Genomic DNA, 69,912 nt, shown 5'->3' on the forward strand with positions numbered 1-69,912 from the left:
GAAGGTTAGTGAAAAATTTAATATCTTTTGCTGGTTTATTCGCTATCGCTAACGTGCATGAATCAATGCTGCTGTGTGGTTGGCTATTGTAGTAAGCTAATATAATGCTAAATTGTGTTTTCGCTGTAAAACACTTAAAAAATCTGAAATATTGGCTGGATTCACAAGATCTTTGTCTTTCATTTGCTGTACACTGTGTATTTTTCATAAATGTTTTATGATGAGTATTTAGGTAATTCACGTTGCTCTCTGTAGTTATTCTAGTTGCTTTGGTGAGAGTTGTGATGGTCGAACAAAACATATGCTATACAATAAATATGTTATTAGACTGTCATCTGATGAAGTTGTTTCTTGGTTAGTGACTATTTATATCTTTATTTGGTCGAATTTGTGATAGCTACCTATGCAGTAAAAAAATGGTGGGAAAATAAAGTTGTGTCTTTTGCTATCGTGGTTAGCTAATAGAAATACATATTGTGTCTTCCCTGTAAAATATTTTAAAAATCAGAAATTATGGCTGGATTCACAAGATGTGTATCTTTCATCTGGTGTCTTGGACTTGTGATTTCATGATATTTAGATGCTAGTATTTACTTGTGGCGCTATGCTAGGCTATGCTAGTCAGCTTTTTTACTGATGAGGGTGCTCCCGGATCCGGGATTGGGACCAACTAGAAGTTATCTTGGCCAAGTCGCAGTTGTAAATGAGAACTTGTTCTCAACTGGTCTACCGGGTTAAATAAAAGTGAAATAAAAAAATAAAAAATACGTTTGTGGATTGGTGATTTACATTTGTGGATTGGTACTTATTTGTACAGATCATGATACTGTTAGGATTTATGTTTATGCACTATAGGCTGTTAGCATATTGGTTGAAGGTGAATGATGTTTTGTTGCACACACACACACAATACAGAGGGGGTGTAGGTGTGTTAAGGACTGACCACCACAGGCCATAAAAGCTGTGGACAGTTTGGAGAGGGGAGGGGTTCATCTCTCTAGACCAACCAGGAGTTTAGAATACTGGGCAATACCATATTAGGAACTGTTTCAGTGAATGGTCGAGGGGGACACCGGATGGAGCTGCTCTACCCAACAACCAGATGTGGAGAAGGAAAACGCCAAGGGGCTTGGACAAGTTTGGGGGCCCACAAAGGAGGAGCAAGAGTATTACCCATGCTAAACCTCTACTATGATAGGCCAAATGGACAAGTTTAGAATAAAATTGTCATAGTACAAAACTACTATTTTGAGTACATGCCACAGTTCTCTGATCTACCCTGCGTGGAGATCCAGTGAACCCGTATATACGAAAATTGCATTTACCATTTATCGTTTGAGTTTAATTAAAATACTTAACATATATTCGGTGACTATGAATCACATTTTGTCCTGATACCAGATTTGAACTGACGCAAATCTCTTTCAATACATACATACTAAATGCATGCTGTGAGTTCACAATACCTTTGGCATGATATTGATTCCATATACATCCTTCACATTTAGTGGTGCTATCACACTAGCCAGCTAATTCAACTATTTGGGTGATGAACGGGTGTACACCGCAATAGTGTTGCATATATAGAGTAATCTAGGGCTAGGGTTTCGATTATTTACGTTGGACATACTATGGTTACACATTTGGTTAACATATTACGGTTACCATTGTATAATTTCTGCAGCATTGAAAGACAGGCTTCAACATGACCGAATGAGAGGCTGCCAGCGATTTATAGAAATCGCTTATTATGGGTACAAACCTTTTTTCTACGACTACAAATCGCTTTCTACGCATGATAACTTTTTTCTACGCGAGAGATGTTTTTTCTACGACTACAAATCGCTTCTTGGCGGGAGAACTTTTAGTCTTTATCTCGGTCATTTTACGTAAGGCCCTTGGAAATTACCTGCATATCTGCAGGTATAAAAAAAAAATCTAATGCAATATATTGATTTAGAAATACAAATCAAAACGTGTTTGGTTGTGGATAGTGAATTGTATTTGTGGATAGCAATTTACATTTGTGGAAAGTGATTTACATTTGTGGAAAGTGATTTACATGTGTGGATTGATGATTTACAATTGTGGAAATGGATTTACATTTGTGGATTGGTACTTATTTGTACAGATCATGATACACGAATACAAAATACATGCTGTGAGTTCACAATACACTTGGCATGATATTAATCCCATAGTGACCATCGACTTGAGAAAATGTATCCACTCAAACGCGCCCAGTATCTTGATGATGCGGTTGCGCAGTAGAGACCCACTCTAACCAGACGAGGGGTGGGTTCCAGGGAGGGCAGTCTCTCGAGTCAAATCGGTTTTCGTTGACTTGGTCGCTCCTCCTCACTCCATCGCTTCTAGCAAGCTAGCTAGATAACTAGGAGAGCTACCTTGAAGTGTGGGAGACTCAACGTGGATAAGGGGAGAAACAGGCTGACGGGAAATGGCAGACGTCGAGGGAGAGGGAATTAATTCTTTGGCACCTCCGTTAGTTCAGCCATCCTCTCGTAACGGCTCCGGTGTCAGCCCAACGCAGGGCACCGGCAGTTGCCAAACGGTGACTACCGTTACTTCAGGCCCGCGACTGGTGCGGATAGTCAAGTCTGACTCGGGATATGGCTTCAATGTCCGGGGACAGGTTAGCGAAGGAGGACAACTCCGGAGCATCAACGGGGAATTGTATGCCCCGCTACAGCATGTCAGTGCTGTTTTACCGGGAGGTGCAGCGGACAGAGCCGGTATCTCGAAAGGGGACCGGATTCTGGAAGTGTAAGTACAAGTTAGCTTGCTATCTGGTAGCTGATAACTACATGCGTAAGCTAGCTCAATATTTGGTCAAGGCAGGGCAAAACAAACAGACCACAGCAAAGCTAAAAAGGACGGTAATTGTCATGTCAGCTCCTGTGCACTGCAGTTGGCTCGTGAAACAAGCGTGTTCTGCTGCCCGTGTTCTGCTAACTCCATAATTCACAAGCTGTTGTCCTCAGCTCAGTGCAACGCCATAAACTATCATAGCTAGCAACGTTAAATTATATGTTTCGCTTGACCTGAAGACTAGGCTAACAAAGCCTTGCTAACTCATGCATCAGTCTGTGCTTGTACCAGTCTTATCGGGAGTGTACAGGGCAGAAGAGCCGGTTCATCCCAATGAAAAGACGGTCTGTGTGAGAGCATGTGATCATTACGAATTCCAGTCACACTGACTCTCTGAACTTGGATACAAGCTAACTATATTAACACCAGCACACACACAGGTTCCTTCCTTCCCTACACATCACGTTACCAGAAAAACAGCATCTGTCATTCTTATTAACAACTGAACCAGATGATAGAAAAATGGCCATTCAATGCGTGCACATTCATAGTCAGCCAATATTTTACCTACTTGCCTTGATGATGATGATAATAAGTATTTTAATAGTGTGCCCAAATTATTTATATCTAGTCTCAATTAAATTGGGACTTTAACATTTCCTAATTGTAATAGATCAACAATAGCCATAGTATGCCATCTCTGTCTGGATGCGGATGCTGTAATGTATAGAGAGTGCAGTGTGTCTGTCTGGTCTTTGCGACAGGTTTAGTATGCACAGGGGTAGCTAGCTTGGTGATGTTAGGTTCTGTTGCCATGGCAAGGAGCAGGCAGCATACAGCTCAGCATCAGTGTGTGTGTGTGTGTGTGTGTGTGAGGGGAAGAAAAGGTGAGTGGGGGGGGGTTGCTGGATACAGGATACATAGGGCTCATCTGATTGGATGTGCTCTCAGTAATTTTCTGTTTTGATTTGTTGGCTCACCATTTGCTGCTTTATGATTGGGTGCCGTGCAGTAGCCTGGCAGTTTGTTGACTCCAATATTGGTGTGCGTGCACGGGTGGTTGCACGCCCATTGTGTGTGTGTTTTGTGTGTGTGTCTTGAGCAACACAATTATCTATGCCAGGGAGAGACACCTGCCCATGTGCTCCATATGCTCACACACAGCAGTCCCTCAGTGTTAGCTGCAGTGCTTGTGGAGCATCTCCACTGCTCTCCAAAATCCACACTCCTCAGCAACACAGTCCCAGAGAACACACACACACACAGTCCCAGAGAGAACACACACACAGTCCCAGAGAGAACACACACACAGTCCCAGAGAGAACACACACACAGTCCCAGAGAGAACACACACACAGTCCCAGAGAGAACACACACACACACACACACACACACACACACACACACACACACGAACACACACACAAACAGTCCCAGAGAACACACACACAGTCACAGAGAACTTCTGCCTCTCAGCCCCCTACCCATGCCTTTATGACAGCCTCCAGTCCAGTCCAAACATTCATGGCTATATGACCCACAGTTGTTCCTGAATTCTAACCAGACTAGACTGGAGAAAGACTTGGAAGTGTTTTTGTCTGTCTTTCTCTGTGTGTGTGTTTGTGTGTGGTATGACTACCTCAGCAGCTTTCAGTTAAACATTAGCCAGCCTAGAGAGTAGTGATTTAAGGAAATGAGTCTGTGTTTTTTAACACCTGTAAGGGATACATGCAGTGATCAACATGTCTGGACGCATAAGGCTACAGATTACAGAATAGACCTACTGTGTTCTCTACCCACACACACCGATTAGGAGTTGTGCCGGCTGTGCGCACACTGTCCGTTTCCTTGGTGAAACATTGGAGTGTGTGTATCTCTGTCATTGTCTGTTATCAGTCTGAGCTGTTTGTTTTATGTCACCAGTGTCTTCCTCAGTGTTAGCTGCAGTGCTTGTGGAGCATCTCCACTTCAGGTGGTCTGTCTGGCAGTGTTGTGTGTTGATGCTGTAACCTTTGGCCTGCTTTCTGTTCCTCTCAGTCACTGATGTAACATGATAGATAGCCTGGGTTTATTAGGCAAAGGGCTACTTTGTCATATATTTTCCTGTGAACTTATACAGAAATATCACATTGACATCATGTGTATCCTCAAGGTAGGATTGGGTTCTTCTGTATCAATAGTTTCTACTGTGTGAACTGTGAGCCTAACTACAGTTGGTAACTGTAATATTTACTATAGGCTGCTGCAGTGCAGACGTCAGCACTCCTGCTGCTTACACACACACACACACACACACACACACACACACACACACACACACACACACACACACACACACACAGTCTCATGCCCTGACACGCTGCCATCTGAGTGACCCAGTCTCTCTCTCTCACACACACACACACACACACACACACACACACATAGAGTCCCTGCAGAGGTCAAAAGTCCAGCTTACTAGCTCATGCTCTGACGCACAGTCATCTGAGTGACGCGAACCCACTGTGACCCCGTTGCCATGGGAGACGTCAGAGTTCCGGCTGAGGTGAACATTAGACCTGATGACAGCCTTATCATGACTCTACTGACTGACCCTTAATATATGATGATCACTGTTATAGAAGAGGGCTCATCCATTCACTCCCAGACACACTCAGACTGGCACTTAATATAGGATGATCACTGTTATACAAGAGGGCTCGTCCATTCACTTAATATAGGATGATCACTGTTATACAAGAGGGCTCGTCCATTCACTTAATATAGGATGATCACTGTTATACAAGAGGGCTCGTCCATTCACTTAATATAGGATGATCACTGTTATACAAGAGGGCTCGTCCATTCACTTAATATAGGATGATCACTGTTATACAAGAGGGCTCGTCCATTCACTCCCAGACACACTCAGACTGGCACTTAATATAGGATGATCACTGTTATACAAGAGGGTTTGTCCACTCACACCAAGACACACACTGACTAGGCAGCAAGAAACGTCAACACAATTCATTTTAGGCAGAAAGAACCAATGCTAGTTTCTAATTATGTATGAGTGCTGCTGCTCATTTGCAATGATGACTCAGTATACCCGAGCCCAATAATGAATGAATATTCAATCTCTACCTCCCTGTATCTGCCTATCTCTCTCTCTCCCTCTCTCCTCAGTAATAGTGTGAACGTAGAGGGGGCGACCCATAAGCAGGTGGTGGATCTGATCCGTGCGGGGGAGATGGAGCTGATGCTGGCCGTGCTGTCTGTACCTCCCCAGGAGGCTGACTGTCTGGACCCTGGAGACGACGGCTCAGCCCAGTCCTGCTACGACTACAGCGACAAACAGGCCGTCCCTATCTCCGTCCCCACATACAAACACGCTGAACTCAACCAGGAGAGGTTTGTGGTGAGTAGATGGACGGAAGGAGAAAGAAAGGAAGGGGGGGGGGGGAGTGGTGCGAACAACCTGTCCTCATCTGTCCCAACATGCAAATACACTGAACTCAACCAGGGGAGAGAGGGAGGGAGAGATAAAATGACTGAGGAAAGATTTACATAACATGTAGGTATTGCCGCAGGTAGCCTAGTGGTTAGAGCGTTGGGCCAGTAACCAAAAGGTTGCTAGATCGAATCCCCGAGCTGACAAGGTAAACAAATGTCGTTCTGCCCCTGAACAAGTCAGTTAATCCACTGTTCCTAGGCCGTCATTGTAAATAAGAATTTGTTCTTAACTGACTTGCCTGGTTAAATAAAATAAAAATGCCTAAAGTATATTTCAACTGTGTGTCTCTGTTTGCAGGTGTACAATGTGTACATGGCAGGCAGACAGCTGTGCTCTAAGAGGTACAGGGAGTTTGCTATCCTCAACCAGAACCTGAAGAGAGAGTTTGCCAACTACGCCTTCCCCAAAATACCTGGCAAATGGCCCTTCTCCCTGTCTGAACAACAACTAGACGCTAGACGCAGGGGACTGGAGGAATACCTGGAGAAAGGTGAGAGGGGGGAGAAAGATTAGGCCAGAGAAATATGGAGTAAAAACCCTTTGGAAAGGTGATAGAAAGGGTGGAATGAGAGATGGAGGAGGGATAACTAGAAGAAGGTGGAAGTTGATGCAATACATGAATGGAGGAGGAGGAAGAAGAAGAAATGTGAAAAGGAAAGGATTGGAGATGGTCAGGATAACAGGCTACTCATAGAGGCTCATGGGAGTGTCTTAGAGAGGAGGTAGAGATGGTCAGGATAACAGGCTACTCATAGAGGCTCATGGGAGTGTCTTAGAGAGGAGGTAGAGATGGTCAGGATAACAGGCTACTCATAGAGGCTCATGGGAGTGTCTTAGAGAGGAGGTAGAGATGGTCAGGATAACAGGCTACTCATAGAGGCTCATGGGAGTGTCTTAGAGAGGAGGTAGAGATGGTCAGGATAACAGGCTACTCATAGAGGCTCATGGGAGTGTCTTAGAGAGGAGGTAGAGATGGTCAGGATAACAGGCTACTCATAGAGGCTCATGGGAGTGTCTTAGATAGGAGGTAGAGATGGTCAGGATAACAGGCTACTCATAGAGGCTCATGGGAGTGTCTTAGAGAGGAGGTAGAGATGGTCAGGATAACAGGCTACTCATAGAGGCTCATGGGAGTGTCTACAATGGATCTGCCTTTCTCAGTGTTTCTACCTTCTCTCTCCCCTCCTTTCCACCATCCTGCTGCCCATTCTTCCTTCTCTCTTCACAGTGTGTTCAGTGAGGGTGATTGGGGAGAGTGATGTCATGCAGGAGTTTCTGTCTGAGTCTGATGAGGTAAGCGTCTCATTCTGAGTGTGTTTTCTTATTCCTCTCTCTAAGATGTATTCTTGTTTTAGACTCTTTCTCTCTTGTTCTCTCTCCTCTCATCCTATCCTTTGGGATGTGTGGTGTGTGAGATGGGGCTGGCATCTGTCCTTTATTCTTCTTTTTGGTTTCCTCTCCTGCTTTTCCATCTCTGTCTACACTGTGTGTGTCTGTGCATGTCTGGCTTATGAGTGGTCCTGTAACCGCCTTCTCACCCGCCTGGCCGTAAGTCATCTCTTGCCATCCCCCATTCTCCGTAGAACTATAACGGTGTATCAGATGTGGAGTTGAGGATAGCCATGCCTGATAAAACCACCGTCACAGTCCGAGTCCGCAAGAACTGTACTACTGACCAGGTCTACCAGGTAATACACCCCTAACCTCTAGTTACACATACAGCCCTCACATATACACCGTCACACCTAGTCCCCAGGACCATCAGGCCACACCCTCACACCTAGTCCCCAGGACCATCAGGCCACACCCTCACACCTAGTCCCCAGGACCATCAGGCCACACCCTCACACCTAGTCCCCAGGACCATCAGGCCACACCCTCACACCTAGTCCCAAAGACCATCAGGCCACACCCTCACACCTAGTCCCAAGGACCATCAGGCCACACCCTCACACCTAGTCCCCTGGACCATCAGGCCACACCCTCACACCTAGTCCCCAGGACCATCAGGCCACACCCTCACACCTAGTCCCCAGGACCATCAGGCCACACCCTCACACCTAGTCCCCAGGACCATCAGGCCACACCCTCACACCTAGTCCCCAGGACCATCAGGCCACACCCTCACACCTTGGTTACCACTTGGACCCATATTAAACAATTCTAGGCTGGACCATAAATGTACACAGCACTCCTTGTTAATGCACAGCACTCCTTGTTAATGCACAGGCCTCCTTGTTAATGCACAGGCCTCCTTGTTAATGCACAGGCCTCCTTGTTAATGCACAGGCCTCCTTGTTAATGCACAGGCCTCCTTGTTAATGCACAGGCCTCCTTGTTAATGCACAGGCCTTTCCCACTCTCCCACAGGCTGTGGTCATGAAAGTAGAAATGGACAGCATAACGGCCAGCTACTTTGCTCTGTTTGAGGTCATCAACCACTCCTTTGGTAAGTGTCAGGGTGAGATCTTTTATTTCATAGAACTAGTCTTTTTCCATGTGCTAACTAGCATTAACCTTAATCACCTGAGACTGTGGTCCTCTTACTACATTCAGATTGAGAGTGGACCTGAGAGCACTGTAAAAAGCTCTATGACGCTTCAATGGCCTTAATGAATGATTGATAGCTAATGTTGGATTATTATAACTGATATGGTCAGAATCTTCCCCCCTAAAGCACATTTTACTCACACACAGAGTCGTTAAAGGGACAGTTCACTCAAGTCTTACCTCAACAGTCAAGCTAAATGTGTATGTTGTCGGTATATCCTGCTACAATGGGTAGCATTGCTCATCTTTCCCATTAATTTGGCAAGAAACCCGCACATTTCTCCCATGAATGTACAAACATGTATAGACCAGGATCTCTGGTGCCAGTCTCTCATTCATTTAATGAAGTCTGTCTCCACTCTGTAGGATCTGTTGAGTCAGCCCTGTCCCTCTTCCATCAAAGACAGGCTGACGCCCAGTCCTGTGTGTCTGTGTGTGTCTCTGTCTTTAATCATAGAGGCTAACATTCCTACCCAGGAGCTTTGTTGATAGAATCACTTCTTCATGATGTTGCTGTTGAGGGAGTTGTGGTGTCTGGTTGGTTGGGATATGAGCAAAGCATTTCTATTTGTAGCAAAACACAGTTTTGATTAGATGGTATACAGCTACGAATTGGCTTTTCATAGCCGGGTTAGAACTTACGCAGCAGGTTAGGATAATTAACGTAGTGGGTTAGGAAAAGGGTTAGGGTTAGGTAAAATGCTAATTTTTTCCTTGACGCAACTTAAACATGGAACTTTCCTACCGTAGCTGTATACCATCTAGCCACAACCGGAAAACACCCACCAACCTAACCCTGTCTCTCTGTCTCTCTCCCACCGACCTAACCCTGTTTCTCTGTCTCTCTCTCCCACCAACCTAACCCTGTCTCTCTGTCTCTCTCTCCCACCAACCTAACCCTGTCTCTCTGTCTCTCTCTCCCACCAACCTAACCCTGTCTCTCTGTCTCTCTCCCACCGACCTAACCCTGTCTCTCTGTCTCTCTCCCACCGACCTAACCCTGTCTCTCTGTCTCTCTCCCACCGACCTAACCCTGTCTCTCTGTCTCACCAACCTAACCCTGTCTCTCTGTCTCTCTCTCCCACCGACCTAACCCTGTCTCTCTGTCTCTCTCTCCCACCGACCTAACCCTGTCTCTCTGTCTCTCTCCCACCGACCTAACCCTGTCGCTCTCTGTCTCTCTCCCACCGACCTAACCCTGTCTCTCTGTCTCTCTCTCCCACCGACCTAACCCTGTCTCTCTGTCTCTCTCTCCCACCGACCTAACCCTGTCTCTCTGTCTCTCTCTCCCACCGACCTAACCCTGTCTCTCTGTCTCTCTCTCCCACCGACCTAACCCTGTCTCTCTGTCTCTCTCCCACCGACCTAACCCTGTCTCTCTCTCTCCCACCGACCTAACCCTGTCGCTCTGTCTCTCTCTCCCACCGACCTAACCCTGTCGCTCTGTCTCTCTCTCCCACCGACCTAACCCTGTCTCTCTGTCTCTCTCTCCCACCGACCTAACCCTGTCGCTCTGTCTCTCTCTCCCACCGACCTAACCCTGTCGCTCTGTCTCTCTCTCCCACCGACCTAACCCTGTCGCTCTGTCTCTCTCTCCCACCGACCTAACCCTGTCTCTCTCTGTCTCTCTCTCCCACCGACCTAACCCTGTCTCTCTCCCACCGACCTAACCCTGTCGCTCTGTCTCTCTCTCCCACCGACCTAACCCTGTCGCTCTGTCTCTCTCTCCCACCGACCTAACCCTGTCGCTCTGTCTCTCTCTCCCACCGACCTAACCCTGTCGCTCTGTCTCTCTCTCCCACCGACCTAACCCTGTCGCTCTGTCTCTCTCTCCCACCGACCTAACCCTGTCTCTCTGTCTCTCTCCCACCGACCTAACCCTGTCGCTCTGTCTCTCTCCCACCGACCTAACCCTGTCGCTCTCTGTCTCTCTCTCCCACCGACCTAACCCTGTCTCTCTCTGTCTCTCTCTCCCACCGACCTAACCCTGTCGCTCTCTGTCTCTCTCTCCCACCGACCTAACCCTGTCTCTCTCTGTCTCTCTCTCCCACCGACCTAACCCTGTCTCTCTCTGTCTCTCTCTCCCACCGACCTAACCCTGTCGCTCTCTGTCTCTCTCTCCCACCGACCTAACCCTGTCGCTCTCTGTCTCTCTCTCCCACCGACCTAACCCTGTCGCTCTCTGTCTCTCTCTCCCACCGACCTAACCCTGTCGCTCTCTGTCTCTCTCTCCCACGATCTAACCCTGTCGCTCTCTGTCTCTCTCTCCCACCGACCTAACCCTGTCGCTCTCTGTCTCTCTCTCCCACCGACCTAACCCTGTCGCTCTGTCTCTGTCTCTCTCTCTCTCCATCAGTGCGTAAACTGGCTCCTAATGAGTTCCCCCACAAGCTGTATGTTCAGAACTACACGTCTGCTGTCCCTGGGACCTGCCTCACCCTGCGCAAGTGGCTCTTCACCACCGAGGAGGAGATCCTGCTCAATGACAACAAACTGGCCGTCAGCTACTGCTTCTACCAGGTGTGTATGTGTCTGGGGAGTGTGCATTGTGTGTGTGTCTGGGGAGTGTGCATTGTGTGTGTGTGTGTGTGTGTGTGTGTGTGTGTGTGTGTGTGTGTGTGTCAGGGGAGTATGCATTGTGTGGGTATAAGGGAGAGCAGTTGGTTTGTCCATTATAACTCTGTCTCTCTCCCCCACCTCTCTCAGGCGGTGGATGATGTGAAAATGGGATTTATCAAGGCGGAGGAGAAGTCCTACCACCTACATAAATTAGCAGAACAGAAGAAAATGGCCATGGTTAGTGTCTCTCTCTCTCTCTGCTAGTCACTAGATGGCCATGGTTAGTGTCTCTCTCCTCTGCTAGTCACTAGATGGCCATGGTTGTGTCTCGCTCTCTCTCTGCTAGTCACTAGATGGCCATGGTTAGTGTCTCTCTCTCTCTCTCTCTCTGCTAGTCACTAGATGGCCATGGTTAGTGTCTCTCTCCCTCTCTTCTAGTCACTAGATGGCCATGGTTAGTGTCTCTCTCCCTCTCTGCTAGTCACTAGATGGCCATGGTTAGTGTCTCTCTCTCCCTCTCTGCTAGTCACTAGATGGCCATGGTTAGTGTCTCTCTCCCTCTCTGCTAGTCACTAGATGGCCATGATTTGTGTCTCTCTCCCTCTCTGCTAGTCACTAGATGGCCATGATTTGTGTCTCTCTCTCTCTCTGCTAGTCACTAGATGGCCATGATTTGTGTCTCTCTCCCTCTCTGCTAGTCACTAGATGGCCATGATTTGTGTCTCTCTCTCTCTCTGCTAGTCACTAGATGGCCATGGTTAGTGTCTCTCTCCCTCTCTGCTAGTCACTAGACGGCTATGGTTAGTGTCTCTCTCCCTCTCTGCTAGTCACTAGATGGCCATGGTTAGTGTCTCTCTCCCTCTCTGCTAGTCACTAGATGGCCATGGTTAGTGTCTCTCTCCCTCTCTGCTAGTCACTAGATGGCCATGGTTAGTGTCTCTCTCCCTCTCTGCTAGTCACTAGATGGCCATGGTTAGTGTCTCTCTCCCTCTCTGCTAGTCACTAGATGGCCATGATTTGTGTCTCTCTCCCTCTCTGCTAGTCACTAGATGGCCATGATTTGTGTCTCTCTCTCTCTCTGCTAGTCACTAGATGGCCATGATTTGTGTCTCTCTCCCTCTCTGCTAGTCACTAGATGGCCATGATTTGTGTCTCTCTCTCTCTCTGCTAGTCACTAGATGGCCATGGTTAGTGTCTCTCTCCCTCTCTGCTAGTCACTAGACGGCTATGGTTAGTGTCTCTCTCCCTCTCTGCTAGTCACTAGATGGCCATGGTTAGTGTCTCTCTCCCTCTCTGCTAGTCACTAGATGGCCATGGTTAGTGTCTCTCTCCCTCTCTGCTAGTCACTAGATGGCCATGGTTAGTGTCTCTCTCCCTCTCTGCTAGTCACTAGATGGCCATGGTTAGTGTCTCTCTCCCTCTCTGCTAGTCACTAGATGGCCATGGTTAGTGTCTCTCTCCCTCTCTGCTAGTCACTAGATGGCCATGGTTAGTGTCTCTCTCCCTCTCTGCTAGTCACTAGATGGCCATGGTTAGTGTCTCTCTCTCTCTCTGCTAGTCACTAGATGGCCATGGTTAGTGTCTCTCTCTCTCTCTTCTAGTCACTAGATGGCCATGGTTAGTGTGTCTCTCCCTTTCTTCTAGTCACTAGATGGCCATGGTTAGTGTCTCTCTCCCTCTCTGCTAGTCACTAGATGGCCATGCTACAACAGTTGTTACTGTCACAACTACAAGTACAGTACATGACTGTCAAAAAGAAAGGAGGACCAAGGTCCTCTTCAGATAATGAATTAAAATGCCCTTTGAAAGGCATGTTCAATGGAAATAAAGTTGAAAGACTCTGGCGCGTTTCGACTGCATGGCCTTCGTCAGGGAGTACATGACTGGTCTTCCATTCTGGTTACGGGTAAGGTTGTAATAGATGGGAATAAACTAGTACATGTAGAGTAAGACTTGGTATATACATGGCATATATGACCAAATAGACATGGAACATGGGATGGTTTCTAGAAGCAGTTGTCTGACCCCCTAAATGTTCTCTTTCCCCAGTATCTCAGTATGTTACGGGGCTGTGAAGGCTACAATGTGATCATCTTCCCACACTGCTCCTGTGACTCCCGACGCAAAGGCCACGTCGTCACAGCCATCAGCATACACCACTTTAAACTGCACGCCTGCACAGAGGAGGGAACGCTAGAGGTACGGAGAACTGGTGTGTGTGTGTGTGTGTGTGTGTGTGTGTGTGTGTGTTGACCCTGTCTCTCTCTATAACAGAACCAGGTGATCGTGTTTGAGTGGGTGGAGATGCAGCGATGGGACACTGATGAGGAGGGCATGGCCTTCTGCTTCGAGTACGCCAGGGGAGAGAAGAAACCTCGCTGGGTCAAGATCTTCACTCCCTACGTGAGTCTCACACACACTCGCAGTACACACACCCTTTGAGAGTCCCAACGAATGTCTGAACATGATGTATCAATGTGCAGAGAGTTAACCCTTTGTTGTGCTGTGTCCTGTGCCCAGTTCAACTACCTGCATGAGTGCGTTGAGAGAGTCTTCTGTGAACTCAAGTGGAGGAAAGAGGTGAGAACAGGGTTGTGTACTGTCTAACCCTAACCAGCAGTCTTATGCTGCCATGTAGTGTCTACTGGCTAACCAGCAGTCTTATGCTGCCATGTAGTGTCTACTGGCTAACCAGCAGTCTTATGGTGCCATGTACTGTCTACTGGCTAACCAGCAGTCTTATGCTGCCATGTAGTGTCTACTGGCTAACCAGCAGTCTTATGCTGCCATGTAGTGTCTACTGGCTAACCAGCAGTCTTATGCTGCCATGTAGTGTCTACTGGCTAACCAGCAGTCTTATGCTGCCATGTAGTGTCTACTGGCTAACCAGCAGTCTTATGCTGCCATGTAGTGTCTACTGGCTAACCAGCAGTCTTATGCTGCCATGTAGTGTCTACTGGCTAACCAGCAGTCTTATGCTGCCATGTAGTGTCTACTGGCTAACCAGCAGTCTTATGCTGCCATGTAGTGTCTACTGGCTAACCAGCAGTCTTATGCTGCCATGTAGTGTCTACTGGCTAACCAGCAGTCTTATGCTGCCATGTAGTGTCTACTGGCTAACCAGCAGTCTTATGCTGCCATGTAGTGTCTACTGGCTAACCAGCAGTCTTATGCTGCCATGTAGTGTCTACTGGCTAACCAGCAGTCTTATGCTGCCATGTAGTGTCTACTGGCTAACCAGCAGTCTTATGCTGCCATGTAGTGTCTACTGGCTAACCAGCAGTCTTATGCTGCCATGTAGTGTCTACTGGCTAACCAGCAGTCTTATGCTGCCATGTAGTGTCTACTGGCTAACCAGCAGTCTTATGCTGCCATGTAGTGTCTACTGGCTAACCAGCAGTCTTATGCTGCCATGTAGTGTCTACTGGCTAACCAGCAGTCTTATGCTGCCATGTAGTGTCTACTGGCTAACCAGCAGTCTTATGCTGCCATGTAGTGTCTACTGGCTAACCAGCAGTCTTATGCTGCCATGTAGTGTCTACTGGCTAACCAGCAGTCTTATGCTGCCATGTAGTGTCTACTGGCTAACCAGCAGTCTTATGCTGCCATGTAGTGTCTACTGGCTAACCAGCAGTCTTATGCTGCCATGTAGTGTCTACTGGCTAACCAGCAGTCTTATGCTGCCATGTAGTGTCTACTGGCTAACCAGCAGTCTTATGCTGCCATGTAGTGTCTACTGGCTAACCAGCAGTCTTATGCTGCCATGTAGTGTCTACTGGCTAACCAGCAGTCTTATGCTGCCATGTAGTGTCTACTGGCTAACCAGCAGTCTTATGCTGCCATGTAGTGTCTACTGGCTAACCAGCAGTCTTATGCTGCCATGTAGTGTCTACTGGCTAACCAGCAGTCTTATGCTGCCATGTAGTGTCTACTGGCTAACCAGCAGTCTTATGCTGCCATGTAGTGTCTACTGGCTAACCAGCAGTCTTATGCTGCCATGTAGTGTCTACTGGCTAACCAGCAGTCTTATGCTGCCATGTAGTGTCTACTGGCTAACCAGCAGTCTTATGCTGCCATGTAGTGTCTACTGGCTAACCAGCAGTCTTATGCTGCCATGTAGTGTCTACTGGCTAACCAGCAGTCTTATGCTGCCATGTAGTGTCTACTGGCTAACCAGCAGTCTTATGCTGCCATGTAGTGTCTACTGGCTAACCAGCAGTCTTATGCTGCCATGTAGTGTCTACTGGCTAACCAGCAGTCTTATGCTGCCATGTAGTGTCTACTGGCTAACCAGCAGTCTTATGCTGCCATGTAGTGTCTACTGGCTAACCAGCAGTCTTATGCTGCCATGTAGTGTCTACTGGCTAACCAGCAGTCTTATGCTGCCATGTAGTGTCTACTGGCTAACCAGCAGTCTTATGCTGCCATGTAGTGTCTACTGGCTAACCAGCAGTCTTATGCTGCCATGTAGTGTCTACTGGCTAACCAGCAGTCTTATGCTGCCATGTAGTGTCTACTGGCTAACCAGCAGTCTTATGCTGCCATGTAGTGTCTACTGGCTAACCAGCAGTCTTATGCTGCCATGTAGTGTCTACTGGCTAACCAGCAGTCTTATGCTGCCATGTAGTGTCTACTGGCTAACCAGCAGTCTTATGCTGCCATGTAGTGTCTACTGGCTAACCAGCAGTCTTATGCTGCCATGTAGTGTCTACTGGCTAACCAGCAGTCTTATGCTGCCATGTAGTGTCTACTGGCTAACCAGCAGTCTTATGCTGCCATGTAGTGTCTACTGGCTAACCAGCAGTCTTATGCTGCCATGTAGTGTCTACTGGCTAACCAGCAGTCTTATGCTGCCATGTAGTGTCTACTGGCTAACCAGCAGTCTTATGCTGCCATGTAGTGTCTACTGGCTAACCAGCAGTCTTATGGTGCACATTTCACTGGCTAATATTCTGGGAATGTTGTCCAATGGTATTGTTTGATGAGAATGTTGTGGAATATTGTGTGTCTCCAGGTGGAAGAGGAGGCTGTGGATAAGGACAATAAGAACTGCAGTAAAGATGGTATGTGTAGCAAGGTAAGGCTTTGCCTGCCTCTGTCACTGGTACAGCAGCAGCAGCCTGGGTGTGTGTGTGTGTGTATATATGCGAGTGTCCATGTGTGTGTGCATTTTTGCCAGCCTGCGCATGTTGTGGTTTCCTGAGCCGTGTTTCTGTTTCAGAATATCTTCCAGCTGTTGAGACACAGAAGGGATGGAGGCACGTAGGAGGAGAGATCATCACCTCCTAAACATGCTCTCCTCCATCCATCCCTCTGGCTCGGCCCGGAACTGCCACCACTACCTGTCCTCACACAAACACTACTACACCAACTACAAACCAACAAACTACAACTTCTACATACCAATAACAGCAACTACAGATCAACAACCACTACACACCATCAAACTACAAATGAACAACTTCTGGACTGACTGAAGGAGAAACAACGACACACACTACAACTGAAGCTGTTATTCACCAGGAACCCTTGAATACAACCCAACCACACGATATAAACACACTCGACAAGCCAACAGGAAGCTACAGTAGAAACATATAGCAGGTTTGGACAGGTGAATAAGTAACTCTAAAGACTTAGATACATGCCTTCATACATCGCACCACCTCTTTGGTCAAAACTCCATGGAGACCTGTGACTATTGGCTAAGGAGGCTGACGTCTTGTGGTGGGATTGGATGAAGGAGATGGTTCTCTGGGACGATATTGGACAAGGGATTTGACACATGCAAGGCCATTGGGTGTTTTGTGGCCACTTTGGAATGCTCTGGACTGGAACAGAGTGCAGTGGAAGAAGAGAACAAAAGAGGGATACAGATGCTGGAACAGAACCTGTTCTAAAAGAGGAAACGGCTGGTGGTGATGGAACAGAACCTGTTCTAAAAGAGGAAACGGCTGGTGGTGATGGAACAGAACCTGTTCTAAAAGAGGAAACGACTGGTGGTGATGGAACAGAACCTGTTCTAAAAGAGGAAACGGCTGGTGGTGATGGAACAGAACCTGTTCTAAAAGAGGAAACGACTGGTGGTGATGGAACAGAACCTGTTCTAAAAGAGGAAACGACTGGTGGTGATGGAACAGAACCTGTTCAAATAGAGGAAACGGCTGGTGGTGATGGAACAGAACCTGTTCTAAAAGAGGAAACGACTGGTGGTGATGGAACAGAACCTGTTCTAAAAGAGGAAACGGCTGGTGGTGATGGAACAGAACCTGTTCTAAAAGAGGAAACGGCTGGTGGTGATGGAACAGAACCTGTTCTAAAAGAGGAAATGGCTGGTGGGGATGGAACAGAACCTGTTCTAAAAGAGGAAACGGCTGGTGGGGATGGAACAGAACCTGTTCTAAAAGAGGAAACGGCTGGTGGTGATGGAACAGAACCTGTTCTAAAAGAGGAAACGGCTGGTGGTGATGGAACAGAACCTGTTCTAAAAGAGGAAACGGCTGGTGGTGATGGAACAGAACCTGTTCTAAAAGAGGAAACGGCTGGTGGTGATGGAACAGAACCTGTTCTAAAAGAGGAAACGGCTGGTGGTGATGGAACAGAACCTGTTCTAAAAGAGGAAACGGCTGGTGGTGATGGACTGAGGAGACGCATCTGAAAAGTTCAAAAACAGGAACTGTGTGTGTTGACTGATTATGGACTGAGCTGTGAGAGTCTAGGTTGGAACCCTGGAGGTAGAAACACAACCCTTCTCTCTGAACTGAACTCCCAGAATCAGTCTAGACAGACGAAGGGAAACGGCCCCATGATATAAGAGACTGGAATCATATGAACCACACAGACAGATTAACATAGATATTATCTCCTGTTTGTAGCTACTATCTCCATTTCAAAGAGATCTACTGAAGAGACTATTACAGAGAGAGAGAGAGACACCATACATTTCCTTTATTTGTGACTATTGGGCCGAGCAGAACCAAGGGTAGCATGTGTGTTTCAGCTGCTGGTTCTGTTTTGGTTTACAGATGCTGAAATTGCCCTGAAGCCATTTTTGAATACACAAACCTTCTCATAAAAAAACACACACACACAGAATGCTCATCATGTAGGAATTGGATCCCAGGAAAGTATTCTGCCATCTTGACACATACCTGAACAATGAACATGTTTACTTCACCTGTGTGTTTTGTGTACTTCCTAAAGAGAGAGAGAGATATATATATATATATATATATATATATATATATATATATATATATATATATAATTTCAGACATTGGACAGAATAGCACAAAAAGAACCACGTTGACCACGTTAAGCTCAATATGTATTCATTCTATGCTAGCCTAAGCTTTCTGTTCTGCTGATGTCTAACCGTGGGTTGTCATGAAGACGCTATTTATGCTGGGTTGTAAATAACACTGAACTCAGAAGTGCATCTCGTTTTACATGTTTTGTGTCTTTCTGTTCTTGGTGTGATGCTTGAGAAAACACACCGGGATTGTCGGTCTGTAGGATATGTCTATGGTGTTGGTTTAGGTGAGTCTTTGGTTCAATTGATATATTGGTCCTTGTGTATCTGAAGAAGCTGCAGTGCTTAGAACGACCTGCAGGGGTCTCCCTCCACCTGAGAACCACTAGATCAGTTCCTATAGAACAGGGCTGGCCAGTATTCTAACAGAAGGCCGGTGTGGGTGCAGGCTTTTGCTCCAGCCAAGCAGTAACACACCTGATTCAATATCCTCTGGTGGATGTTTTCATTGGATGTTGATGCAACACCACACACATCTTTAAATGCAGTGTTAACCTACAGAGGTTTCCCAGTGGTGTAGTAGGAGCTACACATCCTTAACCCCACAGAGGTTTAAACAGTGGTGTAGTAAGAGCTACACATCCTAAACCCCACAGAGGTTTAAACAGTGGTGTAGTAGGAGCTACACATCCTTAACCCCACAGAGGTTTAAACAGTGGTGTAGTAGGAGCTACACATCCTTAACCCCACAGAGGTTTAAACAGTGGTGTAGTAGGAGCTACACATCCTTAACCCCACAGAGGTTTAAACAGTGGTGTAGTAGGAGCTACACATCCTTAACCCCACAGAGGTTTAAACAGTGGTGTAGTAGGAGCTACACATCCTAAACCCCACAGAGGTTTAAACAGTGGTGTAGTAGGAGCTACACATCCTTAACCCCACAAAGGTTTAAACAGTGGTGTAGTAGGAGCTACACATCCTTAACCCACAGAGGTTTAAACAGTGGTGTAGTAAGAGCTACACATCCTAAACCCCACAGAGGTTTAAACAGTGGTGTAGTAGGAGCTACACATCCTAAACCCCACAGAGGTTTAAACAGTGGTGTAGTAGGAGCTACACATCCTAAACCCCACAGGGGTTTAAACAGTGGTGTAGTAGGAGCTACACATCCTGAACCCCACAGAGGTTTAAACAGTGGTGTAGTAGGAGCTACACATCCTTAACCCCACAGAGGTTTAAACAGTGGTGCAGTAGGAGCTACACGGAGGTATACATCCTGAACCCCACAGAGGTTTAAACAGTGGTGTAGTAGGAGCTACACATCCTTAACCCCACAGAGGTTTAAACAGTGGTGTAGTAGGAGCTACACATCCTTAACCCCACAGAGGTTTAAACAGTGGTGTAGTAGGAGCTACACATCCTAAACCCCACAGAGGTTTAAACAGTGGTGTAGTAGGAGCTACACATCCTTAACCCCACAGAGGTTTAAACAGTGGTGCAGTAGGAGCTACACGGAGGTATACATCCTGAACCCCACAGAGGTTTAAACAGTGGTGTAGTAGGAGCTACACATCCTTAACCCCACAGAGGTTTAAACAGTGGTGTAGTAGGAGCTACACATCCTAAACCCCACAGAGGTTTAAACAGTGGTGTAGTAGGAGCTACACATCCTTAACCCCACAGAGGTTTAAACAGTGGTGTAGTAGGAGCTACACATCCTTAACCCCACAGAGGTTTAAACAGTGGTGTAGTAGGAGCTACACGGAGGTATACATCCTAAACCCCCCTACTTGACACCAGTCTGTGATTGTGTTTGTCCATCGATTATTTCATTGATAAACACCCTGGTAGATATCGGGTGATGGAGAGATAATAATGTATTGTTCCACTGAAGCCAAATGCTGTCTAAGAGAAGTAGGTTTTCTGCTGCACCCAGAATGGACCATTTACACTATTACACCATTTTCTACGCATCTTAAATCAGAATGGACATATTACCACCCCCAGCTGCGCTCTTTCTCTCGCTCTCTCTCTCTCGCTCTCTTCCTCTGCTCTTCCTCTTCTCTGTCCTTCCTCTGCCTTTTCTCTTCCTCTGCCTTTCTTCTTCCTCTGCCTTTCTTCTTCCTCTGCCTTTCTTCTTCCTCTGCCTTTCTTCTTCCTCTGCCTTTCTTCTTCCTCTGCCTTTCTTCTTCCTCTGCCTTTCTTCTTCCTCTGCCTTTCTTCTTCCTCTGCCTTTCTTCTTCCTCTGCCTTTCTTCTTCCTCTGCCTTTCTTCTTCCTCTGCCTTTTCTCTTCCTCTGCCTTTTCTCTTCCTCTGCCTTTTCTCTTCCTCTGCCTTTTCTCTTCCTCTGCCTTTCTTCTTCCTCTGCCTTTCTTCTTCCTCTGCCTTTCTTCTTCCTCTGCCTTTTCTCTTCCTCTGCCTTTCTTCTTCCTCTGCCTTTCTTCTTCCTCTGCCTTTCTTCTTCCTCTGCCTTTTCTCTTCCTCTGCCTTTTCTCTTCCTCTGCCTTTTCTCTTCCTCTGCCTTTTCTCTTCCTCTGCCTTTTCTCTTCCTCTGCCTTTCCTCTGCCTTTCTTCTTCCTCTGCCTTTCTTCTTCCTCTGCCTTTCCTCTGCCTTTCCTCTTCCTCTGCCTTCTTCTTCTGCCTTTCCTCTTCCTCTTCTCTGTCCTTCCTCTGCCTTTCCTCTTCCTCTGCCTTTCTTCTTCCTTTCTTCTTCCTCTGCCTTCTTCTTCTGCCTTTCCTCTTCCTCTTCTCTGCCTTTCCTCTTCTCTGCCTTTCCTCTTCCTCTTCTCTGCCTTTCCTCTTCTCTGCCTTTCCTCTTCCTCTTCTCTGCCTTTCCTCTTCCTCTTCTCTGCCTTTCATTTTTCTCTTCTCTGCCTTTCCTCCCCCACTTTCTCTTTTCCTCTAATGAGAGTGGTAAGACAATTATCCGCTGGACAGAAAGTGTCTCCTTATCGACCCACAGAGAGCCATCTACAACCACTAATCAAGCAGTATTGATTAGAGGGGGTGTTATCACATACCACTATCTGACTGATACAGAGAGACACTAAATATACACTCTGTTTTGAAACAGAGACTTGAAAAGTTGTCTCTCAACTCTAAACAGAAAAAATTCAGTTGATATGTCTTTGGGTCCTTTAGCCCAGGAGAAATCCAACCTGAACGTCCCTATAACATGGCTAGAACATATTTTCAATGCGACTATAAATCATAATTATTTATCTTCATACTTTTCCCTCTTTTTCTCATTTTCCAACTGAGCAGACACACAATCTGACAGCCTTGCACAAAGAGGTGTGTGTGTTGATGCATCCCTGTGCAAATGTGTGAACTGCGACAGGACAGAGGACTTGCTGCAGTCACATCCTGGCACTGTTACTAGTGCTCCTGTGTGCATGTTCACATTTAAGAGCACATCTGCATGTACAGTGCCTTCAGAAAGTTTTCACATTCCTTGACTTTTTCCACATTTTGTTACATTACAGCCTTATTCTAAAATGTATTAAATAGAGATTGTTTTGTGACTGGCCTACACATAATGCCAAAGAGGCCTATTAATATCAACGAGGAATTATGTTTTTCCAAATTTTTCCTAATTACTTAAAAATGAAAAGCTAAAATGTCTACAGTCAATAAGTATCAACCCCCTTTGTTATGACAAGCCTAAATAAGTTCAGAAGTAAACATATTCTTAACAATTCACATAAGTTGCGTGGACTCACTCTGTGTCGGATAATAGTGTTTTAACACGGTTTTTGAATAACTACCTCATCTCTGTACCCCACATATACAATTATATTTAAGGTCCTTCGTTCGACCAATGAATTTCAAACACACATTCAATCACAAAGACCAAAGAGGTTTTCCAATGCCTCATAGAGCAGGGCACCTATTGGCAGATAGGTAAAAAAAATAAAAATGTAGACATTTGTATTTATTAATCCCCATTAGCTGCCAAAGCAGCAGCTTCTCTTCCTGCGTTCCAGAACATTAAGGTAGTTGTATACAATAAAGAATATGACCTTAAATGACATATTTCATTACACTGTTCACAACATATTAAAACCTCTTTGGGCTCAAGGGGCAGTATTGAGTAGCCAGATAAAAGGTGCCCATTTCAAAAAGGCCTCGTACTCAATTCTTGCTCGTACAATATGCATATTATTATTACTATTGGATAGAAAACACTCTAGTTTCTAAAACCGTTTGAATTATATCTGTGGGTGAAACAGAACTGGACTTAGAGCAATTTTCCTATGTGTATGTCAGAATGCAGAATTTTGCTGGCTGTTCTGAGACCTGTGTATTAATTTGCCTGTCCTCTATTGGTTGAGATGCACTGCATACGCCTTCCACTGGGTGTCAGCGAATAGGGAGAGTTGAAATGGAGTTTCTACGTAGGTCCCAAAGGTTATAAATTTCTTGGAACCGAAGTGTCCCATCTTTTCACTCTGACGCGGGAAGGGTCTTGGCATGTCATTTTAGAAGCTCCCGTATTAGCTCCTAGATATATCCGGCTCTGTTTTTATTCGATATAGGTGTTGAAGACATCGTAATGTTGTTATTTTAAACCGAATTATATCAGTTTATGTCAGTATATTGCGATTTTCGGGTATTTATTTTCGTGACGTTGTAGGAAGTTGGGTATCTCTGGCCCACATGGCTATTGTTTACTGCTAATTGCAACGTTGAAGACGACGTTCTTCAACCTAGCAACGATTCTTTTGGACAAAGGACACATTTCCCAAGATTCTGATGGGAGTTCATCGAAAAGTAAGAACTATTTATGCTGATAATTCAGTGTTCTGTTGAAAAATGTCAAATGCATAAGACGCAATTTCCTGCAGTGTAGCCTTGCGTTATCGCAGCCTGTATTGCGCAGTAAGGTTAATTTTAAAAATGTAATTCAGCGATTGCATTAAGAACTAATTTGTCTTTCAATTGCTGTCCAACCTGTATTTTTTTAGTCAAGTTTATGAATAGTTTTCGATAAGAAAAGGTGCCTTTACAAGATGGCGCCGGACAGATTGCTTGACGTTATGGACACTATTCTCATTATCTAAGCATGATTTGTGCCGCTAAATATGCACATTTTCGAACAAACTCTATATGCATTGTGTAATATGATGTTACAGGACTGTCATCTGAAGAATTCTGAGAAGGTTAGTGAAACAATTAATATATTTTGGTGGTTTATACGTTATAGCTATTTTTGCCTTGAATCAATGCTGTTGTTATGTTTGCTATTGTGCTAAGCTAATATAACGCTATATTGTGTTTTCGCTGTAAAACACTTGATAAATCGGAAATATTGTCTGGAATCACAAGATGCCTGTCTTTCAATTGCTGTACACTATGTATTTTTCAGAAATGTTTTATGATGAGTATTTATTTATTTGGCGTTGGTGTCTGTAATTTTTCTGTCTGCTTTCGGTGCAATTTCTGACTGTAGCTGCAATGTAAACTATGATTTATACCTGAAATATGCACATTTTTCTAACAAAACATATGCTATACAACAAATATGTTATCAGACTGTCATCTGATGAAGTTGTTTCTTGGTTAGTGGCTATTTATATCTTTATTTGGTCGAATTTGTGATAGCTACTGATGTAGTAAAAAACTGATGGAGTAAAAATAGTGGTGTCTTTTGCTAACGTGGTTAGCTAATAGATTTACATATTGTGTCTTCCCTGTAAAACATTTTAAAAATCGGACATGTTGGCTTGATTCACAAGATGTGTACCTTTCATCTGGTGTCTTGGACTTGTTAATGTGTGAAAGTTAAATATTTAAAAAAATATATATTTTGAATTTCGCGCCCTGCACTTTGAGCTGGCTGTTGTCATAAGTGTACCGACGTCGGGCTTGCACGCCAAACAGGTTAAGTGTGTTCCCTCAGGCCACTACTCTACTATCACATATCTACAATACAAAATCCATGTGTAGAGTGTGTGTGCTTTCATGTGTCTGTGCCTGTGTGTGTATCTTCACAGCCCCCGCTGTTCCATTAGGTGTAATTTTATCTGTTTTTTAAATCTAATCCTACTGCTTGCATCAGTTACCTGATGTGGAATAGAGTTGTAGCCATGGCTCCATGTACTGTAGTACTGTGTGCCTCCCATTGTCTGTTCTGGACTTTGAATATCCCTTTGAGCGGGGTGAAGTTATTAATGACACTTTGGATGGTGTATCAATACACCCAGTCACTACAAAGATACAGGCGTCCTTCATAACTCAGTTGGTGGAGAGGAAGGAAACCATTCAGGGATTTCACCATGAGGCCAATGGTGAGTTTAAAACAGTTACAGAGTTTAATGGCTGTGATAGGAAAAAACTGAGGATGGATCAACAACATTGTAGTTACTCCACAATACTTATCTAATTGACAGAGGGACAAGAAGGAAGCCTGTACAGAATAACATTTTCCAAAACAAGCATCCTGTTTGCAACAAGCTGCTAAAGTAATACTGCAAAAATGTATTGTGGCAAAACAATACATTTTTTGTCCTGAATGTTTGGGGCAAATCCAATACAACACATTACTGGGGGCGGGTGGTTCAGGAGAAAAACAGAAATGGAATGGAGCACAGAAAATCCTAGAGGAAAACCTGGTTCAGTCTGCTTTCCACCAGACACAGAGATGAATTCACCTTTCAGCAGGACAATAACCTAAAACATATGGCCAAATATGCACTGGAGTTGCTTACCAATAATACGTGAATGTTTCTGAGTAGCCGAGATACAGTTTTGATTTAAATCGACTTGAAAATCTATGGCAAGACCTCAAACTGGTTGTCTAGCATTGATCAACAACCAATTTGACAGAACTTGAAGACTTTGGAAAAGAAGAACCCAGTTGTGGAAAGCTCTTAGACTTACCCCGAGAGACTCCCAGCTGTAATCAAACATGTTTTCACTTTGTCATAATGTGTGTAGATGGGTGAGAAAATATATGTACAATTCAGGCTGTAACACAACAGTGTGGAAGTCGTCAAGGTGTTTGAACACTTTCTGAAGGCTCTGTGTTTAACCTGTTGTTCTCTGTCCACTCAATAAGCCCTGTCTCGCTCATAACGCTACATTGAAGCTGTTTAGTACTGCTGTCAGATATAGAATCACCCCCGCCCCCTCCTCCATTAACGACCAATCAGTTAAAACACTGTTTCTCTACCACTTGCGTTGTCAGCACTTTCCTCTACCCCCATTTCTCCCCTCTACATATCTCTCTCTCTGCATCTCTCTCTCGTCCTCTCCCTATCTCACAATGCATCACTCAATCTGTCTCTGCCTCTCTCTCTGTCTCTCTCTGCATCTCTCCCTCTCTGCATATCTCTCTCTCTGCATCTCTCTCGTCCTCTCCCTATCTCACAATGCATCACTCAATCTGTCTCTGCCTCTCTCTCTGTCTCTCTCTGCACCTCTCCCTCTCTGCATATCTCTCTCTCTGCATCTCTCTCGTCCTCTCCCTATCTCACAATGCATCACTCAATCTCAACAGCCTGACACGAACTACGCCAAATATTAACCTTTGACCCCTCTGCCTCTCTCTCTGTCTCTCTCCTTCTCTCTGCATCTCTCCCTCTCTGCATCTCTCCCTCTGCCTCTCTCTTTTTCTCTGTCTCTCTCTGTCTCTGCATCTCTCCCTTCCTCCACCTCTCCCTCTGCGTCACTGTTAACTACTCTTCGATCGGAGGGAGACCGTCCAGAAAAGACATAGAAAAGTGGAAAATAAGATCATTTATTTTGAGATGCAAAACTTAGACTGACACCTATTGTAGTTCCTCCAGACAGTCAACAACCAGTTATGTTTTCTTTATTAAAAGTATTATTAGAAAGTGACAGTGAGTGAGAGAGAGGGAACAGAGAAAGTTTCTCTTGCCAGAATCTGGTGCCAAAATGAACATTTTTTTGTGAATAATTCACGTCTGTGTGTACGTCTGTGTGTGGTTATTTTGGCTGCAGCAGTGCTGAGCTGAGGCCAGCCCAGTTTGAGCTCGGACCACTGTCCAATTCCCACCATCATATCACATTCATTAACACATGGCCAAAGGACAATAACATCATCATCAGTGAAGGATTGGACATAACTCCCTCCATTAGCCAAACTGGGCATGAAGACCCAGAAGACAGAAGAAATGAACAGTAAGCACTTTGAATTTGGGCAGGTCCCCCTCTCTCCTCTTCCCCCTCTCTCCTCTTCCCCCTCTCTCCTCTTCCCCCTCTCTCCTCTTCCCCCTCTCTCCTCTTCCCCCTCTCTCCTCTTCCCCCTCTCTCCTCTTCCCCCTCTCTCCTCTTCCCCCTCTCTCATCTTCCCCCTCTCTCCTCTCTCTCCTCTTCCTCCTCTCTCCTCTTCCTCCTCTCTCCTCTTCCCCCTCTCTCCTCTCTCCTCTTCCCCCTCTCTCCACTTCCCCCTCTCTCCTCTCTCCACTTCCCCTCTCTCCTCTCTCCTCTTCCCCCTCTCTCCTCTCTCCCCTCTCTCCTCTCTCCTCTCTCCCCTCTCTCCACTTCCCCCTCTCACCTCTTCCCCCTCCCTCCTCTCTCCTCTCCCCCTCTCTCCTCTTCCCCCTCTCTCCTCTTCCCCCTCCCTCCTCTCTCCCCTCTCTCCTCTTCCCCCTCTCTCCACTTCCCCCTCTCTCCACTTCCCCCTCTCTCCACTTCCCCCTCTCTCCACTTCCCCCTCTCTCCACTTCCCCCTCTCTCCATTTCCCCCTCTCTCCACTTCCCCCTCTCTCCACTTCCCCCTCTCTCCACTTCCCCCTCTCTCCTCTTCCTCCTCCCTCCTCTATCTCATCGCCCCTCTCTCCTCTTCCTCCTCACTCCTCTATCTCATCGCCCCTCTCTCCTCTTCCTCCTCTCTCCTCTCTCCCCTCTCTCCTCTCTCCCCTCTCTCCTCTTCCCCCTCTCTCCTCTTCCCCCTCTCTCCTCTTCCCCCTCTCTCCTCTTCACCCTCTCTCCTCTTCCCCCTCTCCCCTCTCTCCTCTTCCCCCTCTCTCCTCTCCCCCCTCTCTCCACTTCCCCCTCTCTCCTCTTCCCCCTCTCTCCACTTCCCCCTCTCTCCACTTCCCCCTCTCTCCTCTCCCCCCTCTCTCCACTTCCCCCTCTCTCCTCTTCCTCCTCTCTCCTCTTCCTCCTCTCTCCTCTTCCCCCTCTCTCCTCTTCCCCCTCTCTCCACTTCCCCCTCTCTCCACTTCCCCCTCTCTCCACTTCCCCCTCTCTCCACTTCCCCCTCTCTCCACTTCCCCCTCTCTCCACTTCCCCCTCTCTCCACTTCCCCCTCTCTCCACTTCCCCCTCTCTCCACTTCCCCCTCTCTCCACTTCCCCCTCTCTCCACTTCCCCCTCTCTCCACTTCCCCCTCTCTCCACTTCCCCCTCTCTCCACTTCCCCCTCTCTCCACTTCCCCCTCCCTCCTCTCTCCTCTTCCCTCTCTCCTCTTCCCCCTCTCTCCTCTTCCCCCTCCCTCCTCTCTCCTCTTCCCTCTCTCCTCTTCCCCCTCTCTCCTCTTCCCCCTCCCTCCTCTCTCCTCTTCCTCCTCCCTCCTCTACCTCATCGCCCCTCTCTCCTCTTCCTCCTCCCTCCTCTCTCATCGCCCCTCTCTCCTCTTCCTCCTCTCTCCTCTTCCTCCTCTCTCCTCTTCACCCTCTCTCCTCTTCCCCCTCTCTCCTCTCTCCCCTCTCTCCTCTCTCCCCTCTCTCCTCTTCCCCCTCTCTCCTCTTCCCCCTCTCTCCTCTTCCCCCTCTCTCCTCTTCCCCCTCTCTCCTCTTCCCCCTCTCCTCTCTCCTCTTCCCCCTCTCTCCTCTCCCCCCTCTCTCCACTTCCCCCTCTCTCCTCTTCCCCCTCTCTCCTCTTCCCCCTCTCTCCTCTTCCCCCTCTCTCCTCTTCCCCCTCTCTCCTCTTCCCCCTCTCTCCTCTCCCCCCTCTCTCCTCTTCCCCCTCTCTCCACTTCCCCCTCTCTCCACTTCCCCCTCTCTCCACTTCCCCCTCCCTCCTCTTCCCCCTCTCTCCTCTCCCCCCTCTCTCCTCTCCCCCCTCTCTCCTCTCCCCCCTCTCTCCTCTTCCTCCTCTCTCCTCTTCCCCCTCTCTCCTCTTCCCCCTCTCTCCACTTCCCCCTCTCTCCACTTCCCCCTCTCTCCACTTCCCCCTCTCTCCACTTCCCCCTCTCTCCACTTCCCCCTCTCTCCACTTCCCCCTCTCTCCACTTCCCCCTCTCTCCACTTCCCCCTCTCTCCACTTCCCCCTCTCTCCACTTCCCCCTCTCTCCTCTCTCCTCTTCCCCCTCTCTCCTCTTCCCCCTCCCTCCTCTATCTCCTCTTCCCTCTCTCCTCTTCCACCTCTCTCCTCTCTCCTCTTCCCTCTCTCCTCTTCCCCCTCCCTCCTCTCTCCTCTTCCCCCTCCCTCCTCTCTCCTCTTCCTCCTCCCTCCTCTATCTCATCGCCCCTCTCTCCTCTTCCTCCTCCCTCCTCTCTCCTCTTCCCCCTCCCCCCTCTCTCCTCTTCCCGCTCTCTCCTTCTCAGAAGAAGTCCTTGGAGGCAGCCTCCACAAAGTTGGGTGCGGCCATGAGGATGGTGATGGTACAGATGATGTTGAACACACTGAACCCCACCAGACACAGACGGTCGATGACCGCCGCTGCAAACTGCCACTTCTCCGCCACGCTCACCCTGCGGTCCTGCTCACGGAAACGATTGGCCAGGAACTGAACCTCCTCCAGCAGGGCCTGAAGCTGGGCCTCCACTACCCCAGCCTGGAACACCCCGGCCTGGGCATGGCATGTACCTGCTCCGACTGCTCCAGCCCCATCCTCCACACAGCTGGAGCCTGAGGGGTCAGGGTCCAGAGATGTGGGGGGTTGTGGAGGGGGGCTGCCGGACATTGTGGAGGAGGGTGGGTGGTGGTGGAGGATTGGGTTGTCAGAACCCCTTCCTCCTCTTCCTCCTCTCCAGGTGACAGCAGGGTCTGGTTCAAGAGGACTCTGGAAGCCAATGTAGGGCCGGTGTCCATTGGGCTGAGGGTGGGGGGTGGAGGGGAGATTGGGGTTAGGGTGGATATTAGGCTGGAGGATTGGGTTGGATGGTGGGTGTGGTAGGGGCTGGCTGAGCTGGCTTAGACTGGCCTGCAGAGAGGTGAGGCTCTGGGGGAGGGTGGAGGGGGCTGGGGTGGTGGTGGTGGTAGGGGGAGAGAAGCAGGTCTTGGTCTGGGGGTTGGAGGGGCTGTGGTGGGGTGTGAGCTCACCCCACTCTCCTGGACGCTTCATCCTCAGAAACCAGGGAACCCACTGGAGTAGAACCAACTCAACCTGAGAGACACACAGAGAGAGAGAGTAGGCAAGAGGACCCAGAGACCCATTGTGGCAGAAGAAACAGAGATAGGGAGAGGACACACACACATAGATAAGAGGAACCAGGGAATGTACTGCAGCAGAACAAACTGCACCTGATAGAAAAGGACAAACTGCACCTGATAGAAAAGGACAAACTGCACCTGATAGAAAAGGACAAACTGCACCTGATAGAAAAGGACAAACTGCACCTGATAGAAAAGGACAAACTGCACCTGATAGAAAAAGACAAACTGCACCTGATAGAAAAGGACAAACTGCACCTGATAGAAAAGGACAAACTGCACCTGATAGAAAAGGACAAACTGCACCTGATAGAAAAAGACAAACTGCACTTGATAGAAAAGGACAGGACGCACACAAGGTCCAGACATTCACATATATGAGAGAAACTCACACAGACAGTCACAGACACACTTCAGAATCAGTAGACAGACAGAGAGACTCACCCATTGAGGCATGTCTCCACTGTTGGGGTCGTGGTGATGGTACTGAAGTACAACTACAGTCGCCACCACTGACATCCCCACGGTAACCATGGTACTCACAAAATACTGACCTAGGATGGAGACACAGTATTATACACACTGTAATAGAATAGGTTCCTTAGATTAGGTCTTAGGAGCATGATTAGACACTACCACTACCACTTCCACACTCCATCCCCAGGGGGCAGCACCAACAGGGTCAGGGCTGCACTCTGCCAGGAAGCCTTCATAAGTCCACAGGTGCGAGCAATCAGGAGTGGCTTCAGGACAAGTCTCTGAATGTCCTTGAGTGGCCCAGCCAAAGCCCGGACTTGAACCCGATCGAACATCTCTGAAGAGACCTGAAAATAGCTGTGCAGCGACGCTCCCAATCCAACCTGACAGAGGTTGAGAGGATCTGCAGAGAAGAATGGGAGAAACTCCCCAAATACAGCTGTGCCAAGCTTGTAGCGTCATACCCAAGACTCAATTCTGTAATCGCTGCCAAAGGTGCTCCAACAAAGTACTGAGGAAAGGACCTGAATACTTATGTAAATTTGATATTTATAATTTAGCAAACATTTCTAAAAACCTGTTTTTGCTTTGTCATTATGGGATATTGTGTGTAAATTGATGAGGGGGAAAAAACTATTTCATACATTTTATAATAAGGCTGTAACCTAACAAAATGTGGAAAAGTTCAAGGGGTCTAAATACTTTCCGAAGTCACTGTATATATTAGCAGGCTAGTTAAATGCGTAAAAATACCGCACATACACACACACAGTTACTGACCTATCAGTGGTATGGAGTCTGAGGTAGCTGGCATAATCTCAGCCACCAGCAACATGAAGACAGTCAGAGAGAGAAGAATTGTTATGCCTGGAGAGAGAGATGGGGGAAAGGATATTATTACACTGGGAAAAACAGCAATACTTGTGTGTAATACAATTCTCCATCTCTCTGCCAACTCACCCCACCCATCCTTCTCTCCCTCTATCACTGTCCCTCTTCTCTCCCTCTATCACTGTCCCTCACCTCCCCGCCCCCTTCTCTCCCTCTATCACTGTCCCTTACCTCCCCACCCCCTTCTCTCCCTCTATCACTGTCCCTTACCTCCCCACCCCCCTTCTCTCCCTCTATCACTGTCCCTCACCTCCCCGCCCCCTTCTCTCCCTCTATCACTGTCCCTCACCTCCCCGCCCCTCTTCTCTCCCTCTATCACTGTCCCTTACCTCCCCGCCCCTCTTCTATCCCTCTATCACTGTCCCTTACCTCCCCGCCCCTCTTCTCTCCCTCTATCACTGTCCCTTACCTCCCCGCCCCTCTTCTATCCCTCTATCACTGTCCCTCACCTCCCCACCCCTCTTCTCTCCCTCTATCACTGTCCCTTACCTCCCCACCCCCTTCTATCCCTCTATCACTGTCCCTTACCTCCCCACCCCCTTCTCTCCCTCTATCACTGTCCCTTACCTCCCCACCCCCTTCTCTCCCTCTATCACTGTCCCTTACCTCCCCACCCCCTTCTCTCCCTCTATCACTGTCCCTCACCTCCCCACCCCTCTTCTCTCCCTCTATCACTGTCCCTTACCTCCCCACCCCCTTCTCTCCCTCTATCACTGTCCCTCACCTCCCCGCCCCCTTCTCTCCCTCTATCACTGTCCCTTACCTCCCCGCCCCTCTTCTCTTCCTCTATCACTGTCCCTCACCTCCCCGCCCCCTTCTCTCCCTCTATCACTGTCCCTCACCTCCCCGCCCCTCTTCTCTCCCTCTATCACTGTCCCTCTTCTCTCCCTCTATCACTGTCCCTTACCTCCCCGCCCCCTTCTCTCCCTCTATCACTGTCCCTTACCTCCCCGCCCCCTTCTCTCTATCACTGTCCCTCACCTCCCCGCCCCTCTTCTCTCCCTCTATCACTGTCCCTCTTCTCTCCCTCTATCACTGTCCCTTACCTCCCCACCCCCTTCTCTCCCTCTATCACTGTCCCTCACCTCCCCGCCCCCTTCTCTCCCTCTATCACTGTCCCTTACCTCCCCGCCCCTCTTCTCTCCCTCTATCACTGTCCCTTACCTCCCCGCCCCTCTTCTCTCCCTCTATCACTTTCCCTTACCTCCCCGCCCCTCTTCTCTCCCTCTATCACTGTCCCTTACCTCCCCGCCCCCCTTCTCTCCCTCTATCACTGTCCCTCACCTCCCCGCCCCCTTCTCTCCCTCTATCACTGTCCCTTACCTCCCCGCCCCCTTCTCTCCCTCTATCACTGTCCCTCACCTCCCCACTTCTCTTCTCTTCCTCTATCACTGTCCCTCACCTCCCCGCCCCTCTTCTCTCCCTCTATCACTGTCCCTTACCTCCCCGCCCCCTTCTCTCCCTCTATCACTGTCCCTTACCTCCCCGCCCCCTTCTATCCCTCTATCACTGTCCCTCACCTCCCCACCCCTCTTCTCTCCCTCTATCACTGTCCCTCACCTCCCCGCCCCCTTCTCTCCCTCTATCACTGTCCCTCTTCTCTCCCAATATCACTGTCCCTCACCTCCCCGCCCCTCTTCTATCCCTCTATCACTGTCCCTTACCTCCCCGCCCCCTTCTATCCCTCTATCACTGTCCCTCACCTCCCCGCCCCTTTCTCTCCCTCTATCACTGTCCCTCTTCTCTCCCTCTATCACTGTCCCTCACCTCCCCGCCCCTCTTCTCTTCCTCTATCACTGTCCCTCACCTCCCCACCCCTCTTCTCTCCCTCTATCACTGTCCCTTACCTCCCCGCCCCCTTCTCTCCCTCTATCACTGTCCCTCACCTCCCCACCCCTCTTCTCTTCCTCTATCACTGTCCCTTACCTCCCCGCCCCCTTCTCTCCCTCTATCACTGTCCCTCACCTCCCCACCCCTCTTCTCTTCCTCTATCACTGTCCCTCACCTCCCCGCCCCTCTTCTCTTCCTCTATCACTGTCCCTCACCTCCCCACCCCTCTTCTCTCCCTCTATCACTGTCCCTTACCTCCCCGCCCCTCTTCTCTCCCTCTATCACTGTCCCTTACCTCCCCGCCCCTCTTCTCTCCCTCTATCACTGTCCCTCACCTCCCCGCCCCTCTTCTCTTCCTCTATCACTGTCCCTTACCTCCCCGCCCCCTTCTCTCCCTCTATCACTGTCCCTTACCTCCCCGCCCCCCTTCTATCCCTCTATCACTGTCCCTTACCTCCCCGCCCCCTTCTCTCCCTCTATCACTGTCCCTCACCTCCCCGCCCCCCTTCTATCCCTCTATCACTGTCCCTCACCTCCCCGCCCCCTTCTCTCCCTCTATCACTGTCCCTCACCTCCCCGCCCCCTTCTCTCCCTCTATCACTGTCCCTCACCTCCCCGCCCCCTTCTCTCCCTCTATCACTGTCCCTCACCTCCCCGCCCCCTTCTCTCCCTCTATCACTGTCCCTCACCTCCCCGCCCCCTTCTCTCCCTCTATCACTGTCCCTCACCTCCCCGCCCCCCTCTCTCCCTCTATCACTGTCCCTTACCTCCCCGCCCCCCTTCTCTCCCTCTATCACTGTCCCTTACCTCCCCGCCCCCCTTCTCTTCCTCTATCACTGTCCCTTACCTCCCCGCCCCCCTTCTCTTCCTCTATCACTGTCCCTCACCTCCCCGCCCCCTTCTCTCCCTCTATCACTGTCCCTCACCTCCCCGCCCCCTTCTCTCCCTCTATCACTGTCCCTTACCTCCCCGCCCCCCTTCTCTTCCTCTATCACTGTCCCTTACCTCCCCGCCCCCCTTCTCTCCCTCTATCACTGTCCCTTACCTCCCCGCCCCCCTTCTCTTCCTCTATCACTGTCCCTCACCTCCCCGCCCCCTTCTCTCCCTCTATCACTGTCCCCCTTCTCTCCCTCTATCACTGTCCCTTACCTCCCCGCCCCTCTTCTCTCCCTCTATCACTGTCCCTCACCTCCCCGCCCCCTTCTCTCCCTCTATCACTGTCCCTTACCTCCCCGCCCCCTTCTCTCCCTCCATCACTGTCCCTTACCTCCCCGCCCCCCTTCTCTTCCTGTATCACTGTCCCTTACCTCCCCGCCCCCCTTCTCTTCCTCTATCACTGTCCCTTACCTCCCCGCCCCCCTTCTCTCCCTCTATCACTGTCCCTTACCTCCCCGCCCCCTTCTATCCCTCTATCACTGTCCCTTACCTCCCCGCCCCCCTTCTCTCCCTCTATCACTGTCCCTTACCTCCCCGCCCCCTTCTATCCCTCTATCACTGTCCCTTACCTCCCCGCCCCCCTTCTCTCCCTCTATCACTGTCCCTCACCTCCCCACCCCCTTCTCTCCCTCTATCACTGTCCCTCTTCTCTCCCTCTATCACTGTCCCTTACCTCCCCACCCCCCTTCTCTCCCTCTATCACTGTCCCTTACCTCCCCGCCCCCTTCTCTCCCTCTATCACTGTCCCTTACCTCCCCGCCCCCTTCTCTCCCTCTATCACTGTCCCTCACCTCCCCGCCCCCTTCTATCCCTCTATCACTGTCCCTCTTCTCTCCCTCTATCACTGTCCCTCACGTCCCCGCCCCCTTCTCTCCCTCTTTCACTGTCCCTTACCTCCCCGCCCCCTTCTCTCCCTCTATCACTGTCCCCCTTCTCTCCCTCTTTCACTGTCCCTTACCTCCCCGCCCCCTTCTCTCCCTCTATCACTGTCCCTCTTCTCTCCCTCTATCACTGTCCCTCACCTCCCCGCCCCCTTCTCTCCCTCTATCACTGTCCCTTACCTCCCCGCCCCCTTCTCTCCCTCTATCACTGTCCCTCTTCTCTCCCTCTATCACTGTCCCTCACGTCCCCGCCCCCTTCTCTCCCTCTATCACTGTCCCCCTTCTCTCCCTCTATCACTGTCCCTCACCTCCCCGCCCCCTTCTATCCCTCTATCACTGTCCCTTACCTCCCCACCCCCTTCTCTCCCTCTATCACTGTCCCTTACCTCCCCACCCCCCTTCTCTCCCTCTATCACTGTCCCTCACCTCCCCGCCCCCTTCTCTCCCTCTATCACTGTCCCTCTTCTCTCCCTCTATCACTGTCCCTTACCTCCCCGCCCCCTTCTCTCCCTCTATCACTGTCCCCCTTCTCTCCCTCTATCACTGTCCCTTACCTCCCCGCCCCTCTTCTCTCCCTCTATCACTGTCCCCCTTCTCTCCCTCTATCACTGTCCCTTACCTCCCCGCCCCTCTTCTCTCCCTCTATCACTGTCCCTCACCTCCCCGCCCCCTTCTCTCCCTCTATCACTGTCCCTCACCTCCCCGCCCCCTTCTCTCCCTCTATCACTGTCCCTCACCTCCCCGCCCCCTTCTCTCCCTCTATCACTGTCCCTCACCTCCCCACCCCTCTTCTCTTCCTCTATCACTGTCCCTCACCTCCCCGCCCCTCTTCTCTCCCTCTATCACTGTCCCTCACCTCCCCGCCCCCTTCTCTCCCTCTATCACTGTCCCTCACCTCCCCGCCCCTCTTCTCTCCCTCTATCACTGTCCCTCACCTCCCCGCCCCTCTTCTCTCCCTCTATCACTGTCCCTCACCTCCCCGCCCCCTTCTCTTCCTCTATCACTGTCCCTTACCTCCCCGCCCCCCTCTCTCCCTCTATCACTGTCCCTCACCTCCCCGCCCCTCTTCTCTCCCTCTATCACTGTCCCTTACCTCCCCGCCCCCCTTCTCTCCCTCTATCACTGTCCCTCACCTCCCCGCCCCTCTTCTCTCCCTCTATCACTGTCCCTTACCTCCCCGCCCCCCTTCTCTCCCTCTATCACTGTCCCTTACCTCCCCGCCCCCCTTCTCTCCCTCTATCACTGTCCCTTACCTCCCCGCCCCTCTTCTCTCCCTCTATCACTGTCCCTCACCTCCCCGCCCCCCTTCTCTCCCTCTATCACTGTCCCTCACCTCCCCGCCCCTCTTCTATCCCTCTATCACTGTCCCTTACCTCCCCGCCCCCCTTCTCTCCCTCTATCACTGTCCCTCACCTCCCCGCCCCTCTTCTCTCCCTCTATCACTGTCCCTTACCTCCCCGCCCCCCTTCTCTCCCTCTATCACTGTCCCTTACCTCCCCGCCCCCCTTCTCTCCCTCTATCACTGTCCCTTACCTCCCCGCCCCTCTTCTCTCCCTCTATCACTGTCCCTCACCTCCCCGCCCCCCTTCTCTCCCTCTATCACTGTCCCTCACCTCCCCGCCCCTCTTCTATCCCTCTATCACTGTCCCTTACCTCCCCGCCCCCCTTCTCTCCCTCTATCACTGTCCCTTACCTCCCCGCCCCCTTCTCTCCCTCTATCACTGTCCCTCACCTCCCCGCCCCCTTCTCTCCCTCTATCACTGTCCCTCACCTCCCCGCCCCCTTCTATCCCTCTATCACTGTCCCTCTTCTCTCCCTCTATCACTGTCCCTCACCTCCCCGCCCCCTTCTCTCCCTCTATCACTGTCCCCCTTCTCTCCCTCTATCACTGTCCCTCACCTCCCCGCCCCCTTCTCTCCCTCTATCACTGTCCCTCACCTCCCCGCCCCCTTCTCTCCCTCTATCACTGTCCCCCTTCTCTCCCTCTATCACTGTCCCTCACCTCCCCGCCCCCTTCTCTCCCTCTATCACTGTCCCTCACCTCCCCACCCCTCTTCTCTTCCTCTATCACTGTCCCTCACCTCCCCACCCCTCTTCTCTCCCTCTATCACTGTCCCTTACCTCCCCACCCCCCTTCTCTCCCTCTATCACTGTCCCTCACCTCCCCGCCCCTCTTCTCTCCCTCTATCACTGTCCCTTACCTCCCCGCCCCCTTCTCTCCCTCTATCACTGTCCCCCTTCTCTCCCTCTATCACTGTCCCTCACCTCCCCGCCCCCTTCTCTCCCTCTATCACTGTCCCTCACCTCCCCGCCCCCTTCTCTCCCTCTATCACTGTCCCTTACCTCCCCACCCCCTTCTCTCCCTCTATCACTGTCCCTCACCTCCCCGCCCCCTTCTCTCCCTCTATCACTGTCCCTCACCTCCCCGCCCCCTTCTATCCCTCTATCACTGTCCCTCTTCTCTCCCTCTATCACTGTCCCTCACCTCCCCGCCCCCTTCTCTCCCTCTATCACTGTCCCCCTTCTCTCCCTCTATCACTGTCCCTCACCTCCCCGCCCCCTTCTCTCCCTCTATCACTGTCCCTCTTCTCTCCCTCTATCACTGTCCCTCACCTCCCCGCCCCCTTCTATCCCTCTATCACTGTCCCTCTTCTCTCCCTCTATCACTGTCCCTCACCTCCCCACCCCCCTTCTCTCCCTCTATCACTGTCCCTCACCTCCCCGCTCCCTTCTCTCCCTCTATCACTGTCCCTTACCTCCCCGCCCCCTTCTCTCCCTCTATCACTGTCCCTCACCTCCCCGCCCCCTTCTCTCCCTCTATCACTGTCCCTCACCTCCCCGCCCCCTTCTATCCCTCTATCACTGTCCCTCACCTCCCCACCCCTCTTCTCTCCCTCTATCACTGTCCCTCACCTCCCCGCCCCCTTCTCTCCCTCTATCACTGTCCCTCACCTCCCCGCCCCCTTCTCTCCCTCTATCACTGTCCCTCACCTCCCCGCCCCCTTCTATCCCTCTATCACTGTCCCTCTTCTCTCCCTCTATCACTGTCCCTCACCTCCCCGCCCCCTTCTCTCCCTCTATCACTGTCCCTCACCTCCCCGCCCCCTTCTCTCCCTCTATCACTGTCCCTCACCTCCCCGCCCCCTTCTCTCCCTCTATCACTGTCCCTTACCTCCCCGCCCCCTTCTCTCCCTCTATCACTGTCCCTCACCTCCCCGCCCCTCTTCTCTCCCTCTATCACTGTCCCTCACCTCCCCGCCCCTCTTCTCTCCCTCTATCACTGTCCCTCACCTCCCCGCCCCTCTTCTCTCCCTCTATCACTGTCCCTTACCTCCCCACCCCCCTTCTCTCCCTCTATCACTGTCCCTCACCTCCCCGCCCCCTTCTCTCCCTCTATCACTGTCCCTCACCTCCCCGCCCCTCTTCTCTCCCTCTATCACTGTCCCTCACCTCCCCGCCCCTCTTCTCTCCCTCTATCACTGTCCCTCACCTCCCCGCCCCTCTTCTCTCCCTCTATCACTGTCCCTTACCTCCCCACCCCCCTTCTCTCCCTCTATCACTGTCCCTCACCTCCCCGCCCCCTTCTCTCCCTCTATCACTGTCCCTTACCTCCCCACCCCTCTTCTCTCCCTCTATCACTGTCCCTTACCTTTCCACCCCCCTTCTCTCCCTCTATCACTGTCGCTCCCCTCCGCTCTCTGTCTTTATGATCGTAAACATTTAATAGAGTTTTTCTTGGAACACTGCAGAATTACTGACACAGAAACAGTAAAAGAGAGAGGTCAGGTATGGAGAAAAGAGAGGAAAGGAGAGAGAGAGTGCCTCAGCCCTCCCCTTTTCACCGCCACATCTCTCCTGTCTCCATCCCCGCTCCCTTTTACCCTCCCTCCCCCTGTCCTCCATCTCCCCCTCTCCCATTTTCCCCCTCTTATCCTCCTCCCCCTCTCCTCACCCAGACCGATCTTCTCCCCCGATCGGGCTGGCAGTATGAACAACAGCAGTGTCAAGGAGGAGATGAGAACACAGGGGACGAGGAGGTTGAGAGCGTAGAACAGAGTTCTCCGCCGTAGGGTCACAACAAAGGTCACATCAGAGTAGGGCTCTGTACAGCACTCATAAAATATCTCATGACGATCACCTGGTACACCTACAAGAGGGGGGAGGAAAGAGGGAGTGAGAGATTAGAAAAGAATATGGAGGAGAGAGATACAAGAGGGATGGAAAAGAAAAGGGAGGGTCAAGGAGGAGGGACAACCTGGGTTGGGGGCAGACAGAGCTCTCTCACCCAGCAGGTCCCACTCTCCATTGGACATGTATCCTGACAGGTCAGCCTCCTGCATCTGGAGGTCCAGCAGCCAGCCGTCAAACGTCCACGAGCCAAACTTCAGCTCACACCGTTGGATGTCAAATGGAAACCAACGCACGTCAACATTACACGCACTGCTGAAAATACCTGGGACAGAGAGGGGGAAGGTGAGAGAGTAGGAGAGAGGGAGTGAGAGAAGGGAGAAGATGAAACAGACACTGAGAGAGAAGTGCATTACCGGTATGTCTATGTGGAACTATGAGTGAATATCCCTAAAATGAGAGAGGGGAAGGTCAGGGAAGAATAAAAGGAGAGAAAGGTTGAGCTGTAGACTTACCTGGAGGTAGGTACTCACAGAATCCACTGGAGTTGACCAGCACATAGCTCTTAAAGGTGGCATCAAACTTATCATGGGCACTGAGAAGGACAAAAAAGAAAGATCAGCAAGATAGATGTGTGTGTGTGTGTGTGTGTGTGTCCGTCCTACACACCTGTTGTACAGTAGTATATCAGGTATCCAGACCTGGTCAGTAGTGAAGCGAAGGGTTTTCACTCCTGGGTACTCTGACTGGTTCCACTGAAGGTAGTGGTCAAACCATTGCTATACAAATCCAGTTAATCAGTCAATCAGTTAATCAATTGTTAAGGTTGCAAGGAGAAACACAAATGCGCGCGCACACACAACCACGAATGGACACACATGCATGGACACACACAACCGTGCATGGACACACACATAAACATGGACACACACAGACATGCAGGGTCATCCTCACCATCTGAAGCCAGGCATTAGTGGTGAGGATCTGGTTTTTCTCATCCTGGAAAAAGATGAAGACAGTTAAATTAGTGTGTGTGTGTGCGTGCGTGCGTGCGTGCTTATATGAATGTGTGTGTAAGAGAACATGGTAGCGTACCACATTCATGACTTGTAAGAGAGTGTAGGAGAATCGGACAGTGAGTGGTAGAGAGTCGTTGGCAACAGGTCTCTCCATACGGTTATATTCCCTCAGTAGCTCCCTCAATAGATTACGCTGGTGGGGACCCTGCTCAGACACTGAGAGAGTGGGAGAGAGAGAGGGCAATGACGAGAGGGGAAAAATAGGAAGACAGAGGAGACAAAATGGACAGTTACAAAGAGACAGCTACATTCCTGCAGACAGAATGGACAGTTACAAAGAGACAGCTACATTCCTGCAGACAGAATGGACAGTTACAAAGAGACAGCTACATTCCTGCAGACAGAATGGACAGTTACAAAGAGACAGCTACATTCCTGCAGACAGAATGGACAGTTACAAAGAGACAGCTACATTCCTGCAGACAGAATGGACAGTTACAAAGAGACAGCTACATTCCTGCAGACAGAATGGGCAGTTACAAAGAGACAGCTACATTCCTGCAGACAGAATGGGCAGTTACAAAGAGACAGCTACATTCCTGCAGACAGAATGGGCAGTTACAAAGAGACAGCTACATTCCTGCAGACAGAATGGACAGTTACAAAGAGACAGCTACATTCCTGCAGACAGAATGGGCAGTTACAAAGAGACAGCTACATTCCTGCAGACAGAATGGACAGTTACAAAGAGACAGCTACATTCCTGCAGACAGAATGGACAGTTACAAAGAGACAGCTACATTCCTGCAGACAGAATGGGCAGTTACAAAGAGACAGCTACATTCCTGCAGACAGAATGGACAGTTACAACGAGACAGCTACATTCCTGCAGACAGAATGGGCAGTTACAAAGAGACAGCTACATTCCTGCAGACAGAATGGACAGTTACAAAGAGACAGCTACATTCCTGCAGACAGAAGGAAAATGAGAGAGAAATATATAGAAAACATTCAAGAAGACAGAAGGAAAATGAGAAAGAAATATATAGAAAAGGAGGAAAGTGAAAGATATGAAAGCACTGATAGATGAAGAATATCTAAAACGGGGAAGAGATGAGCTGTAGGAGAAGAAAATGTGAATCCAGAAGCGAGTGAGAATAATAAAAACATGATGAGAAGAAATACACAAAAAAAAGAAGAGATCATCTGAATGGAACGGTTTCAAATCGTTTTAAACAAAGCTGCTTTGAAAACAAGAACAGAGATTTATAGATGACTGGAGGAGGCAGGGGGCGTGGGCGGGGACGTGAAAGAGGAGAATCAAGAGGAGAGAGTGAAGAGAGGGAGAAATAGGAGAATTAAGTGGAGAGAGAGTGAAGAGAGGGAGAAAGTATCCAGACAGGCCCGTTAATTGTTAAGTGACTCGATCAGTAACTGACAAGAGTCTTTTCTGTGGCCGTTAAAACGTCTGCTTGAGTCCTTCAAATAGCAACACATTAAACACTAACACACTCCACTCAGACAGACAGACAGACAGACAGACAGGCAGACAGACAGGAGGACAGGAGGACCAGGAACCTCACTTCTAGCAGCTCCATCGTGGACTGACTTCACTCATTCGTGTTTCACAACTGTATCAGACTTAATGTATCTGTGCAGTTGATGAAATTCGGTAGCAATGTCTAACAAGAGATTGTAGGCCCACATACAGTACAGTATACAGTGCATTTGGAAAGTATTCAGACCCCTTGACTTTTCCACATTTTGTCATGTTACAGCCTTATTCTAAAATTGATTAAATATTTTTTCCCCCTAATAAAGCCATACACAACTCCCAATAATGACAAAGCAAAAACAGGCAAAAAAAAAGGTTGGAAATTTCACGTTTACAAAAGTTTTCAGACCCTTTACTCAGCACTTTGTTGGAGCACCTTTGGCAGCGATTACAGCCTCTATTCTTCTTGGATATGACACTACAAGCTTGGCACACCTGTATTTGGGGAGTTTCTGCAGATCCTCTCAAACTCTGTCAGGTTGGATGGGGAGCATCGCAGCACAGCTATTTTCTGGTCTCTCCAGAGATGTTCGATCAAGTTCAAGTCCGGGCTCAGGCTGGGCCACTCAAGAACATTCAGAGACTTGTCCTGAAGCCACTCCTGCATTGTCTTTGCTCTGTGCTTATGGTTGTTGTCCTGTTGGAAGGTCTTTGCCGCAGTCTGAGGTCCTGAGCACTCTGGAGCAGGTTTTCATCAAGGATCTCTCTGTACATTGCTCTGTTCATCTTTCCCTCCATTCTGACTAGTCTCTCAGTCCCTGCCGCTGAAAAACATCCCCATTGCATGATGCCGCCACCCCCATGCTTCACCGTAGGGATGGTGTCAGGTTTCCTCCAGACATGACACTTGGCATTCAGGCCAAACAATTCAATCTTGGTTTCATCAGACCAGAGAATATTGTTTCTCATGTTCTGAGAGTTCTTTAGGTGCCTTTTGGCAAACTCCAAGTGGGCTGTCATGTACCTTTTACTGAGGAGTGGCTTCAGTCCGGCCACTCTACCATAAAGGCCTGATTGGTGGAGTGCTGCAGAGATGGTTGTCCTTCTGGAAGGTTCTCCCATCTCCACATAGGGACTTTGGAGCTTTGTCAGAGTGACCATCAGATTCTTGGTCACCTCCCTGACCAAGGCTCTTCTCCCCCGATTGCTCATTTTGGCCGGGTGGCCAACTCTAGGAAGAGTCTTGGTGATTCCAAACTTCTTCCATTTAAGAATGATGGAGGCCACTGTGCTCTTGGGGACCTTCAATGCTGCAGAAATGTTTTGGTACCCTTCCCCAGATCTGTGCCTCAACACAATCCTCTCAGAGCTCTATGGACAATAACTTTGACCTCATGGCTTGGTTTTTGCTCTGACATGCACTGTCAACTGTATGACCTTATATAGACAGGTGTGTGCCTTTACAAATCATGTCCAATCAATTGCATTTACTACAGGTGGACTCCAATAAAGTTGTAGAAACATCTCAAGTATGATCAATGGAAACAGGATGCACCTGAGCTCACCTGAGTCTCATAGCAAAGGGTCTGAATACTTATGGAAATGTTTTATACATTTGCGAAAACTGTTTTTGCTTTGTCATCATGGGATATTGTTTTTTGCAGATTGAGTATTTTTATTTATTTAATCCATTTTCGAATAAGCCTGTAACGTAACAAAATGTGGAAATAGCCAAGGGGTCTGAATACTTTCTGAAGGCACTGTATGTTCTCAAAAGTATTGACTATTAGCTTTTGATGTGCTCCCCATTATGAGCTTTACATGGGGCATGGAGATGCCCATATCAATATACATTTAGCCATCTAAGACACTGCTGCTGGTGCAGAGAGGAACAGATCAACCCACACGGATGAAAACAGACAGGAGGGTTGGGTTCTACAACTGTGATGAACAGCATCCTAACCTGTAAGCTCTGTGATCATTCCTCTCCCTTGTCTCTCTTTATTCCTGCTTCTCTTCTCTCCTCCCTCTCTGTTCCTCTCCCTTGTCTCTCTTTATTCCTGCTCCTCTTCTCTCCTCCCCCTCTGTTCCTCTCCCTCTCATCTCTTCTCTCTCTGTTCCTCTCCCTCTCCTCTCTTCTCTCTCTGTTCCTCTCCCTCTCCTCTCTTCTCTCTCTGTTCCTCTCCCTCTCCTCTCTTCTCTCTCTGTTCCTCTCCCTCTCCTCTCTTCTCTCTCTGTTCCTCTCCCTCTCCTCTTCTCTCCTCCCTCTCTGTCTGTTCCTCTCCCTCTCCTCTCTTCTCTCCTCCCTCTCTGTCTGTTCCTCTCCCTCTCCTCTCTTCTCTCCTCCCTCTCTGTTCCTCTCCCTCTCCTCTCTTCTCTCTCTGCTATACAGCTGGAACTGTGCGGTTGAGTTATCTCATATATCAATGGCCGTGCACCCAGACATACAAACTCTGTGTCACTGTCTATAGAAAGTTGTGTAAATTCACTGTCACTGCAGTGACACTATGCATACAGTGATCTCTCTCTCTCACACACACACACACACACACACACACACACACACACACACACACACACACACACACACACACACACACACACACACACACACACACACACACACACACACACACACACACACACTGTATGTTCACGGACAGACACATACCTGCTGACACAGACACACAAACACACACAACAAATACACACACATACACACAAACACAAACACACACAGAGAGGGAATGAAAGTCACTCACCGTGGAGCAGAGCTGAGAGTCCAAACAGACAGATAGCCACAGACTGCCTCATGTTGCACCACTGAATATAGAGAGCAGAGAAAGAGATGGGGAACAACAGAGACAGAGAGAGGCAAGGTAGCGTGGAATACAGAGGGAGGGAGGACAAGTCAGGAGCAAGTCGGGCAGCAACAGACGGAGGGAGGGGATGAGGAGGAGGAGGAGGAGGAGAGGGGAGAGAGAGAGAAACAAGGAGAGTGGAGCAGGGAGGGAGGTTTGGGTGGTAGAGAGGAAGAGAAGCTGGCAGAAACAGAGGGAGAGGGGAAGAGGCAGCAGAGTGGTAGCCAGGAAGTGGCAGAAACAGAGGAAGAGGGGAAGAGGCAGCAGAGTGGTAGCCAGGCAGTGTCAGAAACAGAGGGAGAGGGGAAGAGAGGGGAAGAGGCAGCAGAGTGGTAGCCAGGCAGTGTCAGAAACAGAGGGAGAGGGGAAGAGAGGGGAAGAGGCAGCAGAGTGGTAGCCAGGCAGTGTCAGAAACAGAGGAAGAGGGGAAGAGAGGGGAAGAGGCAGCAGAGTGGTAGCCAGGCAGTGTCAGAAACAGAGGGAGAGGGGAAGAGAGGGGAAGAGGCAGCAGAGTGGTAGCCAGGCAGTGTCAGAAACAGAGAGAGAGGGGAAGAGGCAGCAGAGTGGTAGCCAGGCAGTGTCAGAAACAGAGAGAGAGGGGAAGAGGCAGCAGAGTGGTAGCCAGGCAGTGTCAGAAACAGAGGGAGAGGGGAAGAGAGGGGAAGAGGCAGCAGAGTGGTAGCCAGGCAGTGTCAGAAACAGAGGAAGAGGGGAAGAGAGGGGAAGAGGCAGCAGAGTGGTAGCCAGGCAGTGGCAGAAACAGAGAGAGAGGGGAAGAGGCAGCAGAGTGGTAGCCAGGAAGTGTCAGAAACAGAGGGAGAGGGGAAGAGAGGGGAAGAGGCAGCAGAGTGGTAGCCAGGCAGTGGCAGAAACAGAGGAAGAGGGGAAGAGAGGGGAAGAGGCAGCAGAGTGGTAGCCAGGCAGTGTCAGAAACAGAGGGAGAGGGGAAGAGAGGGGAAGAGGCAGCAGAGTGGTAGCCAGGCAGTGTCAGAAACAGAGAGAGAGGGGAAGAGGCAGCAGAGTGGTAGCCAGGCAGTGTCAGAAACAGAGGGAGAGGGGAAGAGGCAGCAGAGTGGTAGCCAGGCAGTGTCAGAAACAGAGGGAGAGGGGAAGAGGCAGCAGAGTGGTAGCCAGGCAGTGTCAGAAACAGAGAGAGAGGGGAAGAGGCAGCAGAGTGGTAGCCAGGCAGTGTCAGAAACAGAGGGAGAGGGGAAGAGGCAGCAGAGTGGTAGCCAGGCAGTGTCAGAAACAGAGGGAGAGGGGAAGAGAGGGGAAGAGGCAGCAGAGTGGTAGCCAGGCAGTGTCAGAAACAGAGGGAGAGGGGAAGAGGCAGCAGAGTGGTAGCCAGGCAGTGTCAGAAACAGAGGGAGAGGGGAAGAGGCAGCAGAGTGGTAGCCAGGCAGTGTCAGAAACAGAGGGAGAGGGGAAGAGAGGGGAAGAGGCAGCAGAGTGGTAGCCAGGCAGTGGCAGAAACAGAGAGAGAGGGGAAGAGAGGGGAAGAGGCAGCAGAGTGGTAGCCAGGAAGTGGCAGAAACAGAGGGAGAGGGGAAGAGGCAGCAGAGTGGTAGCCAGGAAGTGTCAGAAACAGAGGAAGAGGGGAAGAGAGGGGAAGAGGCAGCAGAGTGGTAGCCAGGCAGTGGCAGAAACAGAGAGAGAGGGGAAGAGGCAGCAGAGTGGTAGCCAGGAAGTGTCAGAAACAGAGGGAGAGGGGAAGAGAGGGGAAGAGGCAGCAGAGTGGTAGCCAGGCAGTGGCAGAAACAGAGGAAGAGGGGAAGAGAGGGGAAGAGGCAGCAGAGTGGTAGCCAGGCAGTGTCAGAAACAGAGGGAGAGGGGAAGAGAGGGGAAGAGGCAGCAGAGTGGTAGCCAGGAAGTGGCAGAAACAGAGGGAGAGGGGAAGAGAGGGGAAGAGGCAGCAGAGTGGTAGCCAGGCAGTGTCAGAAACAGAGGGAGAGGGGAAGAGGCAGCAGAGTGGTAGCCAGGCAGTGTCAGAAACAGAGGGAGAGGGGAAGAGGCAGCAGAGTGGTAGCCAGGAAGTGTCAGAAACAGAGGAAGAGGGGAAGAGAGGGGAAGAGGCAGCAGAGTGGTAGCCAGGAAGTGTCAGAAACAGAGGAAGAGGGGAAGAGGCAGCAGAGTGGTAGCCAGGCAGTGTCAGAAACAGAGGGAGAGGGGAAGAGAGGGGAAGAGGCAGCAGAGTGGTAGCCAGGCAGTGTCAGAAACAGAGGGAGAGGGGAAGAGAGGGGAAGAGGCAGCAGAGTGGTAGCCAGGCAGTGTCAGAAACAGAGAGAGAGGGGAAGAGGCAGCAGAGTGGTAGCCAGGCAGTGTCAGAAACAGAGGGAGAGGGGAAGAGAGGGGAAGAGGCAGCAGAGTGGTAGCCAGGCAGTGGCAGAAACAGAGGGAGAGGGGAAGAGGCAGCAGAGTGGTAGCCAGGCAGTGTCAGAAACAGAGGGAGAGGGGAAGAGAGGGGAAGAGGCAGCAGAGTGGTAGCCAGGAAGTGTCAGAAACAGAGGAAGAGGGGAAGAGGCAGCAGAGTGGTAGCCAGGCAGTGTCAGAAACAGAGGGAGAGGGGAAGAGAGGGGAAGAGGCAGCAGAGTGGTAGCCAGGCAGTGGCAGAAACAGAGAGAGAGGGGAAGAGGCAGCAGAGTGGTAGCCAGGAAGTGTCAGAAACAGAGGGAGAGGGGAAGAGAGGGGAAGAGGCAGCAGAGTGGTAGCCAGGCAGTGGCAGAAACAGAGGAAGAGGGGAAGAGAGGGGAAGAGGCAGCAGAGTGGTAGCCAGGCAGTGTCAGAAACAGAGGGAGAGGGGAAGAGAGGGGAAGAGGCAGCAGAGTGGTAGCCAGGCAGTGTCAGAAACAGAGAGAGAGGGGAAGAGGCAGCAGAGTGGTAGCCAGGCAGTGTCAGAAACAGAGGGAGAGGGGAAGAGGCAGCAGAGTGGTAGCCAGGCAGTGTCAGAAACAGAGGGAGAGGGGAAGAGAGGGGAAGAGGCAGCAGAGTGGTAGCCAGGCAGTGTCAGAAACAGAGGAAGAGGGGAAGAGAGGGGAAGAGGCAGCAGAGTGGTAGCCAGGCAGTGGCAGAAACAGAGAGAGAGGGGAAGAGGCAGCAGAGTGGTAGCCAGGAAGTGTCAGAAACAGAGGGAGAGGGGAAGAGAGGGGAAGAGGCAGCAGAGTGGTAGCCAGGCAGTGGCAGAAACAGAGGAAGAGGGGAAGAGAGGGGAAGAGGCAGCAGAGTGGTAGCCAGGCAGTGTCAGAAACAGAGGGAGAGGGGAAGAGAGGGGAAGAGGCAGCAGAGTGGTAGCCAGGCAGTGTCAGAAACAGAGAGAGAGGGGAAGAGGCAGCAGAGTGGTAGCCAGGCAGTGTCAGAAACAGAGGGAGAGGGGAAGAGGCAGCAGAGTGGTAGCCAGGCAGTGTCAGAAACAGAGGGAGAGGGGAAGAGGCAGCAGAGTGGTAGCCAGGCAGTGTCAGAAACAGAGGGAGAGGGGAAGAGAGGGGAAGAGGCAGCAGAGTGGTAGCCAGGCAGTGGCAGAAACAGAGGAAGAGGGGAAGAGAGGGGAAGAGGCAGCAGAGTGGTAGCCAGGCAGTGTCAGAAACAGAGGGAGAGGGGAAGAGAGGGGAAGAGGCAGCAGAGTGGTAGCCAGGCAGTGTCAGAAACAGAGGGAGAGGGGAAGAGAGGGGAAGAGGCAGCAGAGTGGTAGCCAGGCAGTGGCAGAAACAGAGGAAGAGGGGAAGAGAGGGGAAGAGGCAGCAGAGTGGTATCCAGGCAGTTTCAGAAACAGAGGGAGAGGGGAAGAGAGGGGAAGAGGCAGCAGAGTGGTAGCCAGGCAGTGTCAGAAACAGAGAGAGAGGGGAAGAGGCAGCAGAGTGGTAGCCAGGCAGTGTCAGAAACAGAGGGAGAGGGGAAGAGGCAGCAGAGTGGTAGCCAGGCAGTGGCAGAAACAGAGGGAGAGGGGAAGAGGCAGCAGAGTGGTAGCCAGGCAGTGGCAGAAACAGAGGGAGAGGGGAAGAGAGGGGAAGAGGCAGCAGAGTGGTAGCCAGGCAGTGTCAGAAACAGAGGGAGAGGGGAAGAGGCAGCAGAGTGGTAGCCAGGCAGTGGCAGAAACAGAGGGAGAGGGGAAGAGGCAGCAGAGTGGTAGCCAGGCAGTGTCAGAAACAGAGGGAGAGGGGAAGAGAGGGGAAGAGGCAGCAGAGTGGTAGCCAGGAAGTGGCAGAAACAGAGGGAGAGGGGAAGAGGCAGCAGAGTGGTAGCCAGGCAGTGTCAGAAACAGAGGGAGAGGGGAAGAGAGGGGAAGAGGCAGCAGAGTGGTAGCCAGGCAGTGTCAGAAACAGAGGGAGAGGGGAAGAGGCAGCAGAGTGGTAGCCAGGCAGTGTCAGAAACAGAGGGAGAGGGGAAGAGAGGGGAAGAGGCAGCAGAGTGGTAGCCAGGCAGTGTCAGAAACAGAGGGAGAGGGGAAGAGAGGGGAAGAGGCAGCAGAGTGGTAGCCAGGCAGTGGCAGAAACAGAGAGAGAGGGGAAGAGAGGGGAAGAGGCAGCAGAGTGGTAGCCAGGAAGTGGCAGAAACAGAGGGAGAGGGGAAGAGGCAGCAGAGTGGTAGCCAGGAAGTGTCAGAAACAGAGGAAGAGGGGAAGAGAGGGGAAGAGGCAGCAGAGTGGTAGCCAGGCAGTGGCAGAAACAGAGAGAGAGGGGAAGAGGCAGCAGAGCGGTAGCCAGGAAGTGTCAGAAACAGAGGGAGAGGGGAAGAGAGGGGAAGAGGCAGCAGAGTGGTAGCCAGGCAGTGGCAGAAACAGAGGAAGAGGGGAAGAGAGGGGAAGAGGCAGCAGAGTGGTAGCCAGGCAGTGTCAGAAACAGAGGGAGAGGGGAAGAGAGGGGAAGAGGCAGCAGAGTGGTAGCCAGGCAGTGTCAGAAACAGAGAGAGAGGGGAAGAGGCAGCAGAGTGGTAGCCAGGCAGTGTCAGAAACAGAGGGAGAGGGGAAGAGGCAGCAGAGTGGTAGCCAGGCAGTGTCAGAAACAGAGGGAGAGGGGAAGAGGCAGCAGAGTGGTAGCCAGGCAGTGGCAGAAACAGAGAGAGAGGGGAAGAGGCAGCAGAGTGGTAGCCAGGAAGTGTCAGAAACAGAGGAAGAGGGGAAGAGAGGGGAAGAGGCAGCAGAGTGGTAGCCAGGCAGTGTCAGAAACAGAGGGAGAGGGGAAGAGAGGGGAAGAGGCAGCAGAGTGGTAGCCAGGCAGTGGCAGAAACAGAGGGAGAGGGGAAGAGGCAGCAGAGTGGTAGCCAGGAAGTGTCAGAAACAGAGGGAGAGGGGAAGAGAGGGGAAGAGGCAGCAGAGTGGTAGCCAGGAAGTGTCAGAAACAGAGGGAGAGGGGAAGAGAGGGGAAGAGGCAGCAGAGTGGTAGCCAGGCAGTGGCAGAAACAGAGAGAGAGGGGAAGAGAGGGGAAGAGGCAGCAGAGTGGTAGCCAGGAAGTGGCAGAAACAGAGGGAGAGGGGAAGAGGCAGCAGAGTGGTAGCCAGGAAGTGTCAGAAACAGAGGAAGAGGGGAAGAGAGGGGAAGAGGCAGCAGAGTGGTAGCCAGGCAGTGGCAGAAACAGAGAGAGAGGGGAAGAGGCAGCAGAGTGGTAGCCAGGAAGTGTCAGAAACAGAGGGAGAGGGGAAGAGAGGGGAAGAGGCAGCAGAGTGGTAGCCAGGCAGTGTCAGAAACAGAGAGAGAGGGGAAGAGGCAGCAGAGTGGTAGCCAGGCAGTGTCAGAAACAGAGGGAGAGGGGAAGAGGCAGCAGAGTGGTAGCCAGGCAGTGGCAGAAACAGAGGGAGAGGGGAAGAGGCAGCAGAGTGGTAGCCAGGCAGTGTCAGAAACAGAGGGAGAGGGGAAGAGAGGGGAAGAGGCAGCAGAGTGGTAGCCAGGAAGTGTCAGAAACAGAGGAAGAGGGGAAGAGGCAGCAGAGTGGTAGCCAGGCAGTGTCAGAAACAGAGGGAGAGGGGAAGAGAGGGGAAGAGGCAGCAGAGTGGTAGCCAGGCAGTGTCAGAAACAGAGGGAGAGGGGAAGAGAGGGGAAGAGGCAGCAGAGTGGTAGCCAGGCAGTGTCAGAAACAGAGAGAGAGGGGAAGAGGCAGCAGAGTGGTAGCCAGGCAGTGTCAGAAACAGAGGGAGAGGGGAAGAGAGGGGAAGAGGCAGCAGAGTGGTAGCCAGGAAGTGGCAGAAACAGAGGGAGAGGGGAAGAGGCAGCAGAGTGGTAGCCAGGCAGTGTCAGAAACAGAGGGAGAGGGGAAGAGAGGGGAAGAGGCAGCAGAGTGGTAGCCAGGCAGTGTCAGAAACAGAGGGAGAGGGGAAGAGGCAGCAGAGTGGTAGCCAGGAAGTGTCAGAAACAGAGGAAGAGGGGAAGAGGCAGCAGAGTGGTAGCCAGGCAGTGTCAGAAACAGAGGGAGAGGGGAAGAGAGGGGAAGAGGCAGCAGAGTGGTAGCCAGGCAGTGTCAGAAACAGAGGGAGAGGGGAAGAGAGGGGAAGAGGCAGCAGAGTGGTAGCCAGGCAGTGTCAGAAACAGAGAGAGAGGGGAAGAGGCAGCAGAGTGGTAGCCAGGAAGTGTCAGAAACAGAGGGAGAGGGGAAGAGAGGGGAAGAGGCAGCAGAGTGGTAGCCAGGCAGTGGCAGAAACAGAGGAAGAGGGGAAGAGAGGGGAAGAGGCAGCAGAGTGGTAGCCAGGCAGTGTCAGAAACAGAGGGAGAGGGGAAGAGAGGGGAAGAGGCAGCAGAGTGGTAGCCAGGCAGTGTCAGAAACAGAGAGAGAGGGGAAGAGGCAGCAGAGTGGTAGCCAGGCAGTGTCAGAAACAGAGGGAGAGGGGAAGAGGCAGCAGAGTGGTAGCCAGGCAGTGTCAGAAACAGAGGGAGAGGGGAAGAGAGGGGAAGAGGCAGCAGAGTGGTAGCCAGGCAGTGTCAGAAACAGAGGGAGAGGGGAAGAGAGGGGAAGAGGCAGCAGAGTGGTAGCCAGGCAGTGGCAGAAACAGAGAGAGAGGGGAAGAGAGGGGAAGAGGCAGCAGAGTGGTAGCCAGGAAGTGGCAGAAACAGAGGGAGAGGGGAAGAGGCAGCAGAGTGGTAGCCAGGAAGTGTCAGAAACAGAGGAAGAGGGGAAGAGAGGGGAAGAGGCAGCAGAGTGGTAGCCAGGCAGTGGCAGAAACAGAGAGAGAGGGGAAGAGGCAGCAGAGTGGTAGCCAGGAAGTGTCAGAAACAGAGGGAGAGGGGAAGAGAGGGGAAGAGGCAGCAGAGTGGTAGCCAGGCAGTGTCAGAAACAGAGGGAGAGGGGAAGAGAGGGGAAGAGGCAGCAGAGTGGTAGCCAGGCAGTGTCAGAAACAGAGAGAGAGGGGAAGAGGCAGCAGAGTGGTAGCCAGGCAGTGTCAGAAACAGAGGGAGAGGGGAAGAGGCAGCAGAGTGGTAGCCAGGCAGTGGCAGAAACAGAGGGAGAGGGGAAGAGGCAGCAGAGTGGTAGCCAGGCAGTGTCAGAAACAGAGGGAGAGGGGAAGAGGCAGCAGAGTGGTAGCCAGGCAGTGTCAGAAACAGAGGGAGAGGGGAAGAGAGGGGAAGAGGCAGCAGAGTGGTAGCCAGGCAGTGTCAGAAACAGAGGGAGAGGGGAAGAGAGGGGAAGAGGCAGCAGAGTGGTAGCCAGGCAGTGGCAGAAACAGAGAGAGAGGGGAAGAGAGGGGAAGAGGCAGCAGAGTGGTAGCCAGGAAGTGGCAGAAACAGAGGGAGAGGGGAAGAGGCAGCAGAGTGGTAGCCAGGAAGTGTCAGAAACAGAGGAAGAGGGGAAGAGAGGGGAAGAGGCAGCAGAGTGGTAGCCAGGCAGTGGCAGAAACAGAGAGAGAGGGGAAGAGGCAGCAGAGTGGTAGCCAGGCAGTGGCAGAAACAGAGGAAGAGGGGAAGAGAGGGGAAGAGGCAGCAGAGTGGTAGCCAGGCAGTGTCAGAAACAGAGGGAGAGGGGAAGAGAGGGGAAGAGGCAGCAGAGTGGTAGCCAGGCAGTGGCAGAAACAGAGGAAGAGGGGAAGAGAGGGGAAGAGGCAGCAGAGTGGTAGCCAGGCAGTGTCAGAAACAGAGGGAGAGGGGAAGAGAGGGGAAGAGGCAGCAGAGTGGTAGCCAGGCAGTGTCAGAAACAGAGAGAGAGGGGAAGAGGCAGCAGAGTGGTAGCCAGGCAGTGTCAGAAACAGAGGGAGAGGGGAAGAGGCAGCAGAGTGGTAGCCAGGCAGTGGCAGAAACAGAGGGAGAGGGGAAGAGGCAGCAGAGTGGTAGCCAGGCAGTGTCAGAAACAGAGGGAGAGGGGAAGAGAGGGGAAGAGGCAGCAGAGTGGTAGCCAGGCAGTGTCAGAAACAGAGGGAGAGGGGAAGAGAGGGGAAGAGGCAGCAGAGTGGTAGCCAGGCAGTGGCAGAAACAGAGGGAGAGGGGAAGAGGCAGCAGAGTGGTAGCCAGGAAGTGTCAGAAACAGAGGGAGAGGGGAAGAGAGGGGAAGAGGCAGCAGAGTGGTAGCCAGGCAGTGTCAGAAACAGAGGGAGAGGGGAAGAGAGGGGAAGAGGCAGCAGAGTGGTAGCCAGGCAGTGGCAGAAACAGAGAGAGAGGGGAAGAGAGGGGAAGAGGCAGCAGAGTGGTAGCCAGGAAGTGGCAGAAACAGAGGGAGAGGGGAAGAGGCAGCAGAGTGGTAGCCAGGAAGTGTCAGAAACAGAGGAAGAGGGGAAGAGAGGGGAAGAGGCAGCAGAGTGGTAGCCAGGCAGTGGCAGAAACAGAGGGAGAGGGGAAGAGGCAGCAGAGTGGTAGCCAGGAAGTGTCAGAAACAGAGGGAGAGGGGAAGAGAGGGGAAGAGGCAGCAGAGTGGTAGCCAGGCAGTGTCAGAAACAGAGGGAGAGGGGAAGAGAGGGGAAGAGGCAGCAGTGTGGTAGCCAGGCAGTGTCAGAAACAGAGAGAGAGGGGAAGAGAGGGGAAGAGGCAGCAGAGTGGTAGCCAGGCAGTGGCAGAAACAGAGGGAGAGGGGAAGAGGCAGCAGAGTGGTAGCCAGGAAGTGTCAGAAACAGAGGGAGAGGGGAAGAGGCAGCAGAGTGGTAGCCAGGAAGTGGCAGAAACAGAGGGAGAGGGGAAGAGGCAGCAGAGTGGTAGCCAGGAAGTGGCAGAAACAGAGGGAGAGGGGAAGAGGCAGCAGAGTGGTAGCCAGGAAGTGTCAGAAACAGAGGAAGAGGGGAAGAGAGGGGAAGAGGCAGCAGAGTGGTAGCCAGGCAGTGGCAGAAACAGAGAGAGAGGGGAAGAGGCAGCAGAGTGGTAGCCAGGAAGTGTCAGAAACAGAGGGAGAGGGGAAGAGAGGGGAAGAGGCAGCAGAGTGGTAGCCAGGCAGTGGCAGAAACAGAGGAAGAGGGGAAGAGAGGGGAAGAGGCAGCAGAGTGGTAGCCAGGCAGTGTCAGAAACAGAGGGAGAGGGGAAGAGAGGGGAAGAGGCAGCAGAGTGGTAGCCAGGCAGTGTCAGAAACAGAGAGAGAGGGGAAGGGGCAGCAGAGTGGTAGCCAGGCAGTGTCAGAAACAGAGGGAGAGGGGAAGAGGCAGCAGAGTGGTAGCCAGGCAGTGGCAGAAACAGAGGGAGAGGGGAAGAGGCAGCAGAGTGGTAGCCAGGCAGTGTCAGAAACAGAGGGAGAGGGGAAGAGAGGGGAAGAGGCAGCAGAGTGGTAGCCAGGCAGTGTCAGAAACAGAGGGAGAGGGGAAGAGAGGGGAAGAGGCAGCAGAGTGGTAGCCAGGCAGTGGCAGAAACAGAGAGAGAGGGGAAGAGAGGGGAAGAGGCAGCAGAGTGGTAGCCAGGAAGTGGCAGAAACAGAGGGAGAGGGGAAGAGGCAGCAGAGTGGTAGCCAGGCAGTGGCAGAAACAGAGGGAGAGGGGAAGAGAGGGGAAGAGGCAGCAGAGTGGTAGCCAGGCAGTGTCAGAAACAGAGGGAGAGGGGAAGAGAGGGGAAGAGGCAGCAGAGTGGTAGCCAGGCAGTGGCAGAAACAGAGAGAGAGGGGAAGAGAGGGGAAGAGGCAGCAGAGTGGTAGCCAGGAAGTGGCAGAAACAGAGGGAGAGGGGAAGAGGCAGCAGAGTGGTAGCCAGGCAGTGGCAGAAACAGAGGGAGAGGGGAAGAGGCAGCAGAGTGGTAGCCAGGCAGTGGCAGAAACAGAGGGAGAGGGGAAGAGGCAGCAGAGTGGTAGCCAGGAAGTGTCAGAAACAGAGGAAGAGGGGAAGAGAGGGGAAGAGGCAGCAGAGTGGTAGCCAGGCAGTGTCAGAAACAGAGGGAGAGGGGAAGAGAGGGGAAGAGGCAGCAGAGTGGTAGCCAGGCAGTGGCAGAAACAGAGAGAGAGGGGAAGAGAGGGGAAGAGGCAGCAGAGTGGTAGCCAGGAAGTGTCAGAAACAGAGGGAGAGGGGAAGAGAGGGGAAGAGGCAGCAGAGTGGTAGCCAGGCAGTTGCAGAAACAGAGGGAGAGGGGAAGAGAGGGGAAGAGGCAGCAGAGTGGTAGCCAGGCAGTGGCAGAAACAGAGGGAGAGGGGAAGAGGCAGCAGAGTGGTAGCCAGGAAGTGTCAGAAACAGAGGGAGAGGGGAAGAGAGGGGAAGAGGCAGCAGAGTGGTAGCCAGGCAGTGGCAGAAACAGAGGAAGAGGGGAAGAGAGGGGAAGAGGCAGCAGAGTGGTAGCCAGGCAGTGTCAGAAACAGAGGGAGAGGGGAAGAGAGGGGAAGAGGCAGCAGAGTGGTAGCCAGGCAGTGTCAGAAACAGAGAGAGAGGGGAAGAGGCAGCAGAGTGGTAGCCAGGCAGTGTCAGAAACAGAGGGAGAGGGGAAGAGGCAGCAGAGTGGTAGCCAGGCAGTGGCAGAAACAGAGGGAGAGGGGAAGAGGCAGCAGAGTGGTAGCCAGGCAGTGGCAGAAACAGAGGGAGAGGGGAAGAGAGGGGAAGAGGCAGCAGAGTGGTAGCCAGGCAGTGGCAGAAACAGAGGGAGAGGGGAAGAGGCAGCAGAGTGGTAGCCAGGAAGTGTCAGAAACAGAGGGAGAGGGGAAGAGAGGGGAAGAGGCAGCAGAGTGGTAGCCAGGCAGTGTCAGAAACAGAGGGAGAGGGGAAGAGAGGGGAAGAGGCAGCAGAGTGGTAGCCAGGCAGTGTCAGAAACAGAGAGAGAGGGGAAGAGGCAGCAGAGTGGTAGCCAGGCAGTGTCAGAAACAGAGGGAGAGGGGAAGAGGCAGCAGAGTGGTAGCCAGGCAGTGTCAGAAACAGAGGGAGAGGGGAAGAGAGGGGAAGAGGCAGCAGAGTGGTAGCCAGGAAGTGTCAGAAACAGAGGGAGAGGGGAAGAGAGGGGAAGAGGCAGCAGAGTGGTAGCCAGGCAGTGTCAGAAACAGAGGGAGAGGGGAAGAGAGGGGAAGAGGCAGCAGAGTGGTAGCCAGGCAGTGTCAGAAACAGAGGGAGAGGGGAAGAGAGGGGAAGAGGCAGCAGAGTGGTAGCCAGGCAGTGGCAGAAACAGAGGGAGAGGGGAAGAGGCAGCAGAGTGGTAGCCAGGAAGTGTCAGAAACAGAGGAAGAGGGGAAGAGAGGGGAAGAGGCAGCAGAGTGGTAGCCAGGAAGTGTCAGAAACAGAGGAAGAGGGGAAGAGGCAGCAGAGTGGTAGCCAGGCAGTGTCAGAAACAGAGGGAGAGGGGAAGAGAGGGGAAGAGGCAGCAGAGTGGTAGCCAGGCAGTGGCAGAAACAGAGAGAGAGGGGAAGAGGCAGCAGAGTGGTAGCCAGGAAGTGTCAGAAACAGAGGGAGAGGGGAAGAGAGGGGAAGAGGCAGCAGAGTGGTAGCCAGGCAGTGGCAGAAACAGAGGAAGAGGGGAAGAGAGGGGAAGAGGCAGCAGAGTGGTAGCCAGGCAGTGTCAGAAACAGAGGGAGAGGGGAAGAGAGGGGAAGAGGCAGCAGAGTGGTAGCCAGGCAGTGTCAGAAACAGAGGGAGAGGGGAAGAGAGGGGAAGAGGCAGCAGAGTGGTAGCCAGGCAGTGGCAGAAACAGAGGGAGAGGGGAAGAGGCAGCAGAGTGGTAGCCAGGCAGTGGCAGAAACAGAGGGAGAGGGGAAGAGGCAGCAGAGTGGTAGCCAGGAAGTGTCAGAAACAGAGGGAGAGGGGAAGAGAGGGGAAGAGGCAGCAGAGTGGTAGCCAGGCAGTGTCAGAAACAGAGGGAGAGGGGAAGAGAGGGGAAGAGGCAGCAGAGTGGTAGCCAGGCAGTGTCAGAAACAGAGGGAGAGGGGAAGAGAGGGGAAGAGGCAGCAGAGTGGTAGCCAGGAAGTGGCAGAAACAGAGGGAGAGGGGAAGAGGCAGCAGAGTGGTAGCCAGGAAGTGTCAGAAACAGAGGAAGAGGGGAAGAGAGGGGAAGAGGCAGCAGAGTGGTAGCCAGGCAGTGGCAGAAACAGAGAGAGAGGGGAAGAGGCAGCAGAGTGGTAGCCAGGAAGTGTCAGAAACAGAGGGAGAGGGGAAGAGAGGGGAAGAGGCAGCAGAGTGGTAGCCAGGCAGTGGCAGAAACAGAGGAAGAGGGGAAGAGAGGGGAAGAGGCAGCAGAGTGGTAGCCAGGCAGTGTCAGAAACAGAGGGAGAGGGGAAGAGAGGGGAAGAGGCAGCAGAGTGGTAGCCAGGCAGTGTCAGAAACAGAGAGAGAGGGGAAGAGGCAGCAGAGTGGTAGCCAGGCAGTGTCAGAAACAGAGGGAGAGGGGAAGAGGCAGCAGAGTGGTAGCCAGGCAGTGTCAGAAACAGAGGGAGAGGGGAAGAGGCAGCAGAGTGGTAGCCAGGCAGTGGCAGAAACAGAGAGAGAGGGGAAGAGGCAGCAGAGTGGTAGCCAGGAAGTGTCAGAAACAGAGGAAGAGGGGAAGAGAGGGGAAGAGGCAGCAGAGTGGTAGCCAGGCAGTGTCAGAAACAGAGGGAGAGGGGAAGAGAGGGGAAGAGGCAGCAGAGTGGTAGCCAGGCAGTGTCAGAAACAGAGGGAGAGGGGAAGAGAGGGGAAGAGGCAGCAGAGTGGTAGCCAGGCAGTGGCAGAAACAGAGAGAGAGGGGAAGAGGCAGCAGAGTGGTAGCCAGGAAGTGTCAGAAACAGAGGGAGAGGGGAAGAGAGGGGAAGAGGCAGCAGAGTGGTAGCCAGGCAGTGGCAGAAACAGAGGAAGAGGGGAAGAGAGGGGAAGAGGCAGCAGAGTGGTAGCCAGGCAGTGGCAGAAACAGAGGGAGAGGGGAAGAGGCAGCAGAGTGGTAGCCAGGCAGTGTCAGAAACAGAGGGAGAGGGGAAGAGAGGGGAAGAGGCAGCAGAGTGGTAGCCAGGAAGTGTCAGAAACAGAGGAAGAGGGGAAGAGAGGGGAAGAGGCAGCAGAGTGGTAGCCAGGCAGTGGCAGAAACAGAGAGAGAGGGGAAGAGGCAGCAGAGTGGTAGCCAGGAAGTGTCAGAAACAGAGGGAGATTGGAAGAGAGGGGAAGAGGCAGCAGAGTGGTAGCCAGGCAGTGTCAGAAACAGAGGGAGAGGGGAAGAGAGGGGAAGAGGCAGCAGAGTGGTAGCCAGGCAGTGTCAGAAACAGAGGGAGAGGGGAAGAGAGGGGAAGAGGCAGCAGAGTGGTAGCCAGGCAGTGGCAGAAACAGAGAGAGAGGGGAAGAGGCAGCAGAGTGGTAGCCAGGCAGTGGCAGAAACAGAGGAAGAGGGGAAGAGAGGGGAAGAGGCAGCAGAGTGGTAGCCAGGCAGTGTCAGAAACAGAGGGAGAGGGGAAGAGAGGGGAAGAGGCAGCAGAGTGGTAGCCAGGCAGTGTCAGAAACAGAGGAAGAGGGGAAGAGAGTGAGGAAAGGAATGAGCAGTTGTGTTGAAAACGGAGAGGTTGAGACTGAGGCAGAATCACCCCAATACCTAATTCCTTCCCAATACACTACTCATCTCTCTCCACTCCCAGCCACCCCATAACCTCGCTCTCTGCTCAGAAAGACTTTCTCACTGCCTTTCCCCTCTTCTCACTTTCTCTGTCTCTATCCCCCTCTCTCTCCCTCCCCCTCCCCTATTTCTCCTCTTCAGTCTCCAGTGAGAGGGAGTAATGGAGTGTGGAGGCTAGCATGAGTGGGGAGAGGTGATTCAGATGTAATACATAGAACATAGTTAGTGAAGGACGTTAGAGATAGAGAGAGGGATAGAAACTGATGCAGCAGTAATGAACACTGCTCTGGTGAAGGTTGGCAGAGCCACACATTACAATTTCTAATTACAGTAAGGAAGTGACACTTTGAACGTAAGCTGTATACTGAACCATAGCTTCTACTTTAGAATCTCATTATACCAACTACCAATATCCAACACACCTGCTAGAGACTCAGTTTGTTAACATATAACTCAACCAGTATCACAAAACACATGCATATATACAGTAGTTATATCATGAACAAGCACCAAACAACAACTGGATTGTCCATTACCAAACCTCCAGTAGGCATGTTTCTAGCGGTAGAGTTTGGGTTTGTTTGAAAATGCCCGTTTGTTTCTATACTTGACTGAAAGACTTCTGATAATATGATGCACTGACTGTAGCCTACTGGACATTACAGTGATGTATTTCAGTTTGATCCGCTGTGACTTTGAGCAGGACAGAGGACCCGAGTTTATGTTTCATGTTTTTTACGTTTACATTTAGTCATTTATGCTCTTATCCACAGCGACTTACGATTTGTGTTTTTTTTGTATGACGTCTATGTGGACTTTTGTCTGTGTTCTGTTTTTATATTGTCTATTGCTGGCAGCACATTCTCACTAAGTCAAATTCCAGTTATGAGTAAATGTACTTGGCGAATAAAGGTGATTCTGATACTAAATGGCGTGGTGCTGACACCTACTGGGGGATGTAATAAGTGCAATTTGCAGGAAAGTTTGAACATGGATCCAGTCTGACCCATTGATTGGTGGATAGTATAGCAGCCTATAGCTCTATGGGTTGGTGAGCGTCCAGGCACTGCAGTAGGCTGTGATGTGATGTGCTGATCTGCTCCCACAGCCTCCGTATATGTTTGTTTTGAATAGTTAGTTAAATAGTCCACTATTGTTCATTACAAGATGAAGGCGTTATATACACCACGGAGACAACGCATCAACTTGAGTCAGCTGTAATTAATAAATTACATGCAATCATCAAACATAGGTAATAGAATGTTTCACAAGTGCCCAATATCTCTTTCTCAGAATTACATAGCTTATACAATTGTTCCATAAACCAGTATTGTCACATTTCTCTATGTCAATTGCTTATTATTCTTATTTATTATTACTCTTTAAAACTTGACAGTAATTACAAGACCAAAACTTTCTAACCTTTTAAAAGGCATCACATATTCTTCTATGAATTATCACCAAGAATTATCCCCATTTCTGTTTCTCCTGGGCTATGAGAAAATGGTGTGCAACGTTCAATTAAACTAAAATGGTGCAGTTCTGAATGACCAATTGAAAACGTGAAGGGGTTGGGTTGTGTACCGCTGCCCTTTAAATCTGTCATTCATTGGTTCAAGTCACACCCACCAAACGGAGCAAATGTATTTCAAAGTCTGTTCAAGAACCTTGAAGAACGTTTTGGGGAAACGTGTGGTTCAGTACAAACCGTCATGCAACGTAGCAATCGCTTAATCAAATAGAAAGCAATGGCAACTGTGTCTGGCGTTAGAATGACGGAATCTGATGACAGTGGCCGTGTTCCCCTGCTCAGACGCTGCTGACGTATGCCAGCTCTTATAACACCTGGATAGGTATGAACTCACAGTCTGCAGTAAAACGGAAAGAGTCACTCCATATGCGCCAGGTAAACTCGCAGTCTGCAGTAAAACGGAAAGAGTCACTCCATATGCGCCAGGTAAACTCGCAGTCTGCAGTAAAACGGAAAGAGTCACTCCATATGCGCCAGGTAAACTCGCAGTCTGCAGTAAAACGGAAAGAGTCACTCCATATGCGCCAGGTAAACTCACAGTCTGCAGTAAAACAGAAAGAGTCACTCCATATGCGCCAGGTAAACTCGCATTCTGCAGTAAAACGGAAAGAGTCACTCCATATGCGCCAGGTAAACTCACAGTCTGCAGTAAAACGGAAAGAGTCACTCCATATGCGCCAGGTAAACTCGCATTCTGCAGTAAAACGGAAAGAGTCACTCCATATGCGCCAGGTAAACTCGCAGTCTGCAGTAAAACGGAAAGAGTCACTCCATATGCGCCAGGTAAACTCACAGTCTGCAGTAAAACGGAAAGAGTCACTCCATATGCGCCAGGTAAACTCACAGTCTGCAGTAAAACGGAAAGAGTCACTCCATATGCGCCAGGTAAACTCGCAGTCTGCAGTAAAACGGAAAGAGTCACTCCATATGCGCCAGGTAAACTCGCAGTCTGCAGTAAAACGGAAAGAGTCACTCCATATGCGCCAGGTAAACTCGCAGTCTGCAGTAAAACGGAAAGAGTCACTCCATATGCGCCAGGTAAACTGTTGCAAACTAGTGATGTCATCTTGTGCCCCCTAACCCCATTGTTGTATCGACACACATGCAAACAGGAGCTCGGACTGATACAGGGCTTATACAGTTATGTAGCACTATATTGGGTCACTCCAATATGGTATCGGCAGGCTTGCACAGTCCGTGTATGTTTCGCTCAGGCAGGCTTGCACAGTCTGTGTATGTTTCGCTCAGGCAGGCTTGCACAGTCTGTGTATGTTTCGCTCCGGCTGGCTTGCATAGTCTGTATATGTTTCGCTCTGGCAGGCTTGCACAGTCTGTGTATGTTTCGCTCCGGCAGGCTTGCACAGTCTGTGTATGTTTCGCTCAGGCAGGCTTGCACAGTCTGTGTATGTTTCGCTCCGGCAGGCTTGCACAGTCTGTGTATGTTTCGCTCTGGCAGGCTTGCACAGTCTCTGTATGTTTCGCTCCGGCAGGCTTGCACAGTCTCTGTATGTTTCGCTCCGGCAGGCTTGCACAGTCTGTGTATGTTTCGCTCCGGCAGGCTTGCACAGTCTCTGTATGTTTCGCTCCGGCAGGCTTGCACAGTCTGTGTATGTTTCGCTCCGGCAGGCTTGCACAGTCTGTGTATGTTTCGCTCAGGCAGGCTTGCACAGTCTGTGTATGGTTCGCTCCGGCAGGCTTGCACAGTCTGTGTATGTTTCGCTCAGGCAGGCTTGCACAGTCTGTGTATGGTTCGCTCCGGCAGGCTTGCACAGTCTGTGTATGGTTCGCTCCGGCAGGCTTGCACAGTCTGTGTATGTTTCGCTCAGGCAGGCTTGCACAGTCTGTGTATGTTTCGCTCCGGCAGGCTTGCACAGTCTGTGTATGTTTCGCTCCGGCAGGCTTGCACAGTCTGTGTATGTTTCGCTCCGGCAGGCTTGCACAGTCTGTGTATGTTTCGCTCCGGCAGGCTTGCACAGTCTGTGTATGTTTCGCTCCGGCAGGCTTGCACAGACTGTGTATGTTTCGCTCAGGCAGGCTTGCACAGTCTCTGTATGTTTCGCTCCGGCAGGCTTGCACAGTCTGTGTATGTTTCGCTCCGGCAGGCTTGCACAGTCTGTGTATGTTTCGCTCCGGCAGGCTTGCACAGTCTGTGTATGTTTCGCTCCGGCAGGCTTGCACAGTCTGTGTATGTTTCGCTCCGGCAGGCTTGCACAGACTGTGTATGTTTCGCTCCGGCAGGCTTGCACAGTCTCTGTATGTTTCGCTCCGGCAGGCTTGCACAGTCTGTGTATGTTTCGCTCCGGCAGGCTTGCAGTTCTCCCCGGAGAGTGCGCCACGTGTAGCACCACGCTGGTCTCTCACAGGGAGCAGCCATCTTGCCTAGACTCGTGTGTGTTCCACGGTGAACGAGCTATGCAGTAGCTAGCTTAACAAGAGCAGACCACGGCAGGACTAAGCACACTCCTTACGTCCTGCCAACACCCCCACATATTGTAGAATAAACTATTACGTGCTGTTAGTTACAGCCGGCACACAAGTATAAGCAAAGATTGAGCTAACGTGTGTGAGTTCGTGTGCTCTGCCCCTCCCCCATGATCAGGCAGTTCACACCCTGTTCACATCTCTTCTCCTTCAGATAGTGTCTGAGACTAAGGCTGTAGTATCTGACTATTACAGTATTGTGCAATGTATACTACAGACACATAGTAATATCACACTGTTGGCTTCACTTTCACAGAGAAACTGCATAACTATTATGGTGTTTCATTGTGAGAGATACGGGGTACCCCTGCCTACGTGATATGCACACTCTGTCTGCATGACCTATCTTGGGTTAGATCACACACGGACAGTGGTTAGAGAACCCAATAGTTTCTCCGCCTTTGGAGAACGTATTCGCTTAGCACGCCGGGAGGGAATGATGGCCACAGTACAGTCCTCCCCATGGCGATGTCGCTCCACGCTGGAAACGAGTTGGAGTTGGGTGACAGTGCTTTAGTGTTCCGAGCACATCAGGTATCGACCCAGTCCACAGCGCCATCTGTAGATGGGAGTACCGCTACAGAGGCACTCCTGGTGGTGATAGAAGCAACACGGGAGCTTTTAACTAGAGTAGCTACCGCCCTTGATATCAAGCTGGAAGAAGCACCATCTGAGCAGCTCCCCATTGCGACAACCAGACCAGGCCGTTGGCTCTCCTCGGGGCTAGACCACTATCCGGTGATGGATGACATGGTGGCTAGTCCTCCCTGACAAGGAGATCGTTGGCAAGGTGTCTCGCCTCAAACCAGGACCTGAAAGAGTAAGCAATGAACGGCTGCAAAGCACTTTCAGGACCCTCTCCATCATGGTGCGCCTCATAAACGTGGGTAAGATGCTGCAATCCTACCTCGCCCTGCTGATCCCTCGCCGCCCAGGGGGCTGGTGACAAGCTTCTTAAGGAGGCCACAGAGGTGTCAAGGCTGCTCACTATGCTCCAGATGGACATGGCACGTGCCAACGGTAAGGCTTTGGCTTCAGTGGTGACATCACGCCACCATCTTTGGCTGGCACAGTCTAAACTGCCACCGCCAGTTCAGAAGACACTCTTGGAGCTCCACTTCACACCATGTTCCACCTTTGGGCCATGGGTCAACAACATCATACAGCAGACTACAAAACTGTGCAAAAACAGAGAGACTTTGCAGAAGTTCTTGGCAACTGGGCGCGAAGGAGCTGGAATACAGGGAGGGATGTCTCGAGGGCACTCCAGTAACGTCTTCGCACCCCTCCTCCCCCACCAAGACAGCAGGGACAGGGAAATGGGAACAGGCGTTTTATATCCCAACAGCAGAATGACAGGCGTCGTGACCACCATTGCAAGCAGCAGCACACGGCTAAGAAGGATGGGCCCCGGCAGTCCTCTAGAGGTGCTGGTGGTCGGCCTCGGCCATCTGTCCCAGGCCCAAAGGGAAAAATGGGAGAGGCAGTTGAGGTCTCCCTGGGTACTGAGCACAGTCCTGGAGTGATACAAACTCCAGTTCCGATGCCGACCGTCGTCTTACAGGGGCATCTGTGTCACCTCGTTGGCAGATGGGGTGAGGAAGGAGGTGCTCTGGTTGGAGATAGGAAGATAGAGCTGCTAGAACGGTTAAGTGGGTTCCACTCCACGTATTTCATAGATCCGAAAAAGGACAGCAGCTTTTGGCCTGTCATGGACCTGCGCTGCCTGAACAAATGTTTAAAGGAGCTGAAGATGCTCTCGCCATATTTTTTATTGTGAAACAAACAAGAAATTGAGCATGCATAACTATTCACCCCCCCCCAAAAGTCAATACTTTGTAGAGCCACCTTTTGCAGCAATTACAGCCGCAAGTCTCTTGGGGTATGTCTCTATAAGCTTGTCACATCTAGCCACTGGGATTTTTGCCCATTCTTCAAGGCAAATCTGCTCCAGCTCCTTCAAGTTGGATGGGTTCTGCTGGTGTGCAGCAATCTTTAAGTCATACCACATATTCTCAATTGGATTGAGGTATGGGCTTTGACTAGGCCATTCCAAGACATTTAAATGTTTCCCCTTAAAACACTTGAGTATTGCTTTAGCAGTATGCTTAGTGTCATTGTCCTGCTGGATGGTGAACTTCCGTCCCAGTCTCAAATCTCTGGAAGATTGAAACAGGTTTCCCTCAAGAATTTCCCTGTATTTAGTGCCATCCATCATTCCTTCAATTCTGACGACTTTCCCCATCCCTTCCGATGAAAAACATGGGGATGGGGTTCTCTGGGTGATGAGAGATGTTGGGTTTGCGCTAGAAATAGCGTTTTCTTTGATGGCCAAAAAGCTACATTTTAGTCTCATTTAACCAGAGTACCTTCTTCCATATGTTTGGGGAGTCTCCCACATGCTTTGGAGAGTCTCCCACGTCTGCTTGTTATTTTCTTTAAGCAATTGCTTTTTTCTGGCCACTCTTCCGTAAAGTCCAGCTCTATGGAGTGTATGGCTTAAAGTGGTCCTATGTACAGATACTCCAATCTCCGCTGTGGAGATTTGCAGCTCCTTCAGGGTTATCTTTGGTCTCTTTGTTGCCTCTCTGATTAATGCCCTCCTTGCCTGGTCTGTGAGTTTTGGTGGGTGGCCCTCTCTTGGCAGGTTTGTTGTGGTGCCATATTCTTTACATGTTTTAATAATGGATTTAATGGTGCTCCGTGGGATGTTCAAAGTTTCTGATATTTTTTTATAACCTGTAGGAGTAGGTGACATATGTGGGTAGATATTGTAGGAGTAAGTGACATATGTAGGTAGATATCACACCAATTAAACAATAGATAGGAGTATACTAGAAAATAGTATAAGAAGGCAGATGTGAGTGCATTTGCCATTCTGGTAAATACAGGAAACCAAAGATTAGCAGATGGTGTAGTAGTAACATAATATACATGGATAACATATGGAGATGGAGGATGGTTGAGCATTGGAGTGACGAACCACATGTTGACATGGGTCATGGGACCGTGGTGATGGAGGTCTACTGGGGGACGTTCTGGCCCTCTGACCCTTTGACCCTTGTATATTCTCCATTGTGCTGACAGATTGACCAGACAAAGCGCTTACTAGGCGCTTTGACACACTAGATTTATAGTCTATTCATTCCATTAAAGAGAAACATACATACCAGAGAAATATGCCTATAAGCAATTGGATACCCTAGGGATAGCGGGGACAGAACAAAGAGTGCATTGATTTAGTGGTGAGGGGAAGGAAAAGGAGTTTGTTGACACACTAAGATAGAGAGTCTGACCACTATTATAATTTAACTGAAAGCAGATGATGGGCGTTAGTATGTGTGAACAAGCAGGAAGCCTGAACTAAAAAGATAATGATGTTGAAGAATTAGGGGGTTCGGTGGGACATTCGAGATGGTTATACTATTGTAAATAAAAGCATGTTTTGATTTCACAAGTTCTGATAAAGCGTTATATTTCTGAGATGATTTTCCACGACATATTTGGCGAGCTGAGCCAGGAGGGACAGGGACTGAGGAATGGCGTCCAGGGCTGGAGATAGTTTCTTTGGACAATCTTGCAAACACTATGGCCACAACTATAAAAAGGTAAGCTTGTTCTTACATAGTTGAAATGTTTGTATGGATTGCTTCAGAGATCCTGTCTCAGCGAGAGGGGCGCCATGTAAGTCTCTCTTTCAAATTTCCTAAAAAGAAACCAGTAAAAACGAAAGAACTTTTGAATTCAAATAAATTTGCATGTATGTGTAATTTGGGGAATTGTATTAAATATAAATGCATGTGCATGTATAGAGAATGAGTGAATAGGCGATGTGAACTTTGCTTGTGTTAGGTGTTTAGTGGAGCATGCGCTCGTTCTGATTAGACCGTTCGAATGTGTAGCTTAAATTATGTGCTTGTTTGTGCCATCTGGCTGAGATGGCTGGCTATAATGTGGGACAGCCCATACGGTAAAAACAGATAATGTAGGTAGAAAATCCTGTGATACCTCTTCAATAAAATTAGTAGAAGGAATGCTTGGACAGGTTACTTATGAATAATGGCTCTAAAGATAACAGAGAACTGCATAAATAAGTAGTTAGAAAGCCACCGCTCTTTAAAAAAGGAACATTTTTAAAGAGGTCTGATTGGGTGGATATTTAGTAAATAAATACTTCATGGATACCGCCCCAGAACGGGGGACTGAACGGATGAATATTTAGAAGGCAGGAAAAACGTTTGCCCGATTGTGCGGCGTTCAACTGCAAAAGTAGCTTATAAATATTAGGTTGTAGGAAAAACGTTTGCCCGATTGTGCGGCGTTCAACTGCAAAAGCAGTTAGTTAAAGTCAGCCGCTTTAAAAATAAAAATATCTGGATAAGGCTAAAACATGGAGTTCTGGATGAGTGAGTTCAGTCCCTTTGCTATTATTGGCTTATGGTACACTAGTGAGTACACCATGTACTGGGAATGAATATGCATTAGTAGATTTATTGGAAGGGTTTTTTCCAATTCAGTATGCAAAAGGATGGACATGTTTTTGAAAAATGTATTTAAGTTGTTCCTAAAGAAAGGGGGAGTGGAAACATATTAATGGTGTCAAAATGCCCTGAATCCTAGGAATTTCCTGTGAAAGACTGATCACCTTTTACTAGAAATTGTTGGAACAGGTGGGATTTACTTATAAAATGTTTAAGACACCAGACTCTATTTAAACTGTATAATTACTTTAAAAATCTATTATGTCCCTGGGATAATTATGAAGAGTTGTACCCTTAAATTGAATAAGTGATTCAAATAGGTTTATTTTAATTTTAATTTTTGATATAACATGGGTTCATAGGTAAAACTATCAGTTCTTTGGGTAAATACACAAATGTGTTTTGTTCATTATGCATATAAAAAGTGTTGAAAGTTATTCCAACGGGTTTATTGGAGTGTGGGTTTGTGAGGGTTGTTGTTGATAAATACATCATCTGTAATTCATCTGAGAGAACACTGGTGGAATAAGGGAGTTATCATAAGAAGGTGACGTCAGAATGCTTTAAGGCATGGGAGAGAATATCACTACAAGTGGGTGTGGAGCTCAAACCCACCCTAACCGACTGAACAGTGAGGGACAACTGTGTCTGATGACCTGTGAACTGTATCTAAAAAAAGACATGCTGAAATGACATATTTGTTGGGAGAATAATGACTTAAAGTTATTGGGGTACTGATTTTTTATTATCAGGCCATTCATGAGAGAAACTGAGACAAAAGGGCTATTGGGAAAATAGATGGTACTGGTAATAAAAGTGTTTAGTATAAATGTTAATTATTAAAGGGATGTTGTGTATTGAATAGATAAGGTCAAATTTGAGTTAAAGTAAACACTAAGGACTGTTATCCTGAATATTGGATTGGAAAAAGTATTTAAAAAAGAACTGTTTAGTTATTCGGATATAGAACTGTTTAAATTTAATAGGCCAAGGGAAGCTCTGGAAACTAATCCTGAGACAAGGTGGTTGACAAAACTTACAGAATATTAGATTAAAGGTTTTTTATTTGTTATTTTTTGTTTTATAATGTCATTGGAATTGGAATGATAAAATCTAATGTTTAATTGAATAAAAAGATAGTCTGTTGTGCGATGTTACCCAAGAATGAAGAAGAAAGAGACCAATAATAACATGGGCATAGAATGAAACAGATGGACGTTTTCTCCAGGTTTAATTACATTACGAATAGTGGAAATTTATTGCAAATGTGAAATTATTATAATTTTTTTTTTTCTCTTTTTCTCGTTTGGTCAATTTATTTTTGTTTTGAGGAACATAATGTTGTGTATATGTTCCTAAGGAGGGACTGATACTGATATAAATGATATATAAATTGACTTAAGGATGTTTTAAGTATGTATCAAATAATGGCTGTTATGGGTTAGGGGACTCATAAATGAAGGTAATGGTAGTGAAGGGGTGTTATTTCTAGAAACTATGTATAATAATAGAGATAATTCACAGAAAAGGAAAGACAGCTGGCTGTGTAAAATATAGGGACAATTCTAAAGTAAATAGAACAATTCACATATCTAAAGATATGGTAAAAAGAATAAGTGGTGGCATTTTGAACACTAGAGCAAAAGTTTAAGAAACTTATTACTTAGTTTTGATAGGATTGGATATTAATCCAACTGGAAGACATTTGACTGATTACATGTTATTGTACAGCAGTTGATGTAGGGAACATCATTTGACTATCATTGAATATTTCTGTGGCAGGAGGCCCGGTATTTGAGACAGAATGGTTACATAGGGCTGTTATTAAAAATTAAGATTTAGTGATCTTGCTAATGTTGTCAGGAAATAACCCATGTGTTAGTGTGTATGTCCTCAGGAAAAAACAGCCAGAAATGGAAGGGCTTGGGCTGCATTCTGGAGACTGAGTGTACATCAAGATACACCAGGCTGGTGGTATACTTCTTACAACACTGCAGTGGTAAAGTTCTTCATGTCTCTCTTTGGTGGGTGCATAAGTCTCACGAGAAGTAAGGTCCAGCTGAATAATGGGTGAGCTTGAAAACACCATGACAGAGGATGTGGAATCAGAGAGAGAAAGAGAGAGAGACTAGATTCCACTATAGACATACTGGGTTGAGTTTGGAGACTACTTGTTTTATTTTTAATAAATCATGTGAAAGAGAATGGATGATAGGATATTATACTCTAAACAAACATGTTAAAGGGATTGATATGAAAGCATATACAGTGTTGAATTAATTCAAGAAGAGAGAATGTTAATTGTAGGTTATGCACATGATTATCAGTTGAAATGGAGCAGATGGGAAACTAAGTAAAAATGACATGATTTGGGAACACCTCTCAGAACCTGTGGCCGAAAGGGGAAGACTGGGTGGAAGCATGAGGAAGCTTTTTAGGGCTTTTATTTTTGTGGAGTCCAGCAGAAAAGTATCCTGGAGGCATAGAGTCAGGTAAAGAGAGAGTGGGAATTGTCATGGTCTCAGATTTCAGTTTGCATGAATATATTTATGCATAACACATAACATTGTCAATGCTGTTATGTTTTGTCTGTTGTTTTCCAAGTCTTATGTTTAGGAAACCAGAAGGAGAGGGGTTCGCCAGCTTCAGCTGGAATGTCTGTTTGTTGTGTGATGAGTGATGGAAGTAAGAGGATGTATGGTGCAATCATAGAACAGAGGCCATAAGTCTCTAAGTATGAATGCTTCACAGAAAGTAGGCAGAAACCTGAACCAGGATGAGAGGTTCTGCGTCTGATGATCCAAGGGGACCAGAAGGACCTCTCCCAGTGATACCAGGAGATCTAGTCCACTTTGGAGGGATCCGGAGGAAGTGGGATCAACCGAGGAGAGATGGACCCTATGAGGTGGCCAAAGCAACAAGAACGGCCGTCCAAGTGAAAAGAAGCCAGACGTGGTACCATCTGAACCACTGCAGCTGAGTCCCAACAGAGAGAAGGATACAACAACATA

At 50.1% G+C, this 69,912-nt stretch overlaps 2 protein-coding genes across 3 annotated transcripts; one reads left to right on the plus strand and one right to left on the minus strand.

Moving 5' to 3' along the window:
* The first annotated feature begins 2,295 nt into the window (after positions 1–2,295).
* Positions 2,296–18,610, plus strand: LOC129857138 (sorting nexin-27-like). 2 transcript variants are annotated; one of them, XM_055925090.1, is made up of 13 exons: positions 2,296–2,784; positions 5,998–6,229; positions 6,623–6,815; positions 7,554–7,618; positions 7,909–8,013; positions 8,696–8,774; positions 11,232–11,395; positions 11,582–11,671; positions 13,484–13,633; positions 13,709–13,837; positions 13,955–14,014; positions 16,449–16,511; positions 16,656–18,610. In XM_055925090.1, exons 1-13 carry the CDS (start codon positions 2,459–2,461, stop codon positions 16,698–16,700), a joined length of 1,701 nt encoding a protein of 566 aa, XP_055781065.1. In that variant the 5' UTR covers positions 2,296–2,458; the 3' UTR covers positions 16,701–18,610. The 2 variants fall into 2 exon arrangements, with proteins under 2 accessions (XP_055781065.1, XP_055781064.1); XM_055925089.1 differs by having other exon boundaries at positions 2,297–2,784; positions 16,449–16,497.
* A 10,559-nt stretch (positions 18,611–29,169) lies between these two features.
* On the minus strand, positions 29,170–44,714 carry LOC129857139 (neuronal acetylcholine receptor subunit alpha-7-like). The gene is made up of 10 exons (XM_055925091.1): positions 44,451–44,714; positions 40,270–40,409; positions 40,129–40,173; positions 39,844–39,953; positions 39,690–39,769; positions 39,332–39,499; positions 38,999–39,193; positions 31,289–31,375; positions 30,476–30,585; positions 29,170–29,984 (listed from the first exon to the last, which is right to left on the minus strand). The coding sequence occupies exons 1-10, from the start codon at positions 44,500–44,502 to the stop codon at positions 29,199–29,201; spliced, it is 1,773 nt and encodes a 590-aa protein (XP_055781066.1). The 5' UTR covers positions 44,503–44,714; the 3' UTR covers positions 29,170–29,198.
* Positions 44,715–69,912: the final 25,198 nt, after the last annotated feature.

This window comes from Salvelinus fontinalis, chromosome 6 (assembly GCF_029448725.1).
Source record: "Salvelinus fontinalis isolate EN_2023a chromosome 6, ASM2944872v1, whole genome shotgun sequence".
Classification (NCBI taxonomy): domain Eukaryota; kingdom Metazoa; phylum Chordata; class Actinopteri; order Salmoniformes; family Salmonidae; genus Salvelinus; species Salvelinus fontinalis.

Coding starts and splice junctions, on each gene's coding strand:
- LOC129857138 (XM_055925089.1), top strand. CDS start 2,459: ATGGCAGACGTCGAGGGAGAGGGAATTAATTCTTTGGCACCTCCGTTA. Junction 6,230..6,622: donor TCAACCAGGAGAGGTTTGTG/GTGAGTAGATGG, acceptor CTCTGTTTGCAG/GTGTACAATGTGTACATGGC. Junction 6,816..7,553: donor GGAGGAATACCTGGAGAAAG/GTGAGAGGGGGG, acceptor CTCTCTTCACAG/TGTGTTCAGTGAGGGTGATT.
- LOC129857139 (XM_055925091.1), bottom strand. CDS start 44,502: ATGAGGCAGTCTGTGGCTATCTGTCTGTTTGGACTCTCAGCTCTGCTC. Junction 39,770..39,843: donor GATATACTACTGTACAACAG/GTGTGTAGGACG, acceptor TGTCCTTCTCAG/TGCCCATGATAAGTTTGATG. Junction 29,985..30,475: donor GTGGAGACATGCCTCAATGG/GTGAGTCTCTCT, acceptor TGTGTCTCTCAG/GTTGAGTTGGTTCTACTCCA.